We start from the raw sequence: 72,089 nt of genomic DNA, 5'->3' as shown, positions 1-72,089 counted from the left end.
AAAGACACATAATGGCTGATTAAATCAGCTGTGAAGTGCGGGTGGGGGGGGAGATGTAGGTTCGGTGTGCAAGCACGCATCAAAGGAAGAGACACGAACTTTGACATAAATATAAATCACAGGTCGTGAAGGGGTTAAAATGGACAGACTCCTTCGTTCTCTCTACTAAGAATTTGGTGTTGTTATACTACTAGAGATGAGCGTTGTTCTACTCGAACTGTTCGCCAATCTCAAATTCGAGCTGTTTTGGGCGGTGTTCGAGCCGTTCGGCGAACACGAACGATTTGAGAAAAATTCGGCTGTTCGAGGTTATGTTCGATAACTGTTCGTGCACCAAAATCATAACTGGATTTTTTCTCAGTAATGATGAAAATTAATGTTAATACGCAGTTTGAGTGTACAGCGGGGTGGGGGGAGGGGCAGGGGATGGATCTCTGCAGGAATAATGAAGATCTCCATTTTTTTTTCTCTTTCCCGCATTTGCAGTGGGGAGGTGCAGTCTGTCAGCCTATCAGCAGCGCACACACGGAGCGAACTGCTGTTTTTCACACAAGCAAGGGCATGTGTCATTGGCAGTGTATGTCACATGTCCTTGCCCTATAAGACCAAGCCATTTTCCCCGTCGCCACCATTTTCTCACTGCTGCAGCTGCGTGTTAGACGGCACCGCTGTTGCTGTGTGCGCTATACCTTGTTAATTTCAATCCAATTTTCGCACAAATCTACAGATAGCTTGGGAGTAGGGAATAGTTGTGATTGCAGTCCTTTTAAGGACTAGGTTACAGCATTTCCTACGACTTTTATCAGGCAGGTCTGTGCTCTTAAATAGATAGATTGTGGGAGTAAAGACTAATTGTAATTGCAGTCCTTTTCAGGACTAGGTTACATCAGTTCCTATCAGTTTTTGCCAGGCAGGTCTGTGCCAGTGCTGTGCAAGTTTTTTTCACAGCATTTGGCTGAATCTAGCAAAGCTAATCCTTTTTGGCCTATTGCAGAGTGTGTTAGTCAGTGGAGAAGCCTATCTGTGTTGCAAGATATAAAACCTGTGTATAGAAAACCAATATTTTTACTGCACCTAGTGAAGTAAAATCTTTTGGGCATAGCATCATTCTATTAGTCCATCTATACTGACCTCCATCAGGTTGCAAATTGAATATAATTTTTTTCTGCATCTAGCTCTGAAAAAATATTTGGGCTTCTAGCAGTGTGTGGGACTTGTTCTATTAGTCCATCTATTCTGACCTCCATCAGGTTGCAAACTGAATATAATTTTTTTCTGCATCTAGCTCTGAAAAAATATTTGGCCTTCTAGCAGTGTGTGGGACTTGTTCTATTAGTCCATCTATTCTGACCTCCATCAGGTTGCAAACTGAATATAATTTTTTTCTGCATCTAGCTCTGAAAAAATATTTGGCCTTCTAGCAGTGTGTGGGACTTTCTCTATTAGTCCATCTATACTGACCTCCATCAGGTTGCAAATTAAAAATAATTTTTATCTGCATCTACCTCTGAAAAAATATTTGGGCTTCTAGCTGTGTGTGGGACTTGTTCTATTAGTCCATCTATACTGACCTCCATCAGGTTGCAAACTGAATATAATTTTTTTCTGCATCTAGCTCTGAAAAAATGTTTGGCCTTCTAGCAGTGTGTGGGACTTTCTCTATTAGTCCATCTATACTCACCTCCATCAGGTTGCAAATTAAAAATAATTTTTATCTGCATCTACCTCTGAAAAAATATTTGGGCTTCTAGCTGTGTGTGGGACTTGTTCTATTAGTCCATCTATACTGACCTCCATCAGGTTGCAAACTGAATATAATTTTTTTCTGCATCTAGCTCTGAAAAAATATTTGGCCTTCTAGCAGTGTGTGGGACTTTCTCTATTTGTCCATCTATACTGACCTCCATCAGGTTGCAAACTGAATATATTTTTTTTCTGCATCTACCTCTGAAAAAATATTGGGCTTCTAGCTGTGTGTGGGAATTGTTCTATTAATCCATCTATACAGACCTCCATCAGGTTGCAAACTGAATATAATTTTTTTCTGCATCTAGCTCTGAAAAAATATTTGGGATTCTAGCAGTGTGTGGGACTTTCTCTATTAGTCCATCTATACTGATCTACATCAGGCTGCAAGTTAAAAATAATTTTTATCTGCATCTACCTCTGAAAAAATATTTGGCCTTCTAGCAGTGTGTGGGACTTTCTCTATTAGTCCATCTATACTGACCTCCATCAGGTTGCAAATTAAAAATAATTTTTTTTCTGCATCTACCTCTGAAAAAATATTGGGCTTCTAGCTGTGTGTGGGACTTGTTCTATTTATCCATGTATACAGACCTCCATCAGGTTGCAAACTGAATATAATTTTTTTCTGCATCTAGCTCTGAAAAAATATTTGGCCTTCTAGCAGTGTGTGGGACTTGTTCTATTAGTCCACCTATACTGACCTCCATCAGGTTGCAAATTCAAAATAATTTTTTGTCTGCATCTAGCTCTGAAAAAATATTTGGCCTTCTAGCAGTGTGTGGGACTTTCTCTATTAGACCATCTATACTGACCTCCATCAGGTTGCAAATTAAAAATAATTTTTTTTCTTCATCTACCTCTGAAAAAATATTGGGCTTCTAGCTGTGTGTGGGACTTGTTCTATTTATCCATGTATACAGACCTCCATCAGGTTGCAAACTGAATATAATTTTTTTCTGCATTTAGCTCTGAAAAAATATTTGGCCTTCTAGCAGTGTGTGGGACTTGTTCTATTAGTCCACCTATACTGACCTCCATCAGGTTGCAAATTCAAAATAATTTTTTGTCTGCATCTAGCTCTGAAAAAATATTTGGCCTTCTAGCAGTGTGTGGGACTTTCTCTATTAGTCCATCTATACTGACCTCCATCAGGTTGCAAACTGAATATATTTTTTTTCTGCATCTACCTCTGGAAAAATATTTGGGCTTCTAGCTGTGTGTGGGACTTGTTCTATTAGTCCATCTATACTGACCTCCATCAGGTTGCAAATCGAATATAATTTTTTTCTGCATCTAACCCAGCCAATAGTTTTGGCCTAATACCACAGTTTGGCCGCTCAGCTCTGCTCGGTTCCCATCCATTGTTTTTTTGTGCAAATAACTCCAGAGTTGTGAATTAGTTAACCACCAAAATGAGTGGAAAAAGGCCTGCTGCTGGTGGAAAGGGGAATAGGCGTGTTGGGAAGGGGAAAAAAGGTTGTGTCCGTGGGGTAGGTGTTAAAGCAACAGTAACATCTGCAGAAGAAAGACCATCTTCCAGCCAAACTAAAATGTCTACTTCTTTTAGCGGACAATGTGATAAGATCCCTTTCTTACGGCCACGCCAATCGCTACAAATTCCAGATGAGGCACAAAAACAGCAGGTGCTTCAATGGATATCAAGTGCTCCTTTAAGTTTGCTCTCCTCCACATCAACTTCAACATCACAAATACTCCAGTCCTCAAAGGTGTCACCCCAATCGCACTTGCTTCCTCACAGCTCCCAAATCTCCAGCTGCCCATCTGAGTATGAGGTAGAACAGATGGTTGAGTCTGCAGAGCTGTTTACTCATACTATAGCCTGGGAATCAGAGGTCGACTCCAGCGCTTCTGTGAATCCAGACGAGGAAATGATCTGCACTGATGCCCAGAATCTTTATGAGTCGGATCCAGGACCAGACGCAGAAGGTTCTGACCATAATGTAGACCCTCATTCCCAAACTGTAACTCCTGTTGGTGGAGACAATGAGGAAGACGATGATGAGACTCAAATACCTGATTGGAGCGACAACTTTAGTTTTTTGTCAGGGCAGGAACAGGTTGGCTCTGAGGACGACGGGTGTGATAACGCACAGGGTGATGATGATGAGGTTGGAGATCCCACTTACTGTCAACCCACAGTCAGCCAAGAGATGAGGTCAGCAGAGGTGGTGGAGGAAGATGCTAGTGACGACGAGGTCAGGTTTCGCCTTCCTGGACAGAGACATAGTACTGGAAGCACATCAACAACTGCATCCTCAAACACAACTCTGCCTCTCACGACAAGTCGTGGTGGCTCTTCAGGTCGCATGGGTGCTAAGCCTTGCATAGCCTGGGCATTTTTTCAGATCGATAAAGATGACCCAACTCGTGTTATCTGTAACATTTGTCAGCAAAAGCTAAGTAGAGGCCAAAAAATACATAGTTTGAGTACTTCATGCATGAACCGGCACATGGACATGAAGCATAAGTTGCAGTGGGAAGCTCAGTGTGCTACAATGCGGCCTAGCCGGCCGGGCCAACCACCGTCTGCCATATCTTGTGCATCCGCGGCCTCTTCATCCTCTGTGACTGGGGGGACAGCAGTCACACCTGTTTTGGGGCGCAGACCTGCCACCTCTTTACCCGCAACAGCCAGCGTGATTGGCAGGTCATCATTTTCTTTGGAGGTGGTAACACCAGCTGGTGTTGAGCGCTGTCCGACATCGATAGCACCACCTTTGGATCAAGGCAACCTAACATGTCCGCCTGCATCTTCCTCATAGACCGGCAGTTTGCCGGGGACACCCTTATCAACCCCGTCTAAGCACAATAGCCAGCCCTCGGTCCCTCAGATGTGGACAAGTAAAAGACCATTTCCTCCTAGCCATGAGAAAGCTAAGAGGTTGAATTTCACCATCTGCAAGCTCTTGGCTACAGAAATGCTGCCTTTCCGCCTGGTGGACACAGAGGATTTTCGAGACCTTATGTCCGTCGCAGTGCCCCAGTACCAGATGCCCAGTCGACACTACTTCTCAAAGAAAGGTGTGCCTGCGCTCCACCAGCATGTCGCACACAACATCAACGCTTCTTTGAGAAACTCTGTGTGTGACAGGGTGCATTTCACCACAGACACTTGGACGAGTAGGCATGGACAGGGGCGTTACATGTCGCTGACTGGGCACTGGGTAACTATGGTGACAGCAGGACAAGGGGCTGCTGTCCAAGTCTTGCCGTCCCCACGAGTTGTGCGTCAATCCTCTTTATGTCAAAGTTCCTCCACTGCTTCTGCCTCCTCAACCTCCTCTCGGTCTTCCACCTGCACCCAAATCCTGTCTGGTCATGCCACAAGCTTTCTAACTGCGCAGAAGGGATCCTGCACACCTCCTTACTATGCTGGCAGTAGGGCTCAACGTCATCAGGCGGTTTTTACTTTGAAATGTCTGGGAAATGTGAGTCACACAGCTGAGGAGTTGTGGTCTGCTCTGGAGAACCAATTTCATGAATGGTTGTCTCCACTGGACCTGAAACCGGGGAAGGCCGTGTGCGACAATGCTGCAAACCTGGGTGCGGCCCTTCGCCGGGGCAATGTCACACACATGCCTTGTATGGCTCACGTGTTGAACCTGGTTGTCCAGCAATTTTTAGCCCACTATCCCAGACTAGATGGCCTTCTGCAGAGGGCATGGTCGCTGTGTGCTCACTTCCGCCGTTTGCATCCCGCAGCTCAGCGACTTACATCTCTACAGAAGTCGTTGGGCCTGCCACTTCACCGGCTAAAATGCGATGTGCCTACCCGGTGGAATTCAACTCTGCACATGTTGTAGTGACTGTGGCAGCACCGACAAGCCCTGGTGCAATACGTTCTGACATATAGCCTGGGCCAACGAGATCCAGAGGTGGGGCAAATCACGCTGGAGGAGTGGTCTCAGATCAGGGACCTATGCACCCTTCTGCACAGTTTTGAAATGGCGACGAAGATGTTTAGTGCTGACGATGCCATTATCAGCATGACTATTCCGGTGATTTACATGCTGGAGCACATGTTAAACAGAATTCGGAGTCAGGTGATGGCACAAGAGGAGGTGGAGGAAGTAGAGGAGGAGGAGTTGTATGCGGAAGGGCTAACATCTGCAAGGTCCAGACGGTCGGCAGCACCAAGGCGGCAGGCATGTGAGGGTGGGGGAGATGGTTTTACCAGGGCGCATGGTAGCAGCCAAACTAGTGAGGAAGGTGCAGGAGCCCAGGAAGAAGTGGAGGACGAACTGATGGAAGACTCATCAGATGAGGGAGACCTTGATCACATTTCTGTTGTGCGAGGTTGGGGGGAGAGGTCAGAGGAAGGAAGCATGATTGTTACCTCGCCACCAACACAACAGGGACTTGGTGCTCCTGGATGCGCAAAACACATGAGTGCCTTCTTGCTGCACTACCTGCAACATGACCCTCGAATTGTGAGAATTAGAAATAATCCTGACTACTGGGTTGCCACACTGTTAGATCCCCGGTACAAAAGTAAATTTGCCGAAATTATTCCTGCCATAGAAAGGGATGCACGCATGCAGGAGTATCAGCAGAGACTGTTGCAGAATCTTACATGTGCTTTTCCACAAAACACCAGTGGTGCACGTAGAGAATCTCACAGTTCCAACTTGCCAACCGTGGGACCGTCAAGTGTTCAGCACTCAAACCGTAACAGAACCACAGTATCTGCTGGTAACATCAATTTTGCGGAATCATTTCACCACTTTTTTAGCCCATCCTTTGCAAGGCCACAGGAGACAAGAAGTCTGACACATAGTCAACGCCTAGAGACGATGGTACAGGAGTATCTCCAAGTAAACATTGAAGCCATGACTGTGTCACTGGACCCTTGCTCTTTTTGGGCTTCCAATCTGGATAAATGGCCGGAGCTAGCCACTTACGCCTTGGAGATCTTGTCATACCCTGCAGCCAGCATTCTGTCTGAACGTGTGTTCAGCGCTGCTGGTGGTGTGCTGACAGATAAGCGCACGCGGCTATCCACTAATAATGTAGACAGACTCACGTTCATAAAGATGAACCAATCATGGATCAGAAACGACTTTTCTACCCCTGTGTCATCCTGGGTAGAGTAAAAGCTTGATGATTGGTTAAAATCACCCTACCAACCGTTTTAAGCTTTCAAATTACTAATCATGTTTATCTGTATCTTGGCTGGAAAATAATTTGAGCTTTGTAGCAGTGTGCAGCACTGATTCTATTAGGCCATCTATAATAAGCTCCACCAGATTTAAAATTACTAATCATGTTTATCTGTATCTTGGCTGGAAAATAATTTGGGCTTTGTAGCAGTGTGCAGCACTGATCCTATTAGGCCATCTATACTAAGCTCCACCAGATTTAAAATTAATAATAATTTTTAGCTGCATCTAGCCCGGAAAATAATTTTGGGGCTCCGAGATGCGCAAGACACATAAGTGCCTTCTTGCTGCACTACCTGCAACATGACCCTCATATTGTCAGAATTCGAATTAATCATGACTACTGGGTTGCCAGACTCTTAGATCCCCCAAACTTTTCGATCAACCTTTTCATTTTAATAAAGACCAAAAAAATTGTCATTTTTGAATTATAAGCATTAGCAGGTTATTAGAAATTGAAATCAAACAGTTTTCAACTCAAAACTTTATTCTAGGTGATGTTACATTTTCACATAGGACCCCTTGTTCGAAAGGAGCTTCTGAACTCTCTCGTCCATTGAATTTGTCAGGTTTTGGATGGTTTCTGCTTCAATTGTTTTGCATGAGGACAGAATACCCTCCCAGAGCTGTTGCTTAGATGTGAACTGCCTCCCGCCATCATAGACACTCCTTTTGATGATGCTCCAGAGGTTCTGAATGGGGTAGAGGTCAGGGGAGCATGGGGGTCACACCATAAGTTTGTCCCCTTTTATGCCCATATCAGCCAGAGATGCAGATGTTTTATGTGCAGCATGAGATGGTGCATTATCATGCAAAAAAATGATCTTGCTGTGAAATACACGGTTCTTCTTCTTGAACCATGGCAGGAAGTGCTGTTTGAGAAAATCCACATACATTATGGAGTTCATCTTTAGCGCCTTCAGGGATCCTAAAGGGGCCGACAATCTCTCTCCCCATGATTCCAGCCCAAAACATTACTCCACCTCCTCCTTGTTGGCGCTGTAGCCGTGTTTGCGTGGGGTGTCCATCAACCAGCCATCCTCCACTCCATCCATCTGGACCATCGAGCGCTGCACGGCACTCATCCGTGAACAAAACAGTTTTGAAATCAGTCTTCATGTAATGTTTAGCCCACTGGAGCCGTTTCTGCTTGTGTGAAGTGGATAGAGGAGGTCGACAGGATGGCGTATGCACAGCTGCAAACCTCTGAAGGACCCTGCATCTTGTTGTTCGGGGGACGTTGGAGGCACCAGCAGCTTCAAAAACTTGTCTGCTGCTATGACAAGGCTTTTTTGCCGCTGCTCTTTTAACCTGACGTAATTGCCTGTAGGAAAGAGTCCTCAATTTGCCCTTATCAGCACGCACACGTGTGTACTGTGTATCAGCTACATACTTCTTGATTGCCAAGACACTTCATCCTGATCATCGCACAATGTTGATTGTAGTCATGCCTTGACCTAAACACTCCACAATTTGTTGCTTCTCAGCAGCCGACACATCCTTTTTCTTTCCCATTTTGGCAGAAAATGTAGGCTGCTTAATAATGTGAGACAGCCTTCTTAAGTAGTCTTGCCTTTCATTGGACACACCTGCCAAACTAATTAGCACAGGTGTCTGCAATTGCTTACAGTGATATAAAGAGCCCTGACACACATCACCATCAATGAGTTTAACTGACATACAAACAAATTCTTCCCTTATCACTCCTAAACACTTTTTGCATAATAATTTGGAACACAGTGTACATGTGCTTTTCCACAAAACACCAGTGGTTCACGTAGTGAATCTTACAGTTCTAACTTGCCAACCGTGGTCTGTATGGAGTTGTTCAATAAAGGGCCCAAAATTAAGATAACATAGATGGGAGAGGTCTCTATGAATAGGAATTCCTAAGTATTTGATACCCTGTGAGGGCCAGGCAAAGGGAAAGTTGGACTGGATGGAATCCTATATGGATTTGGGGAGGGAGACATCGAGGGCCTCAGACTTCGCTGCATTGATTTTAAAATTTGATCATGTAACAAAGTGATCTATTTCAGCCATAACAGCATGGATGGATATATGTGATTGAGTGATATATACTAGGACATCATCAGCAAATAGAGAGCACTTGTACTCTGTGCCTCCCACCTCAATCCACCTAATATTGGGGTTATGGCGAATTGATGAGAGCAGGTGCTCCGTCACTAGGATGTATAAGAGAGGGGACAGAGGACATCCCTGCCTTGTCCCATTGGTGATTGTGAAAGGTGATGAAAATGTTCTGATGCACCCCCTGGGCCTTGGAACACCCGGAGCCGGACCCTTTTTGGTGGATGCTGGTGGTTGTAGTCTTCGTGGCGGCGACCCGGTTCCGTGGCTCAGGGTGGTCAAACCAGTGGCGGAACTATTTATGTGGTTTTGATGTTTAAATGTCCGACTACGCCACCCTTGGATTGCGGTCAGAGTGAACCGCCGCTGCAGGGCAGACCGCTGAGGCTGGTGTTGTGGGTGTAGCAGAGCGTAGCATAACTCCCCACGGGAGGAGTATAGCCTCAGGGCAGTGTATGCGGAGGATGGGGGTGATGGTGCAGGGCAGCAGCAGTAACGACACGGAGTCAGTGATGCAGTCCAGGGCCTTTACTCACAGTTCTTATTATCCAGACCATGTCTGCAGGTAACGACTGCCCACGTCGTACTGTGCTCACCAGGTGAGGGGCTCAGACAACTCCCAGATAACTTTGGAGCGCTTCACAGGACCCCCTTTGTGTGTCCTTTGTCTGGCCTTTCTTACCAACCCTTCTGTCCGGCTGCCTCGGGCCTCCTCTTGGTAAACTTGGCGCCAGTTTCCCTGACCCTATGTGGTGCCTTCCTAGCGGGTGTAGCGAGGGGCTGCGCCACATAAAATGTCACAGCCTCCGGTTTCTAGCTGAGGGTCGTTTCCTGCCTCCACTAGTTTCGGGGACCGGTCTCCCCCTTTGGCCTGACCCCTCCACGCAGGTGGATTCGGGCGTGCGGTGGCGACTCGCCTGTCCGCACCCCTGGGATCCCTTCATTCCTCATTCCTGGAGCCTTCTCCGCTCCTCTTCCTTCCTTCTCCCTCTTCCAGGCCTGGGCCTCTGTTACTAGGCCCGCCTCCGGAGCAGAGCTCATGCAGAGCCCCTGCTCCCTGCCACTTCTGCTCAGACTTCTCTGCACTGAACTAAGATGGTGCCCACCTTTTATACTCCCTTCTCAATGCACCCAGGAACTGCTTCCTCCCTGCTCCTGCACTACAGGGTTCCCCTTCCTCAGTGTTCCCTCCCCCCACTGCAACCAGGGACAGGGACTGTCGTGCCCATCTCAGAGGCATATTGGTCGCCCTGCCCCACGGCAATGTGGTGTAATGCATGCAGGTGTCGGGTCCTGATCCACACTCCATCCTTACCTGAGAGTGAGATATCACACCTCATGGTGAGGTGCAATACCTCTATAGCAACCGAGCCCTCAGGGTGCTACAGTTCCATTTATCTTCAGCCTAGGTGACGTATTGTGATATAGGGCCGTGATTTTGGCTATAAAAGAGTCCCCTAGACCCCTACCCCAAGCTTTTTAAGAGAATCATATATGGCGTGCCAGGAGACTCTATGGAATGCTTTCTCAGCATCCAACGAGAGTATCTAATTACAAATTTTTAACTGCATCTAGCCCAGGAAATACTTTGTGCCTAGTAGCAGTATCTGCTAGTCAGCGGATTATCCCGGCTGTTAAGCAAGCTACACCACCTGTAGTTTGGACACTTAATTTTTTCAAAGGAAATTCTTCGGGACCACGGGATACTCAGTGAAGAGCATCAGGAGGCACCCCAAGGCATAGGGGCTGGGACTGGCAGTAGGATGCCTTGCGGTGGACAGCCGAGCTCGATCCTTATAAAAGCTTTTTAACTGCAGCAGCTTTAGTGGACGCTACTGGAGCTGGAATTACGCGGCTGCTGGCATGAGACTTGCCCTCCAATAGATCCTTGTAAATGGATTTAAAGTGTATTCATTCAAATTAGAGAGACAATTTGAATTAAAAAGCTTAGAGCTGCCTCCACCACAGGGGGGCTCGCTCGACCCACCAGCGGACAGGCACCAGTATTGGGAGAGGGGGGCTGGCCATCAGGGTTCACCGCGGCTCTTGCACAAACCCGGCGACACGGAGGTGGCACGGGCAGGAGCGGACTGAACGTGTCGGCTTCTCACTTTTTGGATTTTAGAAGGGCATGACATGCCTATATCTGTGTCTCCCCCTCCTTTTACTCCTCCACCTCTTTTCTTTTCGCATGACTATATGTACTTGTCACTTTTCCATGTTTTAGTTGTGTCTTCTGAGCAGTTTGTCAGCTTTTGGACACCTTTGAAGGTGTTTTCTATGTGTTTCTATGTGTTTTTGTTTGCCTGCCATTGGTTTTAACGGTGTTCGAAGGTGTTCGACGAAGAGTTCGACGAACAGTTCTGCGAACACACGGGTGTTCGACGAACCGAACCGAACTCGAACACTACGGGGGTGGCTCAACACTATATACTACCTTAAAGTAGGTGACCATAGAGGGAAACATCTGCAAAGGTTAACAACGCACATATGCTGAGGAAATTGTTTGATGTTTCATTAGTGTCTAGAGTGATAGCAAAACCTGTGAAAATCCTTACAGTGAGGAGATTCAGGGTAATATCATTGGTTGTCTAGCATGGTTTATATTTTAATGGTATAATTTCTGGTAGTCTAGGATATTTAAAGTTTTGATAGCATTATATTGGGTGGCCTTGAGCGTTTTGAGAGTAATACCCAACATTACAGGCTCTCTAGTGTTCTTAATGCATTATTGTTAAAATTCATGATGCTAAAGGGGTCAGTGGTAATATTCCAGGTTTTTAAACTAGTGTTACTAACTAATACTTTATACTATAGGCTGGCAAAACATTTTTATTGCAACCCTTCCAGTGTAAGCTAATAATATACCTTATAAACAAGGGGAAGAGGTTTAAGGGGTTTTTCCAAAATTAAGTTACTGTTCAACTGTAAGACAGAGGATAACTAATTGTTTTAGATTTTAACACTGAGACCTTTAAAAACATTGGGGCTCTGCTGTGCCTGTCTGAATGGAGCAGTGGTCAAGCATATATATCGCTACTCTCTGCCCTATTGATTGTCTATGGGACTGTCGGCAATTTGAGAGTCCGCCAGTGTATCCTTTGGATAGAGGATAACTTTTCATTTTGGGAAAATCTCTTTAAATGTGGTATGATTAGACCATCTTCCTATATGGTCAGACACAGCCATTACACAGTAAACAGCAGGGGCACATTTATAAGATTATCTCAGCACAGGAACATTTTATTTAAGCACATCCAATTGTGGAAGTTAATATTATTCCAAGATCTACTGATTAAATTGTTAATTAAAATGAACTTTGTTAGTGGGAAACCCCTTTAAATGTAATGTTTAGAGATCAGCGGTGTTCGACTCGAACTGTTCGCCAATCTCAAATTCTAGCTATTTTGGGCGGTGTTCGAGTCGTTCGACGAACTCGAACGATTTGCAAAAAATTCGGCTGTTCGAGGTTATGTTCGATAACTGTTCGTGCACCAAAAGCGTAACTGGATTTTTTCACAGTAATACTGTTAATCAATGTTAATAGACAGTTTCAGTGTAGAGTGGGCAGGGGGAGGGGCAGGGGATGGATCGCTGCAGAAATAATGCCGATCAGCATTTTTTTTTCTTTTCTGCATTTACAGTGGGGCGGTGCAGTCTGTCAGCTTATCAGTGCACACACGCAGTGAAGTGCTTTTTTTTTCACACAAGCAAGGGCATGTGTCATTGGCTGTGTATGTCACATGTCCTTGCCCTATAAGACCCAGCCATTTTCCCCGTCGCCACCATTTTCTCACTGCTGTAGCTGAGTGTTAGATGGCACCGCTGCTGCTGTGGGCGCTATACAGTATAACTGTGTAAATTGTGAGTGAATTTCCAGTTACATAGAGAGATAAGCTTAGGGAGTAGGGACTAGTTCTAATTGCAGCCTTTTTGAGGGTTGTGCAAGTGTTTTTCACAGCATTTGGCGAAATGTAGCTCAGCCAATCCTTTTGGGCCTGTAGCAGTGTCTGTTAGTCATTGGAATAGCCTATCTGAAGAAAGCTACACCACCTGTGTATCTAATACCATTTTTTTACTGCATCAAAGCCAGCCAATCCTTTTGGGCCTGTAGCAGTGTCTGATAGTCAGTGGAGTAGCCCATCTGAAGAAAGCTACACCACCTGTGTATCTAATAACAATTTTTTACTGCATCTAACCCAGTAAATCCTTTTGGGCATAGTAGCAGTGTCTCGTAGTCAGCGGAGTAGCCCACCTGTGAAGGAAGCTACACTGTCTGTGTATCTAATTCTAATTTTTTACTGCATCTAACCCAGGAAATCTTTTTGGGCCTAGTAGCAGTGTCTCGTAGTCAGCGGAGTAGCCCACCTGTAAAGGAAGCTACACCGCCTGTGTATCTAATTCTAAATTTTTACTGCATCTAACCCAGGAAATATTTTTCGGCCTAGTAGCAGTGTCTGGTAGTCAGCGGAGTAGCCTACCTGTGAAGGAAGCTACACCGACTGTGTATCTAATTCTAATTTTTGACTGCATCTAACCCAGGAAATCCTTTTGGGCCTACTAGCAGTGTCTGGTAGTCAGTGGAGTAGCCCATCTGAAGCAAGCTACACCACCTGTGTAGCTAATAATTTTTGACTGCATCTAACCCAGGAAATCCTTTTGGGATTAGTAGCAGTATCTCGTAGTCATTGGAGTAGCCCAGCTGTGAAGCAAGCTACACCGCCTGTGTAGCTAATAAAATTGTTTTACTGCATCTAACCCAGCCAATCCTTTTGGGCTAGTACCACAGTTTGGCCACTAAGCTCTGCTCGGTTTCCATCCATCATTTTTTGTGCAAACAACTACAGAGTTGCCAACTAGTTAACCACCAAAATGAGTGGCAAAAGGCCTGCTGCTGGTGGAAAGGGGAATAGGCATGTTGGAAAGGGAAAAAAAGGTTGTGTCCGTGGGGTAGGTGGTAAAGCAACAGTAACATCTGCAGAAGAAAGAACATCTTCGAGCCAAACTAAGATGTCTACTTCTTTTCGTGGACAATGTGTTATGATCCCTTTTTTATGGACACGCCCATGGCTGCAAATTCCAGATGAGGCACAAAAACAGCAGGTGCTTCAGCGGATATCAAGTGCTCCTTCAAGTGTGCTCTCCTGCACCTCAACTTCAACATCACAAATACTCCAGTCCTCAGAGGTGTCACCCCAATCGCACGTGCTTCCTCACAGCTCCCAAGTCTCCAGCTGCCCATCTGAGTATGGGGTAACACAGATGGTTGAGTCTGCAGAACTGTTTACTCATGCTATAGCCTGGGAATCAGAGGTCTGCTCTAGAGCTTCTGTGAATCAAGACGAGGAAATGATCTGCACTGATGCCCAGAATGTTTATGAGTCGGATCCAGTCCTAGATGAAGAAGGTTCTGAGCATAATGTAGACCCTCATTCCCAAACTGTAACTCCTGTTGGTGGAGACAATGAGGAAGACGATGATGAGACTCAGATACCTGATTGGAGCGACAACTTGACTTTTTGGTCAGGGCAGGAAGAGGTTGGCTCTGAGGACTACGGGTGTGAGAACACACAGGGTGATGATGACGAGGTTTGAGATCCCACTTACTGTCAAACCACAGTCAGCCAGTCGATGAGGTCAGCAGAGGAGGTGGATGAGCATGCTAGTGACGACGAGGTTAGGTTGTGCCTTCCTGTACAGAGACGGAGTACTGGAAGCACGTCAACAACTGCATCATCAACCACAACTCTGCCTCTGACCACAAGTTGTGGTGGCTCTTCAGGTCGCATGGGCTCTAAGCCTTGCATAGCCTGGGCATTTTTTGAGATCGCAAAGGATGACCCAACTCATGTTATCTGTATCATTTGTCACCAAAAGCTAAGTAGAGGCCAAAAAATCCATAGTTTGAGTACTTCATGCATGAACCGTCACATGGATATGAAGCATAAGTTGCAGTGAGAAGCTCACTGTGCTACAATGCTTCCTAGCGGGACGGGCCAACCACCGTCTGCCCCATCTTGTGCATCCACGGCCTCTTCATCCTCTGTGACTGAGGGGACAGCAGTCACGCATGTTTTTGGACGCAGACCTGCCACCTCTTTACCCGCAACAGCCAGTGTGATTGGCAGGTCGTCAGTTAATTTGGAAGTGGAAACACCTGCTGGTGTTGAGCGCTCTCCGACATCGAGAGCACCAACTTTGGATCAAGGCAACATAACATGTCCACCTGCATCTTACTCACAGACCAGCAGTTTGCTGGGGACACCCTACTCAACCCCGTCTAAGCACAACAGCCAGCCCTCGGTCCCTCAGATGTGGACAAGTAAAAGACTATTTCCTCCTAGCCATGACAAAGCTAAGAGGTTGAATTTCACCATCTGCAAGCTATTGGCTACAGAAATGCTGCCTTTCTGCCTGGTGGACACAGAGGATTTTCGAGACCTTATGTTCATCGCAGTGCCCCAGTACCAGATGCCCAGTCGCCACTACTTCTCAAAGAAAGCTGTGCCTGCGCTACACCAGCATGTCGCACACATCACCGCTTACTTGAGAAACTCTGTGTGTGACAGGGTGCATTTCAACACAGACACTTGGACGAGTAGGCATGGACAGGGGCGTTGCATGTCGCTGACTGGGAACTGGGTAACTATGGTGACAGCAGGACAAGGGGCTGCTGTCCAAGTCTTGCGGTCCCCATGAGTTGTGCGTCAATCCTCTTTATCTAGAAGTTCCTCCACTGCTTTTGCCTTCTCAACCTCCTCTCGGTCCTTCACCTGCACGCACAGCCTGTCTGGTAATGCCACCTGCATTCTAACTGCGCAGTAGGAATCCTGCACAACTCCTTACTATGCTGGCAGCAGGGCTCAACGGCATCAGGCGGTGTTTACATTGAAATGTCTGGGAAATGTGAGACACACAGCTGAGGAGTTGTAGTCAGCTCTGGAGACCGAGTTTCATGAATGGTTGTCTCCACTGAAACTGCAGCCAGGGAAGGCAGTGTGCGACAATGCTGCAAACCTGGGGGCGGCCCTTAGCCAGGGCAGTGTCACACATGTGCCTTGAATGGCTCACGTGTTGAACCTGGTTGTCCAGCAATTTTTAGCCCACTATCCCGGACTAGATGGCCTTCTGCAGAGGGCACGGTCGCTGTGTGCTCACATCCCGATGCTCAACGACTTACATCTCTACAGAAATTGTTGGGCCTGCCACTTCACTGGCTGAAATGTGATGTGCCGACACGATGGAATTCAGCTCTGCACATGTTGCAGCGACTGTGTCAGCACCGACGAGCCCTGGTGCAATACGTTATGACATATAGCCTGGGCCAACGAGATCCAGAGGTGGGGCAAATCATGCTGCAGGAGTGGTCTCAGATCAGGGACCTATGCACCCTTCTGCACCATTTTGAAATGGCGACGAAGATGTTTAGTGCTGATGATGCCATTATCAGCATGACTATTCCAGTCATTTACATGCTGGAGCCCACTTTAAACAGTATTCGGAATCAGGTGGTGGGACAAGAGGAGGGGGAGGAAGTACAGGAGGTGTTGTATGTGAAAGGGATAACATCTCCAAGGTCCAGACGGTCGGCAGCACCAAGGCGGCAGGCATGGGAGGGTGGGGGAGATGGATTAACGAGAGCGCATGTTAGCAGCCAAACTGTTGAGGAAGGTGCAGGAGCCAAGGAAGAAGTGGGGGACAAACTGGCGATGGGCGTGGAAGACTCATCAGATGAGGGAGACCTTGATCACATTTCTGTTGTGCGAGGTTGCGGGGAGAGGGCTGAGGAAGGAAGCATGATTCTTACCTCGCCACCAACACAACAAGGACTTGGTCCTCCTGGATGCGCAAGACACATGAGTGCTTTCTTGCTGCACTACCTGCAACATGACCCTCGGATTGTCAAAATTCTAAGTAATCCAGACTACTGGATTGCCACACTCTTAGATCCCCGGAACAAAAGTAAATTTGCCGAAATAATTCCTGCCATAGAAAGGGATTCACGCATGCAGGAATATCAGCAGAGTCTTACATCTGCTTTTCCACAAAACACCAGTGGTGCACGTAGTGAATCTCACAGTTTTAACTTGCCAACCGTGGGACTGTCGAGTCTTCATCACTCAAACCATAACAGTAACACCATATCTGCTGGTAACAGCAATTTTGTGGAATCGTTTCACCAATTTTTTAGACCATCCTTTGCAAGGCCACAGGAGACAAGAAGTCTGACACATAGTTAACGCCTAGAGAGGATGGTACAGAAGTATCTCCAAGTGAACATCGAAGCCATGACTGTGTCACTGGACCCTTGCTCATTTTGGGCTTCTAATCCGGAAAAATGGCCTGAGACGCCACTCACGCCTTGGAGATCTTGTCATGCCCCCCAGCCAGCGTTCTCTCTGAACGTGTGTTCAGAGCTGCTGGTGGTGTGCTGACAGATAAGCGCACGCGGCTGTCCACTGAGAATGTAGACAGACTCACGTTCATAAAGATGAACAAATCACGGATGCGCAAGGACATTTCTACCCCTGTGTCATCCTGGGGAGACTAAAAGCTTGAGGATTTTGGAAAATCACCTCACCAACCATTTTAAGCAACTCTGGGGCAATTGATGCCACTTAAGTGGTGTCTGTGCCACAATTTTTGGAAAAAATGGAGACTCTTTTTGGAGTCACCTTGCTGTGTTTTACATGACGTTGACATCGTCAATTCCAGGTGGGTCGGGTCGCTCCCCCCCCTTTTAACCATAAGAAACTACATACACTATGGCTTGGGGTAACACAGATGGTTGAGTCTGCAGAGCTATTTACTCATACTATAGCCTGGGAATCAGAGGTCTGCTCCAAACTTCAGTGTCTGCTAGTCAGCATAGTAGCCCAGCTGTGAAGCAAGCTACACCACCTGGGTATCTAATAACAATTTTTTACTGCATCTAACCCAGCCAATCATTTTGGGCTAGTAGCAGTGTCTCGTAGTCAGCGGAGTAGCCCATCTGAAGCAAGCTACACCGCCTTTGTATGTAATAACAATTTTTAACTGCATCTAGCCCAGGCAATACTTTGGGCCTAGTAGAAGTGTCTGCTAGTCTGTGGATTAGCCCAGCTGTTAAGCAAGCTACACCGCCTGTAGATCTAACTACAAATTTTTAACTGCATCTAGCCTAGGCAATACTTTGGGCCTAGTAGCAGTGTCTGCTAGTCAGCGGAGTAGCCCAGCTGTTAAGCAAGCTACACAGCCTGTAGATCTAATTACAAATTTTTAACTGCATCTAGCCCAGGCAACACTTTGGGCCTAGTAGCAGTGTCTGCTAGTCAGCTGAGTAGCCCCGCTGTTAAGCAAGCTACACCACCTCTGCTTTGACACTTATTTTTTTCAAAGGAAATGCTTCGGGCCCCCGGGACATTCAGTCAAGAGCATCGGGGAGGTGCCTCAAGGCAAAGGGGCTGGGACTGGCGGTAGCACGCATTGCGGCGGACCGCCAAGCTCGATCCTTATAAAAGCTTTTTAACTGCAGCAGCTTTAGTGGACGCCACTGGAGCTGGAATTACCACGGCTGCTGGCACCAGACTTGCCCTCCAATAGATCCTTGTAAAAGGTTTTAAATTGTACTCATTCAAATTACAGAGCCAATTTAATTTACAGAGCTTAGACCTGCTTCCACCGCGGGGGGGTCTCGACCCACCAGCAGACAGGCACCAGTATTGGGAGAGGGGGGCTGGCCATCAGGGTCCACCGCGGCTCTGGCACAAACCCAGCGACACGGAGGTAGCGCGTGCAGGAACAGCCTTGCCGTGTCGGCTTCGCACTCCAGCGTAGTCCCTCTGCCCGCTCGCGCCCGTAATCTCAAAGGGATGCGCAAGTGGCTTTTCTTCCCAGGGCTGTTCCCCGCCCAGCAGGAACGTGGGGGAGTTCAGGTCGGCCTTCCACTGTACTCCCTTACCTCCCTCGCCCTCTTTCTTTCTTCCGTTCTCCATCTAACCCCTCGGCTCTGTGGTGTCTACTCTCCCTCCAGCTCTCTCCTTCTCACAGGTGGACTACCACGTGTATTCACAATGTGGCAAATCTTTTGGGCCCAGGCATAAGAAGTCGTCGAGGTAATGGATAATATGTGCCCCCTTAGAAACGTCCATGACGACCCATTCGAGGAAGCAACTAAACGTCTCAAATAGTGAGCAGGATATGGAGCACCCCATGGGCAAACAGCGATCTATATAGTATGCTCCTTCCCAGAAGCAGCCCAATAGGCGGACACTATTCGGAGGAACAGGTAGTAAGTAATCGGAATGCCCCCTCAATGTCTGTTTTGGCCATTGACCCGCCTGATTGCCTTGTCAAAGGAGGTACAGCATATACTACTGTACTTGGTTCCGCGTCGATGTTGTCGTTTACTGACCTGCCCTTTGGATATGACAAATGGTGGATTAGTCCGAATGTATTGGGTTCCGTTTTTGGCATGACTCCCAACGGGGATACCACTACGTCTTGTAAGGAAAGTGTTTTGAATGGAGCCGCCATTCTTCCTAAAGATATTTCTTTTTTTAATTTTCTTGTCACGACGTCTGGGTGTTGGTAAGCTGATTTTAGATTTTTAGTCCAGCCCTTCTTGATTTTAGAAGGGCATGACATGCCTATATCTGTGTCTCCTCCTCCTTTTACTTCTCCACCTCTTTTCTTTTCGCATGACTATATATACTTGTCTCTTTTCCTTGTGTTAGTTGTGTCTTCTGAGCAGTTTGTCAGCTTTTGGACACCTTGGAAGATGTTTTCTATGTGTTTCTATGTGTTTTTGTTTGCCTGCCATTGGTTTTAACGGTGTTCGACAGTGTTCGACGGTGTTCGAACACTACGAGGGTGGCTCAACACTAGTAATGTTTATTGTGGTCTGGTACTACCATGACAATTAAATTCATTGATGACCTTTCTTAAGGAAAAGCCATCAATATTAATGTCCCGGACAACCTCTTTAAGAGCAAAAACCTTTACTCCATCTCTATGAAATGAAATGCAACATTCAAAACAAACAGTCTAGTTGCTGAGTGTATTTTGTCTACAGTCAAAGCCTTTACATTGAGAGGGCCAGTTATCACTTTCTTTAGAATGAGTCTCATGTACTGGAGCTAAAAAAACATAAAAGATCTTGATGATCTTTGCATAATAAAAACTGTATTTTGGGAGGGTTTCTAATTTGATTTTCACACATACAAGAAGAGAATTTTTATTTTTGCTCCATTTGTCTAAAAATATTTAGCAGTCATGTAGCATGGGCTATTATAAAAAAAAACAACTTGTTGAATTATTTTCCATCTTACAAAGCTTTATCTTGCTCATTGCTAACCATGGGAGACTGTAGTCCTATTTTCACTCTGGGCTAAAATGATTATTGCATATGCAAAGTATGAAGCCTAACAGTGTGCATCTCACTCAACCTTCACATGATTATGTTCTTATGGTCACCTTAAAAGTTTTTTTTTTATATTCATAAAAATATTCAGGACTTTTTGTAATTTATCCTCTAAGAATTAACTATGGACTTGTTAAAGGTATAAAATAATGTATTTTATATAACAAAGCTCATTATCTCTTTCAGGAGATTACAACTGTTAAATAAATGCGGTATGCCAGGCTGTGAACCATTGCTGTTTTATGAAAGATAATGAGCATTTTCTATTGCTAAGCAAGTAGGTTTTAAAATTGTCTTGAAAATTATATCTATATGTATGTATGTAAATATATACATATATACACTGCTCAAAAGAATAAAGTGAACACTCAAATAACATCCTAGATCTGAATGAATGAAATATTCTCATTGAATACTTTGTTCTGTACAAAGTTGAATGTGCTGACAACAAAATCACACAAAAATCATCAATGGAAATCAAATTTATTAAACAATAGAGGCCTGGATTTGGAGTCACCCCCAAAATTAAAGTGGAAAAACACACTACAGGCTGATCCAACTTTGATGTAATGTCTTTAAAACAAGTCAAAATGAGGTTCAGTATTGTGTGTGGCCTCCACGTGCCTGTATGACCGCCCTACAATGCCTGGGCATGCTGCTGATGAGGTGGCGGATGGTTTCCTGGGGGATCTCCTCCCAGACCTGAACTAAAGCATCCGCCAACTCCTGGACAGTCTGTGGTGCAACGTGACGTTGGTGGATTGAGCGAGACATGATGTCCTAGATGTGCTCAATCGGATTCAGGTCTGGGGAATGGGCGGGCCAGTCCATAGCTTCAATGCCTTCATCTTGCAGGAACTCCTGACTCACTCTAGCCACATGAGGTCTGGCATTGTCCTGCATTAGGAGGAACCTGAGGATCTCATCTCGGAACCTAATGGCAGTCAGGCTACCTCTGGCAAGCACATGGAGGATTGTGCGGCCCTCCAAAGAAATGCCACCCCACACCAGGGGTACTCCAAACGCGACATGGTATCCGCTAATTATTCAAACTAGTATTACATTCAAAAAGTCAAATGGCGCTCCTTCCCTTCCGAGCTTTGCCATGTGCCCAGGAGAAATTGCACAATAAATTTTGATGTTTATTTTTTCCTGTTACTATTGCAAAAATAAAAAAATTGGGTCTAAAGTAACATTTTTGTGAAAAAAAAAAATATTCATTTTTTTCTTCCACATTACAAAAATTTATTTGAAGCACCAGAAGGGTTAATAGTAGTGTTGAGCGAACATGCTCGACACTGCTCGGTACTCGCCCGAGCATCACGCTACTCGGGATGTTCGGCGAGCACCGAGCATTTCCGGGTTACTCGGGCGGGAGCTCGGGTCTCCGCCCTGCATGTTTGGCGCTCTTTACAGAGCCAATGAACATGCAGGGATTGCCAGCCAGTCACTGTAATGCCGCAGCCATGTTGTTTGTGGGCATTACAGTGATTGGCTGGCCGCACAGCGTCACCTCGAGTATTTAAAACCGGGCGCCGCCATCTTGGACACAGTCGCTCTGGATCAGACAGTGTAGGGACAGCGCTGCTGATTTAGGGAGAGATATATCCTGCAAAATAGTTAGTGTAGGGTCTGTAAAGGCTGCCAGATCAAACAAACTGTCCTTCTCAGGACTAATATCCATCCCAGGTATATCAGGCAGGCAGGCTGTATAGGAGACGCAGTGGTTATACCAGCAAACGCTGCATTACAGTCCTGTGTGCTGCTCCTGTTGCTGAAATTGCTGGACTTAGCTCCAGGTCCCGGGGGCCAGGAAAAATCCTTTTTTTTATCTAAATCCTCTTTTTTTTTCCTCCTTCACAATGTACAAATACCCATTTTATTAACCTTTTGGTGCCCCCCCCCCAAAAAAAAAGTGTGCCTCTGATTTTTCAGACACAAATATATCTGTTGAAAATAGTCTGGTGTAGGCCAGAGAAATAGAAGTGTGGTTTTGCAGTTCTATGGGCCATTTGTATCTAAAAAAAACAGTTTTGCATTTTTTGCTGTAAAAAAAAAAAAATAGTGTCTCCCTGATTTTTCAGACACAAATATATCTGTTGAAAATAGTCTGGTGTAGGCCCCCAGAAATACAAGTGTGGTTTTGCAGTTCCACGGTACAAACCTCTGTATTATCCACTTTTGGGCCTTTTGTATCTAAAAAAAACAGTTTGAGTGTGTCGCTCACTGTTCAGCCGCAAATATATATATATTTTAAAAAGCCTGGTATACTCCAGTAAATTATTACTGTGGTTTTGATGTTCCACAGTAAAACATGTCTATTATCCTGTTTTTGGCATTTTTTGCTGTATAAAAATAATAATAGTGTCTCCCTGATTTTTCAGACACAAACATATCTGTTGAAAATAGTCTGGTGTAGGCCCGAGAAATACAAGTGTGGTTTTGCAGTTCCATGGTACAAACCTCTGTATTATCCACTTTTGGGCCATTTGTATCTAAAAAAAACAGTTTGAGTGTGTCGCTCACTGTTCAGCCACAAATATATATATATTTTAAAAAGCCTGGTATACACCAGTAAATTATTACTGTGGTTTTGATGTTCCACGGTAAAACATCTCTATTATCCTGTTTTTGGCATTTTTTGCTGTATAAAAATAATAATAGTGTCTCCCTGATTTTTCAGACACAAGCATATCTGTTGAAAATAGTCTGGTGTAGGCCAGAGAGACAGAAGTGTGCTTTTGCTGTTACACGGTAAAAAATCTCTATTATCCTGCTTTTTGCTTTTTTTGCTGTAAAAGAAAAAAAAATAGTGTCTCCCTGATTTTTCAGACACAAATATATCTGTTGAAAATAGTCTTGTGTAGGCCCGAGAAATACAAGTGTGGTTTTGCAGTTCCACGGTACAAACCTCAGTATTATCCACTTTTGGGCCATTTGTATCTATAAAAAACAGTTTGAGTGTGTCGCTCACTGTTCAGCCGCAAATATATATATATTTTAAAAAGCCTGGTATACACCAGTAAATTATTACTGTGGTTTTGATGTTCCACGGTAAAACATCTCTATTATCCTGTTTTTGGCACTTTTTGCTGTATAAAAATAATAATAGTGTCTCCCTGATTTTTCAGACACAAATATATCTGTTGAAAATAGTCTGGTGTAGGCCCGAGAAATACAAGTATGGTTTGGCAGTTCCACGGTACAAACCTCTGTATTATCCACTTTTGGGCCATTTGTATCTAATAAAAACAGTTTGAATGTGTCGCTCACTGTTCAGCCGCAAATATATATATATTTTAAAAAGCCTGGTATACACCAGTAAATTATAACTGTGGTTTTGCTGTTCCACGGTAAAAAATCTCTATTATTCAGGTTTTGGTAGTTTTTTCCGTAAAGAAAAACAGTAGTGTCTCCTGACTGTTGTGACACAAAAATATATCTGTTGAAAATAGTCTTGTGTAGGCCCGACATCCCTGTGTGGTATCGCAGTTCCACGGGTCAAATCGCTGTACTATCCAGTTTTGGGCCTTTGGTATCTAAAAAAAAAGCAGTTTGAGTGTGTCGCTCACTGTTCAGCCGCAAATATCTCTATTTAAAAAAGTGTGGTATACTCCAGTAAACAATAACTGTGGTTTTCCTCTTCCACGGTTCTAATCTACTCTTTATTACCCTTTTTCCATTGATAGTGCAAGTGTAAGCTATTTTACTTCATTTACAATGGGCAAGGCGCGTGGCAAGGGACGTGGAAGTGGACGTTCTGGTGATGGTTCGTGCAGAGGACGGGGCCGTGGCCAAGGTGAAAATGTGCCACAACCAACAGCCACATCTTCTCGCTCCCACTTCTTGACCGAATTACTAGGGAAGCACAGAACAACACCAGTATTGAGAACTTATCAGTGTGAACAGGTTATTAATTGGATAGCAGACAATACTTCCAGTTACCTGGGCACCACCACCTCCGGTCTGTCTTCCACACGGTCAACTCTTAGTAGCCGTGAGTCTCGACCGCATACTCCTCCTCACCCTGATGCTCCTTCCTCCCACCATGCCGAGTGTCGTCAGACAACAAGTGATCCCACACTTGGACACTCTGAAGAGCTGTTCACTGGTCCATTTCCATATTTGGGCCCCTCGCCTGATACGCTTGAAGTGGTGGAAGAGGAGATCCCATGTTGCGATGCCCAAATATTTGAACAGCCACTGCCACAGGAAGTCGACGTTGGCAATCTGTCGATGGACGATGACGAGACACAATTGCCAGGAAGTGAGGAGGAGGATCGTGGTGCGCAAGTGGAAGCGGAGGAGGTGGTGGATGATCTAGTAACTGACCCAACGTGGAAGGAGGACATGCAGAGTGAGGCCAGCAGCACACAGGGGGAGGGAGGCAGAGTTCCCCAACAGGCAGGAAAAAGCAGTGTGGTGGCCGCAGACAGAAGGCAGGCAACCGTTCCCCGTAACACCAACACGAGGGACGTTGCCAGTACAAGCGGTAGGTCTTCCAGAATCTGGAATTTTTTTAAAGACTCTGCTGATAACCCCAAAAAGGCCATATGTTCCACCTGCCATGTCAGCATCAGCAGGGGTGACAAAACTACCAGCCTGACCACCTCCAGCATGATCAGGCACGTGGCAGCAAAGCACCCGACTTTGTGGGGAGAAACCCAGGGTCCACGACCAGTGTCAGCGGGTGTCACCACTGCTTCTTCCACTGTTGAGCGTTCAATAGAACCCCCTGTTGTGTGTGCAAGGCAATCCCCTGTCCATACTGCATGTAAAGATGCCCCCTCCTCTCAGTCTTCACTTGTTATGGCAGTTTCTCAAGAAACAGCATCAACGTCCACGTCCACGTCCCACCGCAGCGTTCAATTGTCCATTTCCCAGACCTTTGAACGAAAGCGGAAATTCGCAGCTAACGCCCCACAGGCCACAGTCCTAAATTCGCACATTTCACGACTGCTTGCATTGGAAATGCTGCCTTTTAGGCTGGTGGAGACGGAATCCTTCCGCCATCTTATGGCGGTGGCCGTCCCTCGGTACTCGGTCCCCAGCCGACACTATTTTGCCCGGTGTGCCATCCCCGCACTACACAAGCACGTGTCCCAAAGCATCTGCCATGCCCTCAACAACGCAGTTACTGGGAGAGTCCACCTGACAACGGACACGTGGACAAGTGCTTGTGGCCAGGGACGGTACATCTCTCTGACGGCACACTGGGTAAACATAGTGGACGCCGGGACCCAGTCGGACCTTGCGATGGAACACATCCTCCCCACACCGAGGATTGCGGGCCCTATGTCAGTCAGAGTTGCCCCCACAGTGTACAGCTCCTGCGCATCCTCCTCCTCATGTTCAGCCTCTATCTCAGATATCACCACATCAGTTACAAGCTGGAAGCATTGCAGTACTGCCTCCGCCAAGCGGCAACAGGCTGTGCTGAAACTCATAAGCTTAGGTGATAAACCTCACACTGTTTGTGAGTTGTGGAAAGTTGTGAAAGAGCAGGCAGATCTGTGGCTGAGACCGCTGAACCTACATCCCGGCATGGTCATGTGTGACAATGGCCGTAACCTGGTGGCGGCTCTGAGGCGACGTGAGATCACACACGTACCATGCCTGGCTCATGTGCTTAACCTCGCGGTTCAGCGGTTCCTTAAATCGTACCCCGAGTTGCCAGATCTGCTCGTGAAAGTACGCCGCCTGTCAGCTCATTTTCGCAAGTCGGCTATAGCTTCCGCCGCCCTTGCTGTTTTGCAGCAGCGTTTGCAGCTTCCGGCACACCGACTGGTGTGTGATGTCCCCACACGTTGGAACTCTACCCTCCACATGTTGCAAAGGATTTGTGAGCAGAAGAGAGCAGTTGTGGAGTACCAGCTGCAACAAGGCCGTTGATATTCAGGTCAGACTCCACACATAAGACCTCAGGAGTGGACCTGGATGTCTGACATATGTACCATCCTGACAAACTTTGAGGAGGCCACCAAGATGGTGAGTGGCGATGACGCCATCATTAGTGTCAGCATCCCACTTTTCTGTCTTTTGCAATGCTCTCTGCAGAGAATTAAAGAGGAGGCATTGCAGCCAGAGTATGATGAGATGGATCAAGAAGCCGTAGCGGGCGATTACACACAGCCCAGCCTCATCTCATCCCAACGTGCATTGGGGGACAATGAGGGAGAGGAGGAGGAGGAGGAGGAAGTACAGGAGCTGCTATCATGCGTTGTAGACTGTAGTACCTGTACAAGTGTCATACCGTCGGTTCAGCGTGGGTGGCCTGAGGACAGGGGGGGGGAAGAGGAGGAGGAGGAGGAGAGCATGGTCAGTCATCATCTTGGTGAGGACACGGAAATCTTGCCCATTACCAGTCTGGCACGCATGGCTGACTTTATGTTACGCTGCCTTAACCGTGACCCTCGCGTTGTCAAAATGTTGGGTGACAGTCATTACTGGTTGGTGACACATGTAGACCCCCTCTACAAGGAGAACTTTCACTCTCTTATTCCTGAGGTGGAGAGGTCTACAAAAATGGGGCAATACCAGAAGGCCCTTGCTGCAGAACTCTTAAAAAAATTCCCATCTGAACACGCTAGCGGCAGAGGTCACAGTTCGTTGCCCAACCAAGGCGTACAGGCGAGAGAGATGCAACTCCAATCCAGCAGAGGCAGGGGAACACTGTCAACGTTCTGGGACAGTTTTCTGACACCCGCCCAGCTTACAGGCCCTGAGGCGTGGGGTACTCTCACAAGGAGTGGAATGTTTCAAAAGATGGTGAGGGAGTACCTTGCCGATCGTACCAGCATCCTCCGTGATTCCTCTGTGCCTTTTAATTATTGGGTATCCAAGCTGGACACTTGGAATGAACTTGCTCTGTACGCCTTGGAGGTCCTGGCCTGCCCTGCTGCTAGCGTGTTATCGGAGCGTGTTTTTAGTGCCGCTGGGGGAATTATAACTGATAAGCGCACTCGCCTGTCAACTGACAATGCTGACAAGCTGACCCTTTTCAAAATGAACAAGGGCTGGATTGGGAGACTTCTCATCACCACCAAATGACAGCAGAGTAACATAAAGTCAAATCCACTGTGTTATTTCGGGAGGTGTATTCACATGCACCGCTTCACACCCACACATGGGTATACGCTTCCTCGTTTCGGCTGTTTAATCTTCTTCTCCTTATCCTCTGCCTCCACCACCACTATACCACCAGGGTGCCAGCATTGCAAGTTCCTCCGTCCTAATTTTTGGCAGCTTTTGCTGTGAAAGCATAAGCAAATACCATGGGACACCCACTCCCCAATAATGGGACTTATGTTTGTAATATGCTGCACTGCATGGCTCTTGTAAGGGGCATTGCAAGTTGCTCCGTCCTAATTTTTGGCAGCTTTTGCTGGGAAAGCATAAGCAAATACTATGGGAGACCCACTCCCCAATAATGGGACTTATGTTTGTAATATGCTGTACTGCATGGCTCTTGTAAGGGGCATTGCAAGTTGCTCCGTCCTAATTTTTGTCAGCTTTTGCTGGGAAAGCATAAGCAAATACTATGGGAGACCCACTCCCCAATAATGGGACTTATGTTTGTAATATGCTGTACTGCATGGCTCTTGTAAGGGGCATTGCAAGTTGCTCCATCCTATTTTTTGGCAGCTTTTGCTGGGAAAGCATAAGCAAATACTATGGGAGACCCACTCCCCAATAATGGGACATATGTTTGTAATATGCTGTACTGCATGGCTCTTGTAAGGGGCATTGCAAGTTGCTCCGTCCTAATTTTTGGCAGCTTTTGCTGGGAAAGCATAAGCAAATACTATGGGAGACCCACCCCCCAATAATGGGACTTATGTTTGTAATATGCTGTACTGCATGGCTCTTGTAAGGGGCATTGCAAGTTGCTCCGTCCTAATTTTTGGCAGCTTTTGCTTGCAAGGCATAAGCAAATACTATGGGACACCCACTCCCCAATAATGGGACTTATGTTTGTAATATGCTGTACTGCATGTGACGCGACCCCTGGGCCGTGTGTACACGTGTGTGGGATACCCGGTGCCGGGTCTCTGGGGTCTGTAGTCTCCGTGGCGGTGACCCGGTCCCGTGGCTCAGGCTGGTCAAACCAGTGGCAATCTTTCTTAGGTTTTGAGGTTAATTGTCCGACTGCGCCACCCGTGGATTGCGGTCAGGGAGTACCACCGTTGCGAGGCAGACCGCTGAGGCTGGTGTTTTGTGCGCAGCATAAAATGGGATAACTCCCCTCGGGAGGAGTATAGCCTCAGGGCAGTGAGTGTGGATGATGGGGGTGATGGTGCACGAGCGCAGCAGGAATGACTCAGAGTCTTTGCAGTGCAGTTCAGGGTCTTTACTGATGATTATAAGGTAGACCCTCCCGGGAGTACTGGCTAGCATAAGAGGCCTGGTCAGTCTGTGAGCAAGCAGGAGTTCCCCTGGCCAGGTGGAGTTGTAGGCCTCCCCGTCTGTCTGCACTCTTCCTGGCTACCTTGCTGTAAGCGGGTAGAAGTAGCCCACGTCCCTGAGTGTACCGTGTAGTGCTCACCCGTATGGCTGGTGACTTGGGGCCTTCTGTTAGCCTCCGCTCCACGACGGCGGTGCTGGTCCCTTGCTTGTGACTGAGCCTCCGGGCTTCTATGGCCAGAGGACCTGAAATCCCCTGCCGGCTGGTTTCTGCTGCTGGATATATAAGTCCTCACAGCTTCGGACTCCTGTGTCCGGTTCCTATTGTCTTCTGCCAGGGCGAGCTCTGCTCAGCTTCCAGACCCTCGTCTTTAGCTCCTAGCTCCTACAGAGCTCCTTGCTGTTACTTTCCCTTGCTCTCACTCTGACTCTGACTGTTCTCTGTTCTCTGACTCACTCAACCCCACCCCAGATCCAGTTTATAAGGGCAGAATTCTCCCCTCCCAGGACTGGGGCAGGAGGATGTTGCATGTTTATGGGATCCTGACCAGGAAACCTCCCACTTGCTCTCCGACGTAATCTCTATTACTGTGGTGACCAGACCCCTGGGGTGCTACACATGGCTCTTGTAAGGGGCATTGCAGTACCTCATAATTTTTGGAAAGCATTCCATTCACTGCTTAGGCCAACAGTGCACAGGAGACCCAGCCCTCTGACCTCCATGTCATTTCCAAGGGGCATTGGAGTGCCTCGAAATTTTTGGTAGGCATTGCACTCACTGTATGCCCTATAACTGTGTAGCCGAACCGCTCCTTTTGTTACAGAAACATATCCTACAAGACATATCTGGTTGATTGGCCTGATATTGATGTGAATGGTCCCTGTTCCTCCTGCTCTTTCTCCTTTGCCACTACCTCATCCATCATTTATCACCTGAAGCTTTGTTTTAACGGGAGTCCTAGAACTTGGATAGTAGCAGGAAAACATCCAGCAATCCTCGGAGGAGGTAGGATATGCGCCAAAACGCTGACCTCCTCAGGCCTAGTCGCTGCTACATACATGCGCTTGCATTACAACAAAATAAAGCAGATGCTAACTTCTATCATCCTCATCATGCTCCTCACCTTGGCACTCTCAACTCCCCTGATGGAGAAGCCAGGGCCCACCGGAGGAGTCTGATAGTCCGGTGGGCACGGCCAATGCTGCCCTAAAGCAGGCCAGGCTAAGAAAAGTGTGGGAAAGGTTACCGGTACAAATAGGGGTGGCTGGGGACCGAGTATGGACACCCGGCCACCCCCTGGAGGCTTGGGAGCAAGCGGGGACACCTCGCCACCAGGTGGCTGGGGACTGAGTATGGATACCAGGCCGCTGACACAGCCATGGCGTGGTGGCCAGATTCCGCCTCCACATGCCTAAAAGGCCCAATTTAAAGTGCAAGCAAGCAAGCAGTATGGTATTGCAGCCTGGGGGTGGGTGGGTGGCAGGCTGCATACTTGCGCTTGCATTGCAAGGAATGGGAGAGGTACAATTGAACACTGCCCTGGGACAAGGACTTGAATGGGGATAGTTGCAAGTCTGCAACGACAAGTCCAAGGTGGGAGGCATCTTCGCATGTACCATGAACAGGGGTTTGGCATGCACACACTACAGCGGAATAGGCTCTCCTTCCCACTAAATGCACTGGGGAGGGCACAGGTAATGTTTTGGTATACGCGCTTAATCTTATGTATAAGGCACACCAGGAGAAATAGGGGCGGCTGGGGACTGAGTATGGATACCTCGCTGCCGAAGCAGCCATGAGGTAGTGGCCAGCTTTGGCCTCCTCTAAACTAAAAGGGCTCATTTCAAGTGCAAGCTATCAGTATGAATTGCAGTCTGGGGGTGGGTGGGTGGCAGGCTGCACACTTACACTTGCATTAAAAGAAAACATAGCAGATGCTAACTTCTGTCATCATCATCATGCTCCTCACCTTGGCTCTCTCAACTCCACCGATGGAGAAGTCAGGGCCCACAGGAGGAGTCTGGTTCACTGGTGGGCTCGTCCAATGCTGCCTAAAGCAGGCCGGGCTAGGAAAAGTGTGTGGGGGGATGTTCCAAGGAGAAATGGGGGCGGCTGGGGACCGTTTATGGACACCCGACTGCCCCCAGGCGGCTGGGGACCGTGTGGACACTCGGCCGCGAGGCGGCTGGGGACTGAGTATGAACACCCGGCCGCCGGGCGGCTGGGGACTGAGTATGGATTCCAGGCCGCCAACACAGCCATGACGTGGTGGCCAGATTCCGCCTCCACATGCCTAAAAGGCCCAATTTCAAGTTCAAGCAAGCAAGCAGTATGGTATTGCAGCCTGGGGGTGGGTGGGGGGCAGGCTGCATACTTGCGCTTGTATTGCGAGGAATGGGAGAGGTACAATTGAACACTGCCCTGGGACTAGAACTTGCATGGGGATAGTTGCAAGTCTGCATCTTCTGATGCGGCAAGGATCACTTATGATGGGCACACTTTTAGACAGTGACCTGGGAGTCAGAGATGCTTCCAGGGGTCTTCCCCATGCTGTTCCCCTGTCTTTTCAGCACTTTATGCATGTGTCACACAGCACATGGCCAGATAAGGTTGTGAAATGTTAAAATGACATTTCCCGGTGAATGCATTTGTCATAGTTGAAAGCAATACAAAAGTGCAAAAACGCATAAAAAATGCTACTTGTGAACATAGCCGAAGGTGTGGAGGAGTATTTTTGTTTTTAGTCATTTATTTTAACTTATACACAAGTCTTTTCCCTGGAAAGGATGTTCCTTAACATATTTCACAGGAAAAAAGTTTCACTTTCGTTTTATTGTGAGCCTGTAAAAGTGGCTTAATACCTCTGACCACGTTGTTGACAGCAGTGACCTGGGGGTCAGAAATGCTTCCTGGGGCGATCCCCATGCTGTCCCCATGTCATTTGAGCACTGTCACTATCGTTTTGGGCACTTGTTAGGCTTTTAAAAGACTGCCGGGGGTGCCACCGCAAAAATGCTCGAGTCTCCCATAGGCTAACATTGGGCTCGTTGCTCGGGTCGAGCACCCGAGTATCACGGCGAGCTCGGCCCGAGCTTCGAGCACCCGAGCATTTTAGTGCTCGCTCAACACTAGTTAATAGTTTTTAGAATAATGTCACTTTTGGGTATTTTCTGTCATAAAGGCCCCTCAAAGTGACTTCAAATGTGATGTGGTCCCTAGAAAAATGGTTTTGTAAATTTTGTTGGAAAAATGAGAAATCGCTGGTCAAATTTTAACTCTTATAGCTCCCTAACAAAAAAAAAAATGTTGGTTCCAAAATTGTGCTGATGTAAAGCAGACATGTGGTAAATGTTATTTATTAACTATTTCCTCTGACATATCTCTCTGATTTAAAGGCATGAAAATTCAATTTTGAAAATTGCGAAATTTTCTACATTTTTGCCAAATTTCCGTTTTTCTCACAAATAAACGCAAGATATATCAAAGAAATTTTACCACTATCATGAAGTACAAGATATCACAAAAAACAACCTTAGAATCAGTAGGATCTGTTGAAGCATTACAGAGTTACAACCCCTGGCAAAAATTATGGAATCACCGGGCTCGGAGGATGTTCATTCAGTTCTTTAATGTTGTTGAGACAAAGCAGATCACAGATATGTCACAAAACTAAAATCATTTCAAATGGCAACTTTAGGGCTTTAAGAAGCACTAAAATAAATCAAGATTAAAAATGTAGTAGTCAGTAAGGGTATTTTTTTTCAGACCAAGCAGAGGGAAAAAATTATGGAATCACTCAAATCTGAGAAAAAAATTATGGAATCACATTGTAAATTTTCATTTCCAAAACGAACACCTGCATCAAATTAGATCTGCTCGTTAGTCTGCATCTAAAAAGGAGTGATCACACCTTGGAGAGCTGTTGCACCAAGTGGACTGACATGAATCATGGCTCCAACACGAATGATGTCAATTGAAACAAAGGAGAGGATTATCAAACTCTTAAAATAAGGTAATCATCACGCAATGTTGCAAAAGATATTGGTTGTTCACAGTCAGCTGTGTCTAAAATCTTGACCAAATACAAACAACATGAGAAGGTTGTTAAAGGCAAACATACTGGTAGACCAAAGAAGACATCAAAGCGTCAAGGCCGGAAACTTAAGCAATATGTCTCCAAAACAGGAAATGCACGACAAAACAAATGAGGAACGAATGGGAGGAAACTGGAGTCAATGTCTGTGACCGAACTATAAGAAACCGCCTAAAGGAAATGGGATTTACATACAGAAAATCTAAACATAAGCCATCATTAACACTTAAACAGAAAACAACAAGGTTACAATGGGCTAAGGAAAAGCAATCGTGGCCTGTGGATGACTGGATGAAAGTCATATTCAGTGATGAACCACAAATCTGCATTGAGCAAGGTGATAATGCTGGAACTTTTGTTTGGTGCCATTCCAATGAGATTTATAAAAATGACTGCATGAAGATAACATGCAAATTTCCACAGTCATTGATGATATGGGGCTGCATGTCAGGTAAAGGCATTGGGGAGATGGCTGTCATTACATCTACAATAAATGCACAAGCTTACATTGATATTTTGGACAGTTTTCTTATCCCATCAATTGAAAGGATGTTTGGGGATAATTATATCATTTTTCAAGATGATAATGTATCCTGCCATAGAGCAAAAACTGTGAAAACATTCATTGAAAGAAGACACATAAGGTCAATGTCATGGCCTGCAAATAGTCCGGATCTCAATCCAATTGAAAATCTTTGGTGGAAGTTGAAGAAAATGGTCCATGACAAGGCTCCAACCTGCAAAGCTGATCTGGCAACAGCAATCAGAGAAAGTTGGAGCCAGATTGATGAAGAGTACTGTTTGTCACTCATTAAGTCCATGCCTCAGAGACTGCAAGCCGTTATTAAAGCCTGAGGTGGCGCAACAAAATACTAGTGATGTATTGGAGTGTTCTTTTGTGTGTTTGTTTTTCATGATTCCATATTTTTTTCCTCAGAAATGAGTGATTCCATAATTTTTCCCTCTGCTTGGTCTGAAAAAAATTGCCCTTACTGAGTACCACATTTTTAATCTTGATTTCTTTTAGTATTTCTTAAAGCCCTAAAGTTGCCATTTGAAATGACTTTAGTTTTGTGTCATATCTGTGATCTCCTTATTTTAAACAACGTTAAACAACTGAATGAACATCCTTCGAGCCCGGTGATTCCATAATTTTTGCCAGGGGTTGTATTACCTCATAAAGTGACAGTGGTCAGAATTGTAAAAATTGGCCTGGTCATTAACGTGCAAACCACCTTCAGGGGCAAAGGGGTTAAAAAGTGGTTTACATTTAATGGCAGATTTGTCTGTATCTTAGATGATTTAACTTCGGAAGTGTACTCTAATGTCTTTTTCTCACATATAGTTCTCCTTTAAAAGAAGACAATAAAGATGTCATTCAAATGTTTATATTTACTTTCTTTTTTACATACATGGCACAATATAAGATGAGGCACAAAATCACTCCTATATCCCTGAACAGTTGATACCCCTGGAAGGCAAGTTGTCCGTTTGACTTTTTCACTAACATTTATAAGTAAAATAAACCAAATAAAAAAAGCAGTGCTGAAAATATGTCTCAAAATATTACAAACTTTATTGACATAAAAAGAAAAATATGCAAGAAAAGAATTAAAAGCAGAGATCAATAGAAGTCTAAAAAGTCAGAATCTATGCTGTGCAACACAAATGATCAAATATACAAATGCATCCATAAAGTACAGTCCACAGTGGGTTGCATCTGCATCAATTATCAAATTAAGTACATGTAAACTTAAATGGTATAAATATGGAGCCCTATTAGTGTGTAGCCAGGCACAACAACATGCGTTTCACCCAGCTTCTTCAGAGGGTGCCATTTAAGCAAAAAAAAAAGGAAATTCTGTATTCAATCTAAGTATAGCTTTCCTTCACAATGTTCAGTAGCTAGTTAGTACTTAATTAATTAAGTCAAAAATCTGGCAAATTATTTTTCAAATTTGCAGAATGGTAAGAGATGGCAGAAATAAATCAGTTATTTATAGTAAAATATAAGCACATTTTCATCTATAATTGCTTCAACATAATGTTTATGTGCATATATACATATGTATATACACTGCTCAAAAAAATAAAGGGAACACTCAAATAACACATCCTAGATCTGAATGAATGAAATATTCTCATTAAATACTTTGGTCTGTGAACCATTGCTGTTTTATGAAAGATAATGAGCATTTTCTATTGCTAAGCAAGTAGGTTTTAAAATTGTCTTGAAAATTATATCTATATGTATGTATGTAAATATATACATATATACACTGCTCAAAAGAATAAAGTGAACACTCAAATAACATCCTAGATCTGAATGAATGAAATATTCTCATTGAATACTTTGTTCTGTACAAAGTTGAATGTGCTGACAACAAAATCACACAAAAATCATCAATGGAAATCAAATTTATTAACCAATGGAGGCCTGGATTTGGAGTCACCCCCAAAATTAAAGTGGAAAAACACACTACAGGCTGATCCAACTTTGATGTAATGTCCTTAAAACAAGTCAAAATGAGACTCAGTATTGTGTGTGGCCTCCACTTGCCTGTATGACCTCCCTACAATGTCTGGGCATGCTCCTGATGAGGTTGCGGATGGTCTCTTGTGGGATCTCCTCCCAGACCTGGACTAAAGAATCCGCCAACTACTGGACAGTCTGTGGTGGAACGTGACGTTAGTGAATGGAGCGAGACATGATTTCCCAGATGTGCTCAATCGGATTCAGGTCAGGGGAACCGGCGGGTCAGTCAATAGCTTCAATGCCTTCAGCTTGCATCAACTGCTGACACACTCTAGCCACATGAGGTCTGGCATTGTCCTGCATTAGGAGGAACCCAGGGTCAACCGCATCAGCATATGTCCTCACAAGTGGTCTGAGGATCTCATCTCGGAACCTAATGGCAGTCATGCTACCTCTGGCAAGCACATGGAAGGCTGTGCGGCCCTCCAAAGAAGTGCCACCCCACACTATTACTGACCCACTGCCTAACCGGTCATGCTGAAGGATGTTGCAGGCAGCAGATCACTCTCCACGGCGTCTCCAGACATTGTCACGTCTGTCACATGTGCTCAGGGTGAACCTGCTTTCATCTGTGAAGAGAACAGGGCGCCAGTGTTCTGTGGCAAATGCCAAGCGTCCTGCATGGTGTTGGGCTGTGAGCACAACCCCCATCTGTGGATGTCGGGTCCTCATACCACCCTCATGGAGTCGGTTTCTGGAGGTCATTGGAGGACACTGCGCTGACAGACACAGCAAACCTTCTTGCCACAGCTCGCATTGATGCGCCATCCTGGATGAGCTGCACTACCTGAGCAACTTCTGTGGGTTGTAGAGTCCATCTCATGCTACCACAAATGTGAAAGCACAACCAACATTCAAAAGTGACCAAAACATCAGCCAGAAAGCATTGGTACTGAGCTGTGGTCTGTGGTCCCCACCTGCAGAACCACTCCTTTATTGAGTGTGTCTTGATAATTAGCAATAATTTCCATCTATTGTCTTTTCCATTTGCACAACAGCATGTGAAATTGATTGTCAATCAGTGTTGCTTCCTAAGTTGGCAGTTTGATTTCACAGAAGTTTGATTTACTTGGAGTTATAATATTATAGCCTAAACAGTGGAAACCCCCCACAAGTGACACCATTTTGGGAACTAGACCCCTCATGGAACTTACCTAGATGTGTGGTGAACACCTTGAACCCCCAGGTGCTTCACAGAAGTTTATAACATTGAGCCGTAAAATAACATTTTCACATTTTTCCCACAAAATGTCTTTCAGCCCCCAATTTTGCATTTTCATAAAGGTAAGAGGAGAAATTGCACCATACAATTTGTTGTTCGTCTCTTCGCTACAATGCCGAAAATATATCTCTCATAAATATGAGATCAATGCAAACCCCAATTTTTATCACTAACCACTGAATTCAGAGTGTCTGAGATAATTCCTTTGAACAGAGGAAGCACCTGTACTGCTCTGCCTCTGAGTATACGAATCCTAGGCTTGATGGCTGGTTCTCAGCAGATCCTTCATTGTAATCATCTGTTCATGACAGGAGGTCCGACTTGAATAGAGGTTGAAATGTCAGCTCTTTCTCACATCACTAGTTATAATTAATCCCATATGTTCAATGTGTGGTTGATATATCCCCTCTCAGGAGATACCTATGGATTTTACAATTTTTCTCTGTGACAATGATATGCAAAAAGTAAGGAAATCGAAAAACTAAATTTTCAAAACATATTCATTAATACAATGTGAGATGTTTTAAACATTTGACTTTCATTTTTTCATATCATTAACATGTCTATCGATCCTGTGATTTCCATAATTCCACCACTCTTCCTTTTTGGTGTTGCAATTTTAATGTTGGGGAGTGTATATTCACTTACAATATTTGCTTTTTTTTGCAAGGTCTTGTCTCCTCCATGTCTGAACCCTTTCCTACAACCTCTGCTTCTGTTTCTTGGCCTCATCACAGTTGTAGTCCAGGCTAGTAGCTATCAGCACTAGTGTTGAGAATTCCGATACTGTAATATTGGGTATCGACCGATATTCGCGGTATCGGAGTTCCGATACTGAGTTCCGATACTTTTACAATATCGAATACCGGAATCGGAAGTTCCCATAATGCCTGCGCTCTGCAGTGTCTCTGAAGGATGACAAGCTGGATGGCTGCGCTCAGCTGCGATCCAGCCTGTCATCAGAATGCCATACCAGCGTGAGAGAATTCTCCTGATTGTTTAAAAGCCGGCGGGCGGTAAAAAGCCGGCGGCTTTTAAACAATCACACAGCCCCATACTGCTTCCCCGCAGCCTCCCATCCCGATCCGCTGCTCTCCCCGCCACTTTCCATCCCGATCGTAAGTTAGGACCGGGCGGGGAGCGCAGCACCAAGGAGTGGGGAGCGAAGGACCCGGGCGGGGAAGCCAGCAGTGAAAAGACTTCACCACGGGCTTTCCCGTTCTGTGCTGCGCTCTCCCGCCGGTTATTTCAAATGAACAGCTGAGGTATCAGCTCATGCTGATCAGCTGTTCATTTGAAGTAGCCGCCGTGCCCTCAGAGGGTTCATGTGAGTTCATGCTTGACTGCATGAACTCACATGAACTTTCCCATGGCCGCACAGGTCAGCCACACCTCCCAGACCATCCCATAAATCCAGGAAGACGAGAATCCCATACCTTTCCCGTCTTCCTGGATCATGGCTGAGCATCTGGTGTGGTACAAGAGGAAGGACCTGAATGTCCCGGTCATGATTGGTGTGTGCGCGGTGTCTGTGGGTGTTTGCGGGTGTCTGTGGGTGTTTGTGGGTGTTTGCGGGTGTCTGCGGGTGTTTGCGTGTGTTTGCGGGTGTCTGCGTGCAGGCAGACATAGGCCGATGTGACACTACTACTCCCATCGGCCTATGTCTGTCCCCCGTCCACTCGTGCCAGCAGGATCAGCTCGATGGGAGCAGTAGTTCCCATCAGCCTGATCCTGCTATTTAAACTGCCCCATATGTTATTTTTGCCCCTATACACATGTTTTATTCTTTTAGGCCCCCATATTTTTTTTTTGTTTTTGGTCCCCAATAAATTTGAAATACATTTCATTGGTGGCCAATGGATACCTAAAATAAATTAGTTTAAACATTACCTGTCCCCGCCAATCGCCACCTAAAATAAAGTAAAAAATAAAAAAATACACCTATACTCACCTAGACACCTAATTCCCCGAAGCCATCGATCTCCTGTAATAAAATATAAAATAATAAACCACAACCTTATCCTTACCCCTCCGTAGTAGTCCACGAGTGTTCCACGATGATCTCCAGTTTAGAGCAGCCACATAAAATGTGACCGCTCTAAACCGCTGCCGCCGCTAGAATGACGGGGCCGTAAAGCAGCCGCGTCATTGCTTAAGCGGGTTCACCGGAGATCAGGCAGCGCTGCTCCGGTTAGCTCCTTTACGGCCCTGCTGTACCGTGAGAAATACCCACGGTACAGCAGGGCCGTAAAGGAGGTCACCGGAGCAGCGCTGCCTGAATGCACTCCGGTGACCTCAGTCAGGGGCTCATGCTGCCGGGAGCGGACGTGTTCCCAGCAGTGTGAACTTACACCAGCCATGCACAGCTGTAAACATCTCCAGATGTGACAGCTGTGCATGGGAGATCAGCGCAGGAACGTGGAGAGGTAACTATTTTTTTTTAGTAAACTAAGAATTAAATAAAATGGTGTGTTTTATTTCAAATAAATTATTTTTTTCTGGGTGTAGTGTGTGTTTTTTCTTTTTAACACTTTGTAGGTTAGTAATGGGGGTGTCTTATAGATGCCCATCATTACTAACCTGGGCTTCATGGCAGCTGGCGCTGACATGAACCCCACCACTATTACCCCCTGCCACCGCACCAGGGCAGCGTGGAAGAGCGAGGTTAAGTGCCAGAATTTCTAGCCTGGGAGGGGGCCAATATGGCACCCTTCCTGGGCTATTAATATCAGCCGCCAGCTGTCTGCCTAGCCTTTGCTAGCTATTAAAATAGGATGGACCCCACGTCATTTTTTTGGGGGGGTCCCCCATTTTAATAGCTAGTAAAGGCTAGGTTTTCAGCTGGGGGCTGATATCAGTAGCCTGGGAAGCTCCGTGGATATTACCCTCTTCCCAGGCTTCAAACATCTGCCCCAGCTGTCTGCTTAACCTCCGCTAGAGACTAAAATTATGGGGGATCCCACGCCAATTTTTTTTTAATAAATCCTTTATTTTAACACTAAATGACACTTGAGGGGTTAATAAAGATGCAGTCCCTAAATTATTATTTATTTTTTAATTAATTTTTCCCAAAAAGTTTAACGTGGGCTTTGCCATATTTTTGCATGCCAGCCAGGTACAACATCCAGAAACAGGCTGCCCCCAACTCCCAGCTGCCTATTTGTACCTGGCCAGACACAACAATATAGGGAAGCCCTTATAATATCCACGGAGCTTCCCAGGCTACTAATATCAGCCCCCAGCTGAATGCCTAGCCTTTACTATCTATTAAAATGGGGGACCCCCCCAAAAAAATGATGTGGGGTCCCCCCTTTTTAAATAGCTAGCAAAGGCTAGGCAGACAGCTGGTGGCTGATATTAATAGCCCAGGTAGGGTGCCATGAATATTGGCCCCCTCCCAGGCTAGAAACAGCAGCCCTCAGCCGCCCCAGATTTGGCGCATTCATAGGATTGGCTCATTCATTTGAAATAACCGGCAGGAGAGCGCAGCACAGAACGGGAAAGCCCGCGGTGAAGTCTTTTCACTGCCGGCTTCCCCGCCCGGGTCCTTCGCTCCCCACTCCTTGGTGCTGCGCTCCCCGCCCGGTCCTAACTTACGATCGGGATGGGAGGTGGCGGGCGGAGCGGCAGATCGGGATGGGAGGCTGCGGGGAAGCAGTATGGGGCTGTGTGATTGTTTAAGAGCCGGCGGCTTTTTACCGCCCGCCGGATTTTTACCGCCCGCTGGCTTTTAAACAATCAGGAGAATTCTCTCACGCTGGGATTTCATTCCGATATTAGTGTCCCATTGACTTGCATTGGTTTCCGGTATCGGAATCGGCGATATCCAATATTTTTTGGGTATCGGTCCGATCCAATCCGATATTTCCCGATATCGGAAGGTATCGCTCAACACTAATCAGCACTTATAGTACCAGGGAGTCTGTGTGTAGTTCACAGAGCAGCTAATTAGCAGATGTAAATAGCTCTCTACTGTGAGCTCTGGGATCGACACCTCTTAAGGACCAAGGAATTTTTCATTTTTGCACTGTTTTTTTCATCCCTTTCTTCCAAGAGCCAAACTTTTTAATTTTTCAATGATATATCCATATGATGTCTAGATTTCTTTTGCAGGACAGTTGTAGATTGTAATGACCACATTAATTTTACCATACCATGTACTGGAAAATGGGAAAACATTTCACGTGTGCTAAAAAAAAAACAATTGTTTTTCGTACTTTGTTGCTATGAAGTTCATTGTGTGGTAAAAAAAAAAAAAACATTGCCATATAATTCTTCAGCTGAGTATGATTATAATGATATCAAACTTGTCCAGTTTTTTTTATCATTTTAGTGGTGAAAAAAGTCAGAAATTTGTAAAAAAAAAAATAGTTTGTCTGTCTTGCCGTTTTCTGATTTTGCTAAAACACATTACCACCCCTGGCCAAAAAGGGCTAAAAAAAGGGGTAAAAAAAAGGCCAATAAATGATAGGTTGTAGGAACACCGTCTACAGACCATAATATGGTTGTGTGGTGTACCATTGCAAACTGGAATATTGACATAGGTATGCAAAAATAAAACTGTGTGTAACTGTGTTTAGTCTTTTTTTGGGGGAGAAGTGGGGGAAATAGATATTTTTTGTTTCAAATACCCCCTGTTCCTTAGCAAAAATAGCTTAACTCTGAAAAACTAGGTTAATATGTAAGTATCGTGGCAACAAACAGCAGTATTGTTATGGCGCCAAGTAGTGAAACAGTTGCAAAACCTTTACCTTATTTTTGTTTATATTTTCCAAAAGCGCAACTAAGTTATGCAACTTGAAAATGCTACATTGTGAAATAACTACACATAGGTTTATGACTGGAAATGAAAATGTGGCAACAGCATGCAGTATGGTTGTGAGGTATATGTTGTATGGTTGATAAATTGAACAACTAAAATAGGACCCTTCTTTAAAAGATTTAAAAAAAAAGAAAAGAAAACATCACTACATGCTTTTTCACAATAAGCCAGGAAAAGAAAAGTTAGGAAGATTCAAATTTCAAAAGCAACAATCTGCTGTATTCAGGTTGTCAAAAATTAGACTAATACAGAAATAAAGCGGGCTAAAACAATATTTTAACCAATGTGTAAATATTTTTTACAATACACACACTTTGTGAGGTAGTTATATTTAACTTTCTGGATTCTGGAGATTTTTATTTAGGATGTGAACAAAAGAAAAATTGCATGCCCTTCTTACAATGCAGAAAGCACATTTTCTTTGACACATCCTTGGATTCAGGATTTTGCCTTAGTTTAAAACAATAACATTGAGGTGCTGATACTGATATTGCCCTCGTTTTTTGAAATGTATGAAAAATTAAAAAAAGAAAGACTGTTTTTAAGGTCCTATTACTGCAGTATAACTCAGATCAATCCCTATACACTGTATAACTCAAATCTTTGGATTGGTATTCTCAGACTGACACCAGCACTCCCATTTTCAATGTGCATCTACAGTATTATACTGGCGGTGATAGCGCCCCTGGTTGGTTGTTCTAGACCAAAGTTCTAGACCTACAGTGCATTATGAGGAAGCCGACCTGGCTGCATCTGATGCCATTAGCCCACTCTGAGTCTTCAGCACTGTGTGAAATAGCACTGGGCATTTTTTTCCTTGGCCAATCCTAGCAAATTGAATCCCAGAGTGTTCAAATTCACGTCGATTTGAAAATTTTTTGAAACTCAACTTGAAATCAATCTTCTGCAGATCGATCTGTCGGGACTTCCCAAAGTAGACAGTCATTCATAAATAAGTCTAGCTGAGTTCAACAGTGGCGAGAGACAATGAACTCATAGAAAGGGAGAAAATACAAAAGGGGTTGGTGGGGTATTTGCTAGTTTTGGGGGTTATTGGGCACCACAATCCAGATTAAGGAAAATCTATCTACAATTGAGCCCCCCAGACACATCTTAGTTCATGATGAACTATCTTCATTAGGATTCATCCAGACATCCTTTTTTTTATGTCCGAAAAAAAAAAATAAGATTTTCATCAGTTTTTTGTTCACAGTTTCATCAGAGTGTCATCTGAGTGTCACCAGAGTTTCGGCCAAGTAGCATCAGTTTTTCTGGAATGACTAAAAAAATAAAAAAACCTGTTTCTCCAGCTTCTCCCATCAACCAGTCCATGAAAAATGATGGCATCTGAATGATGACCAATTTTTTCACAAACCCATAGACTTGCATTGCCAGCTTTGATCTGACATTCAGATCAATATCAGACATGTCTCCACAATTTTACGTGGACCGCTCGGTCTGACCAAAAGTTGAAAATGTGAATAGTCCCATAAACTTTCCTAGGTACCAGTTCTATCAGTGAAAAAAACAAATAGTATTTGTACTTGAAAAATGGATTCCTGAATGAGCCCTTTAAAACAGTAACAAGGAGTGCTGTAACCAGCCCATGGCGTCAACAGGTTTAACTTTACTAGCTGAGCAACTGTAGAAAACCTGTATTTTAGCTAATCATTACTATTTGTAAAGGACATAATTAGGAAACAGAATATAATTCAGTTCCCTAGTATGCTACAAAAAGAATATAAATTATGTGGAAATTAAAAACTAGATTATTCTTGATATTTTAGATACATGATTCCATGAATTTGATGTAGTTTCCAAAATCAGATTGCATTAAGATCCTGACTGTTTTTTTCGCCAGTTTATTTAATCAATATACAAAACCACAAAGAACTTCCAGCCGACAGGAGTCAGAGGACTGTCTTGATAAAGTATACAAATTTACAGAAAAGTCTTTTCGGTGTTTGCCACATTTCTTGCTCGGCGCCATTAATAAAGATTGAAGGTGTGGAGCTTTGTGCTTTCACTGTAATAATATAGTGTGGAGGTTTTCTCGCTATTGATTTCAGTTCTGAATATTGAAATGGTATAATTTTTTCTAATAAATATTTTTAATGGTTGCTTAGTGAACAGAAGCGTATAGTATAAAATCAGCTATATTATTTCTTCTTGGGAGAATAGTAGTGAGTCATATGAGGGGAAGTAAGAGCAATGTCTACAGTGGTTGTCAACATGGTACATGTACATTCCCTAACCAACATCATAAATGATCTTTGTGCACTTAAAATTTTTTAATGTTATACTATTCTTTTAATATTAGAAATAAAGAGCCAAAGTAAAAACATAGGAGTCAATTTGCCAGAGCAGTGTTTGCTAATTTTCTGGCTTAAAACTGCTTGAAATATTGCAAACCTTTTTTGCAGCTCAACGTTGAACAAAAATATAGCAACTTTTGGCATTTTTATGTGTATAGTATTATGTTTTTTCTAAAATTTTCTACAATAAATTCACTACTAAAACAAAATGTTATTAGTGTTGCCATATTTTATGAGCTCTAAGTTTTAAAATTTTCTGTCAACTAAGATGTATGATGGTTAATTTTTGCGTAAAAACTAGTTTTCATTGTTACCATTTTGTTGTTCATACAACTTTTGATCACTTTTTATTAGACTCATTGGAAAGTAAAATGAACAAATAAACAAATTCTAAATGTATTTTAAGCATCAATCACTGAGCAATGTGTTTATGACAATACCAAACTTATTTATATATTTTATATTTGCATATTTTTCTACTTTTGTGGAAAAGAGTTAAAAAAATGTTCTGGTTGCCAGATTCTGATACATAGAACTTTTTTTATTTTCCTGTAGACAGAGTTGAGTGAGGGCTTTACTTTTGTGAGTCAAGCTATAGTTGTTACCAGTACTATTTTTGAGTATGTATGACTTTTTGATCACATTTTAATTATTTTTTTGGGCAGGATGCATGAACAAAAACACATTTTAAATTTTATTTTTTTATGTAGTTAATTTATTTTTTTATGAATGTAATCATGCAGTATAATTAACATTATAACTTTATTCTGCTGGTCAATGCAATTAAAAATACAATTTATATTGGTTTTAAATGTTTTACTACTTTTGCACAAGAAAATCATTTTAAAAAAAATAAATTTTTATGGTTATCTTACTGCGAGACCCTCAACTTGTAATGAACACAGAGCTGTAAGAGAGATTGTTTTTTTTCACACTGAGTGTAGTTTTAGTTGTTATTATTTTTGGACACATGACTTTTTTACTTCATTTTTTTGTTAGGCGAGATAAGCAAAAGCAGAATTTCTGGCATATTTTTCATATTTTTTATAGTATTCACAATGCAAGATTAAATAATATTGTTTTAGGGCACAGGTCATTACAAGAGCGGTGATAACAAATATGTGTTGTTTTTTAAGTTGTTTCTTTCACAAATAAACTACCATAGTTTTTATTATTAATATTGGTATTTTGGTATTTTTATACTTATATTTTTGTACACTTAAAAACTTGTTTTGACTTTTTTTTTTTTACAATACTTACTAGTCCCATAATGGGATTTAAACACTTGATCTTGTGATCTCATTGATAATCCATTGTACTACTTAAATAGTGCAATGCATTACCTAGACTGTAGATCCTAGTGTTTGACTGACAGGTGGCATATCAGGCCTCGTCTTTGGCATGATCTTATAGGCTGAGCTATATGACAGACATGGATCACAGCTTTGGAGTGTCAATGGGCTGACAAAGAACGTGATCTCCCTTTGTGGAATAAGACCTAACTTGTGTATAAGAGCTGATTCCTACTGGGGATTGCACTGGAACGTCCCCTGTGCCCATGTGATCCCAGATATGTAAAAGTTCTGAATGTCGTAGAAAAAGCTTTTGATTTATGCCATCATTTTCTAAGAAAGACAACTTTTTCATTTTTTCATCAAGCTGCGTGAGGGGTTGTTTTTTGCAGAAAAGTTGACATTTCTACTGAGATCATTTTGGGTTCCATTTCACTTTTGGATTGTATTTTCTTTTTATTTAATTTTATTTATGAGGCCAGGCGACCAGAAAAAAATGCAGATGTGGCTTTTCGTTTGTTTATGGTATTTAAGTTATGGGTAAAAGGTATTGTGTTATGATTTAATTATTCAAAAGTTTTATTTTATTTAATTTAATTTTAATAAAGAACTAACATTATTTTGTGTTATTTTTTTTTTTAATATTTGTTTCTCGTGCCTCTGGGAGCAGCCACTTGTATTTGCTTGTCTGTAAGTGTCAGTTACACACAGCAAATACGGCAAACTATGGGCATTGGAGACTAAGGTCAGTCTCTGGCCCTATTTCCCATGCTATGGCCATATAAAATTTGCCCTGCACAAACTCTTAGGAAGGTGCAGTTCACAGGTAAGGAGGGAACTGTAAGGGGAAAAGTGAGCATTTCTAGAGGTCTGTAAGTACAGCCAAGTGGCCGGGGCAAGGAGCACATCCAATGCTCTGAAAGTACCACCATGGTCCTTAGCTGTACTTTCAAAGTGCTGGATGTGCTCACTGCTGTGGCCTTGTAACATTATTCATGGCTCTGGTCTTGGTCTTCTTAAGCAGCATCGCAAGAGACATCAGACACTTGAATCACAATGCAGTCACCAAGAAAATGGTGCTGAATTGTGGTTTAATCAGTATCCTCTGCCCACTCTTTTTGCCAACACCAAAAAGGGATTAGAGGAGTAATGTTACAACAATGGGTGCAGTTGCAACTAGAGATGAGCGAACCTCTCAATGTTCGAATCGTTTCAGATCGGCGAACGTCAAGATGTTCTCTGAACAATTCGCCGAACAGTTCGTCGAACATATCTGAATCCCATTGTATTCAACGGGAGGCAAAACCAAACGCATTTATAACACCTTCAAAGGGGCCAAAAAGCTACAAAACAGCTCAAATTAGTGGCAGACACCAGGAAAAGAGACATCAATTGACGCAGAGTCAAAATTTAATAATGGCACAGCAGCAATGAGCCATGGGCCATGCATGAGGTATCAGGGTCTGGGCCAGCATTTACAACTTTTAGTGTAACTTCAAATTAGGTTGAGGTTGGTGAGGGATTGGTGTAGGCCTGCTGTGCTGGGAGCCCTGATACTTCATGCAACAGCTCAAGCTGATTTTCTGTTCAGCCAAACTCAGGTGGCACAAATATCAGCTTTGTAGGCTACTATTGCTAGTAAAATTTAAGGATAGTAACACATGTAGTTGACTAAAAGTAAGTGCCGGCCTGCCGGTCTGGGAGCCCCACTGCTATAGGCAACACACATGAAGGATACCCAATCAGGATTTTCCACATTTCCCAAAATTGGGGGCAGACACCACCAAAGTGGCATCAATTTAACCAGAGTATAACTAGTATAAGGGGGCACTGATACCCCTTCCATTACAGCCAACCCAGCCACTTTAGACCCAGTCAGATGTCTCCACATTTCAAAAAATTTATGTTACAGGCATCTAGTCAGGGATTATTGTATTATATTGCGTGCTGAAAAAAAAAATTCTATTCCCTATTGATAACGCTGTTAGCTGCTTTTAGAAAAGGGACAGGAGCTAGATTGTATTATCAGCTGAAAATGAGTGTTCATTCTGGATGTGTCTGGTCATGTCTCACACACCACATGGCCAGATAAGGTAGTAAAATGTTACAATTACATATACTGGTGAATGTATTTTTCAACATTGAAAGCAATACAAAAGTGCAAAAATGCATCAAAAAGGGACGTGTGGAGGAGCATTTTTGTTTTTAGTTATTTATTTTGCCTTATATATAAGTCAGTACCCTGGAAAGGATGTTCCTTAACACTTTTTCCAAGAAAATCCATTTTGACTTTGTTTTTGCATATTTTATTGTCAGTCAGTGGTGTAACACTCTGACAACATTCGTCACAGCAGTGACTGGGAGTCAGAGATGCTTCCAGGGGTCTTCCCCATGCTATTCCCATTTAATTTGAGCACTGATACCATTGAATTGACCAATTTTTAGGCCCCTTCCAGACCTTCATTGGGGCCACCGGAAAAATGCTCAAGTTTCCCACTGACTTACATTTGGCTCGTTACTCGGGTCAAGCACCTGAGCATTAAGATTTTTTGACTCGAACAACAAGTACCCGAGTATTTTAGTGCTCGCTAGTGATGAGCGAGTATGCTCGCTACTGCTCGGTGCTCGCCCGAGCATCTCACTGCTCAAGATGCTCGGCACTCGCAAAATATTTCTGTGGTTGCTTGGCGGGAGCTCGGGTCCCCTCCCTGCATGTTTGGCGCTCTTTAGAGCACCAATCAATATGCAGGGATTGTCTGCCACACACTGTAATGCCGCAGCCATGTTGGTTGTGGCACTACAGTGATTGGCTGGCCGCACAGTGTCATAAAGGTCTATATTAGACCTGGCGCCGCCGCGCTTGTCACAGTCTACTCTGCAATCAGGCAGTGTAGAGAGAGGTACTGCTGAGCTAGGGAGAGATTTGGTTGTTTATTAGTTAGTGTAGGTGTTCTACAAGATTCTCTACATATCCATCTCAACTAACAGTCCTTCTGAGGACTAATCCAGCTGCAGAGATATCAGTGCTAGGCAGGCAGGTAGGGTATATAGCAAACTGCAGTGCACATACCAAGAGGGTCCATTCCAGTTCTGTCTGCTGGTGCTTTTACAGATATTTGTAGAAATAGCTCCAGGTATCAGAGGCCAGGAAAAATTTTTTTTATCTTAATCCTGATTATTTGCTGAAAAAGTAATCAAGAGAACACCATTTTTCTGTGCCATTTGCTTGTTGGCACGGCAGAATACAGCCAGGTCGTTTCCACATTACAGCACTAAAGATCAAGCTATTTAAAACTGTGGTCTACCCGTAACACAGATCACATATAATTGCGCTGAAAATTCTGCCATTTCTGGCCTCCATTGAAATTTTGAGCAGTGTGTCAGTGAACTTACTGACACGAGGTCGGAGCTGCTAAAAATAGTTACCTACATGCCAGCTATTTAAAACTGTGGTTTGTCAGTCACATGGATAACATATAATTGCGCTGAAAATTCTGCCATTTCTGGCCTTCATTGAAATTTTGCTGCAGTGTGTCAGCGAACTTATTAACACAAGGTCGGCACTGTTAAAAATAGTTACCTACAGGCCAGCCATTTAAAACTGTGGTTTGTCTGTCACATGGATCACATATATTCGCTCCAAATTCAGCCATTTGTAGTGAGCGTGGAAGATATTGTCCTCCATTTAAAATGGGCAAAGCACGTGGCAAGGGATGGGGAACTTGACGTGATGGTGAATGCAGATGCCGAGGCGGTGGGTAAGCTGAAATTGTGCTACAACACCCACATCTTCTCGCTCGACCTTCCTGTCCCAATTACTAGGGGACCGCAGAACACCACTGTTGAACACAAAGCAGTGTGAAAAGGTTAATGATTGGATAGCAGATAATGATTCCAGTCACTTAGCCACCACCACCCACATGGTCAAGTCTTAGAAGCCACAAGTCTGGACCGCATATTCCTCAATCTGATCCTCCTTCCTCCCACCGTGCTGAGTGCCCAGAGACAACTGATCCCACACTTGGACACTCCAAAGAGCTGTTCACTTTTCCATTTATAGATTCGGGCCTCTCTCCTGGTCCACTTGAAGAGGGGCAAGAGGAGATCGCATGTAGTGATGCCCAAATATTTGAGCAGCCACGGTCATACGAAGGCGATGGTGGGAAAGTGTCACAAGAGGTGGACGATGATGAGACACAATTGCCAGAAAGTCAGGAGGATGACCAAGATGCGGAAGTGGAAGACGAGGTGGTGGATGATATAGTAACTGACACAACCTGGCAGGAGGACATGCAGAGCAAGGACAGCAGCACACAGGGGGAGGGAGGCAGAGCACCCCAACAGGCAGGAAGAAGCAGTGTTGTGGCCACAGACAGAAGGCGGGCAACCATTCCCCATAACATCAACATGACGGAAGTTGCCAGTACAACTGTTAGGTCGTTCCGAGCCTGGTTGTATTTTAAAACCTCTGCCAATAACCCCAAAAAGGCCATTTGCACCATCTGCCAGGCCAGCATCCGCAGGGGTGGCAAAACTACCAGTCTGACCACCACCAGCATGATCAAACACATGGCAGCAAAACACCCGACTTTGTGGGCTGAACCCTAGGGTCCAGGAACAGTGTTTGCGGGTGATACCACTGCTTCTTCCGCTGTTGTACATGCAAGCCAATACCCTGTCCATAGTGCATGCGAATATGCCTCCTGCCCTGCACCTGTCATTGCACACTCTCAACTAGCACCATCAGTAAGCACGTCCTAGTCCCAGAGCAGAGTTCAGTAGTCCACAACACCAGTCCTTGGAATGCAAGCGCAAATACGCAGCCAACAGCCCACAGGCCACACTACTAAATTCCCACATTTCACGACTGCTTGCACTCAAAATGTTGCCTTTTATACTCGTGGAGACGGAAGCTTTCCGCAACCTGATGGCGGCGGCCATCCCTCGGTATTCAGTCCCCAGCCGCCACTATATCTCCTGTTGTGCCGCCCCCGCATGACACAAGCACGTGTACCACAACATTAGCCGTGCCCTCAACAATGCAGTTACTAAAAAAGTCGACCTAACCACGGATCCGTGGACAAGTGGTTGTGGGCAGGGATGGTACACAGGGTTAACATAGTGGAAGCTGGGACCCAGTCAGACCTTGGGATGGAACACATCCTCTCGACGTCGAGGATCGCGGGCCCTAGGTCAATCAGGGTTGCCCCCTCAGTTTACAGCTCCTGCACCTCATCCTCCTCAGCCTCCTCCTCCTCTTCAGCCTCCAACTCCGAAATGACTACATCAGTCACAAGCTGGAAGCACTGCCTCAGCCAAGTGGCAACAGGCTGTGCTGAAGCTAATATGCTTAGGTGACAAACCGCACAATGCTGAAGAGTTGTGGACAGCTCTGAAAGAGCAGGCAGATCTGTGGCTGACACCGCTGAACCTACAGCCAGGCATGGCCATGTGTGACAATGGCCAGAACCTGGTGGCGGCTCTGAGGCGAGGCAAGCTCACACATGTACCATGCCTGGCCCATGTGCTTAACCTCGTGGTTCAGTGGTTTCTCCAAACCTACCCGGAGCTGCCGGATCTGCTTGTCAAAGTATGTCGCCTGTGTGCTCATTTTAAAAAGTCACCTACAGCTTCTATCGCCCTTGCCGTACTTCAGCGTTTGCAGCTTTCGGCTCACCCACTGATGTATGATGTTCCCACATGTTGGAACTCTGCACCTCAGATGTTGGGAAGGATTTGTCAGCAGAAGAGGGCAGTTGTTGACTACCAGCATCAACAAAGCCGTCGGTATTCAGTTCAGACTCCACACATAAGACCTCAGGAGTGGACATAGATGTCAGACATATGTACCATCCTCCAAAACTTTGAGGACTCCACCAAGATGGTGAGCGGCGATGACGACATAATTAGCGTCACCATCTCGCTTCTCTGTCTTCTGAAATGCTCTCTGCTCACAATCAAAGAGGATGCATTGCAGGCGGAGCACGATGAGATGGAGGAAGGAACCATACAGAGTGATTACACACAGCCTAGCCTCATCTCATCCCAACATGGATTGGGTGACAATGGGGAGAGGAGGAGGAGGAAGAACAGGAGCTAGTTTCATGTGCTAGTAGAACTTTCTATCTCTTATTCCTGAGGTGGACAGGTCTACAAAAATGGGGCTGTACCAGAAAGCCCTTGTTGCGGAACTATTAAAAAAATTCCCATCTGAAATTGTTGGTGGCAGAGGTCACAGTTCATTGGACAAGCAAGAAGTACAGGCTAGAGAGACACAACTCCAATCCAGCAGATGCAAGGAACACTGTCAAAGTTCTGGGAGAGTTTTCTCAGACCCTCCCATCGCACTGGCCCTGAGGCGCGGGGTACTCTCACAAGGAGTGCAAAGTTTGGGAAGATGCTGAGGGAGTGCCTTGCCGACCGTACCAACATCCTCTGTGATTCCTCTGTGCCTTATAATTGTTTGGTATCCAAGCTGGTTTTTCGTGCCGCTGGTGGAATTATAACTGACATCTGCCTGTCAACTGAAAATGCTGAGAGGCTGACTCTTATAAAAAATTAACAACGGCTAGATTGGGCCAGACTTCTCAACACCACCGAATGATAGCAGCGTAACATAAACTCAAATCTTGTTTCTTTTTTTGGGAGGTGTATTCCCATGCATCTTTTCACACCCACACATGGGTATAAGCTTCCTGATTTTGGCTATTTGCTCTGGTCCTCCTCCTTCTCCTCATCCTCCACCACCATATCCCCAGGGTGACCGTGGCCCATGACGCAACACCCACATCATGTTTTTAAAGGGTGTTTATGATGCCCGTAAAAAATTTTTTTTATACATGTTCAAGTAAACCCCCCAGGGCTCTCATGGGCATTACAAATATAGGGAACTCAGTCCTTTCTAATGGAAACATTTTCTTATGAGGCCCTCCTCCACGTCTTTTCCAAGGGGCATTGGAGTGCCTCCCAATTTTTGGCAGCCCTTGCATTCACTGCATAGGCCAACACTATGGTAAACTTACTTCTTAATAATGGGAACATTGTTTTCAGGAGGCCCTCTGACCTCCACTTCTCTTTCAATAGGCATTGGAGTGCCTCCAAATTTTTGGCAACCCTTGCATTCACAGCATATTCAAACACAACTATTAAGGCCGTGTTGGACTTAATATTGACTAATAGGCCTGATAGAATAACTGAGGTACAGATAGGGGGGCACTTAGGTAATAGCGATCATAATATTATCGACTTCAAAATGCCCTTCAGTAGGGTTATCAATAAGGGAACAACAAAAACATTAAACTTTAGGAGGGCGAAGTTTGATCATCTGATAGAAAACCTTCAACTTATTGACTGGGACAAAGTACTTAATCAATGGAATACGAATAGTAAATGGGAAACCTTCAAAAGAATTCTGAATACTCAGTGCGAGAGGTATATACCGTATGGGAATAAAAGGGCCAGAAATAAGAGGAAACCAATATGGTTGAACAAGAACGTAAAAGGGGCGTTAAATAGCAAAAAAGAGGCATTCAAGAGATTAAAACAGGAAAACAGTAAGGAGGCACTAATGTGTTACAAGGAAAAAACGAGAACCTGTAAAAAACAAATAAAAATAGCGAAGGAGGAAACAGAGAAACGTATTGCTAGGGAAAGTAGATCAAATCCCAAACTGTTCTTTACGTATATAAATAGTAAAAGGATTAAATCGGATAATATTGGACCGATAAAAAGTGAGGAAGGCAAAATCATAGAGAAAGATGAGGATAAAGCTAATCTATTAAATATTTTTTTTTCGACAACTTTCACAAAGGAAATAGAACTAACAGGAGAAATGAGAAGTGACAAGCTTAATCCTCCACGAAGTATGACTAATCTAACCCAAGTTGAGGTACAGAAACGCCTCAGTAACATTAAAATAAACAAATCACCAGGATCTGATGGCATACACCCACGGGTACTAAGGGAACTAAGTAATGTGATAGACAGACCGTTATATCTTATATTTAAGGACTCTGTTGAGACTGGGTCTGTGCCACTTGATTGGCGACAGGCGAATGTAGTGCCAATATTCAAAAAGGGAGCGAAAAGTGACGCCGGAAACTATCGGCCAGTGAGTCTGACGTCCGATGTGGGTAAAATTTTTGAAAGCTTCATTAAAGAGGCAATTACGGAGCATCTTGATGCTAATAATCTTTTAATCCTGAACCAACATGGATTCACGAGGAATCGCTCCTGCCAAACAAACCTGATTGACTTCTACGAGGAGGTTAGCTCTCGAGTAGATCAGGGGGAACCAGAGGATGTCGTGTATCTCGTCTTCTCAAAAGCGTTCGATAGCGTGCCACATAATAGGTTGGTATACAAAATGAGAATGATGGGGCTGGGGGAAAATGTCTGCAAGTGGGTAGATAACTGGCTAAAGGATAGAAGGCAGAGGGTGGTTATAAATGGAATATACTAAGACTGGGTAAGCGTCACTAGTGGGGTACCACAGGGGTCTGTACTAGGCCCAATGTTATTTAATATCTTTATTAACGACATAGTCAACGGGATAAATAGTAAAATATCAATATTTGCAGATGACACAAAGTTATATAAAACAATTAATACAAAAGAGGACAGTGCAGACCTACAGAGGGATTTGGATAAGCTGGGTAGGTGGAGCATTAAATGGCAAATGAGGTTTAACGAGGAGAAATGTAAGGTCATACATATGGGAAGGAAAAATGAAAGTCACCAGTACTCACTGAATGGGAAATCATTGGGGAATTCAGAGATGGAGAAGGACTTGGGCATCTTGATTGATAGCAAACTAAATTGGAGTGCCCAAAGTCAGGGTAATGGGATGTATCAGAAGAGGTATAGCTGCAAAGGATGAGAACATCGTTCTTCCACTGTACAAAGCACTGGTCAGACCACACTTGGAATACTGTGCTCAGTTATGGGCCCCAATATATAGAAAGGATATAAATGAGCTTGAAAAGGTACAAAGGAGGGCAACAAAATTAATAAAGGGAATGGAGGGACTGCAATACCCAGAGAGGTTGGCAAAACTAGGACTATTCAGCCTGGAAAAGAGAAGGTTGAGGGGGGACATAATAAATGTGTACAAATATGTTAGGGGACAGCATAGAGATCTTGCCCGGGATTTGTTCAAAAGGAGGGATATTACGGTAACAAGGGGGCATTCACTAAGACTGGAAGAGAAAAGGTTTCAGCACCAGCATAGGAAGGGGTTCTTTACGGTAAGAGCAGTGAGAATATGGAATTCACTGAGTGAGGAGACGGTAATGTCGGATTCACTACACCGGTTCAAGCAGGGACTGGATGCATTTCTAGATACCAGGCAGATTTCAGCATATACTTAAAAATAAAATAAAATAGTAGGTTGATACAGGGATTTATTCTGACTGCTGGTTTCAGAGTAGGGAGGGAATTTTTCCTCAGGTGAAGATTGGCTAAATCATTTGGGGTTTTTGCCCTCCTCTGGATCAACTTTAGCAATTACAGAACTAACAGGTCGAACTTGATGGACGCAAGTCTTTATTCGGCTTTACAAACTATGTTACTATGTTACTATGACCCACTTCGAAATAATGGGAACATTTTTTCATGAGGCCCTCTATGTCTCTTGCAAGGTGCATTGGAGTCCCTACCAATTTTTGGCAGCCCTTGCATTCACTGCATGGCCTACAGTATGGGAGACCCATTTGCTAATAATGGGAACATTTTTTCATGAGGCCCTCTACGCTATTTGCTCTTGTCTTCCTCCTTCTCCTCATATTCCACCACCATATCACCAGGGTAACCGTGGTCCGTGATGCAACACCCACATAATTTTTTTAAAGGGTGTTTATAATGCAAGTAAAAAAATTTTTTTTATACAGTATGTTCATGTATACCCCCCAGGGGTAAATGTTTGTCAGCCCATACACTTAGTGCATGGGCATTACAAGTATAGGAGGCCCGCTCCTTTCTAATGGGAACATTTTTTTATGAGGCCCTCCTCCACGTCTCTTCCAAGGGTCATTGAAGTGCCTCCCAATTTTTTTTTCAGCTCTTGCATTCACTGCATAGGCCAACACTATAATGGGTGACCCACTTCCTAATAATGAATACATTTTTTCATGTGGCCCTCTATGTCTCTTCCAAGAGGCATTGGCGTGCCTCCCAATTTTTGGCAGCCCTTGCATTCACTGCATAGGCCAACACTATGAGAGACCCACTTCCCAATAAGGGGAATGTTTTTTTATGCGGCCCCCTACGTCTCTTCCAAGGGGCATTGGAGTGCCTCCCAATTTTTGGCAGCCCTTGCATTCACTGCATAGGCTAACACTAGTGATGAGCGAGCACTAAAATGCTCGGGTACTCGTTGCTCAGGTCGAGCAAATTGGAACACTCGGGTGCTCGACCCGAGCAACAAGCCCATTGTAAGTCTATGGGAAACTCGAGCATTTTTCAGGCGCCTCCCCCCTGGCGGTCTGCAGAGGGCCTAAAAATTGCCCAAATAGATGGGAATAGTGCTCAAATGACATGGGAACAGCATGGGGAAGACCCCTTAAAGCATCTCTGACTCCAAGATCACTGCTGTCAGCAATGTGGTCAGAGTATTACGCCACTTTTACGGACTCACAATAAAACATACAAAAACGTAACCAAAATGGATTTTCCTGAGAAATATGTTAAGGAACATCCTCTCCAGGGTAATGACTTGTATAAAAGGCAAAATAAATAACCAAAAACAAAAATACTCCTCCACAACTTGGGCTATGTTCACACGTAGCGTTTTTGATGCGTTTTTGCACTTTTGAATTGCTTTCAACCGTGACAAATACATTCACCAGCAAATGTCATTTTAACATTTTACAACCTTATCTGGCCATGTGGTGTGTGACACATCATCAGACACATGCATACAGTGCTGAAAAGACATAAGAACAGCATGGGGAAGACTTCTGGAAGCATCTCTGACTCCCAGGTCACTGCCTAAAAGTGTGCCCATCATAAGTGATCCTTGGCGCATGCGAAGATGGCTCCCGCCATGCACCTGTCTTTGCAGACTTGCAACAATCACCATCCACATCCTTGTCCCACTGCAGCGTTCAGTTTTCCTTACCCCATTCCTTGGAATGCAAGCGCAAGTATGCAGGCAGCCACCCACCCACCCACAGGCTGCAATACTATACTGCCAAATTTTTGACAGCTGCTTGCACTTGAAATGTGGCCTTTTAGGCTCGTGGAGGTGGAAGCTTTTCACAATCTCATGCCATCGGCGGCTGGGTGTCCATACTCGGTCCACAGCCACCACTATATTTCGCAGTATCGCCTCCGCCTTCCACAAGCACGGGTCCCACAACATTACCCGTGCCCTACCCAGTGCACTTATTGGGAAGGACCGCCTAACCACAAACACGTGGACAGGTGAATGTGGCCAGGGCGGTACGGAGCCAGTCCACAACTTTTTTTGCTGACAGTTGTATTTAGCTTGGTGAAAGGACTGGCATAGAGGGAAACCGTATGTACCCTGCATGTAATTTCTCCCAGGGAGTCCTGTAATTGAGCTTGTTGCAGAAGCAATAGCAGCCCATCCAACATCAAATCGCACTTGTCGGTGGTGCTTTGACACACACACACATCTTTCTTTGCGCATTTAATTTCTTGAATACAGAGTTGGACAATGGCCTGATCTGTAATGCGTTTTGAGAAATAACATGCATAAGCATGGCCGATCCACATTAAAAAAGCAACCATAGAGTGTCCGGGAACCTTCCCCCACACTTTTCTTAGCCAGGGCTGCTTTTCGGCAGGGTTGGACGGGCCCACCAGAGATCCGGAGACTCCTCCGGCGGGCCCTGGCTTCTCCTTCAGGAGAGTTCATAGTGTTGAGGTGAGGCCATGATGATGATAGAGGCCACCATCTGCTTAGTTTTCTGTTACTTGGAATGCAAGTGCAAGTATGCAGCCAGCCACCCACCCACCCACAGGCCGCAACACTAAACTGCCAGATTTCTGGGCAGCTCTTTGCACTTGAAATATGGCCTTTTAAGCTCGTGAAAACGGAAGCTTTTCACAACCTCATGCCAGCAGCGGCCGGGTGTCCCTACTCGGTCCACAGCCGCCACTATATTTCCCGGTATCGCCTCCGCCTTCCAAAAGCACGGGTTCCACAATATTACCCGTGCCCTCCCCAGTGCACTTACTGGGAAGGACTGCCTAACCACAAACACGTGGACAGGTGAATGTGGTCAGGGACGGTACGGAGACAGTCCACAACTTTTTTTGCTATGAGTTGTATTTAACTTGGTGAAAGGACTGGCATAGAGGGAAACCGTATGTACCCTGCATGTCATTTCTCCCAGGAAGTCCTCTAAAGCTGCTTGCACTTGAAATGTGGCCTGTACATTACTGATGGTACTTTTCTGTGGGAATTTGCTTGCCTCCTACCAGCCTGGAATATTTCCAGCAAACTATGGTACAATGCCATGGCATTAGCACTGCCCCCAGTACCAGTAGCGAAGCCATCCCCAATTTCCTTCTCAGGAATTTTATTTGGTAGACTGAGTGGCTGCCCAAATACATTTTCTCACAAAGGAGCTGAAGATGGAGTGGCAGTAGGTGCAAGTTTCTCCAGCCTGTTAGATATTAGAGGGTGAACGGCAGCACATTGGATCAGTGGTTAGCACTGAAGCCTTGCAGCGCTGAGATCCTGGGTTCAAATCCCAGCAAGGACAACATCTGCAAGGACCTTGTATGTTCTCCCAGTGTTTGCATGTGTTTCCTCCTCAGTAAAAAAGCAGCCATAGAGTGTCTGGGAACCTTCCCACACACTTTTCTTAGCCAGGACTGCTTCTCGGCAGGGTTGGACGGTCCCACCAGAGAATCCTCTGGTGTCGCTTGGCTTCTACTTCAGGAGAGTTCATGATAGTGCTAACTTTGCAGCTGCTATGAGGCTCTTGAGTGGGTGAGAAAGGTTAGCCCTCAGAATCAAATCCTCTGGTGGGCACAATGTTTTTCAATCTGAAACAGCTTCTCAGTGGGAGTTGTATTTCACCACAGCCATATTCTTTAGCTCGGTGAAAGGACTGGCATAGAGGGAAACCGTATCTACCCCGGCTGTCATTTCTCCGTCACCAGGTTCCGCCCATTGTCACACACAACCATGCCTGGCTGTATCTTCAGCGGTGAGAGCCACAGATCAGGCTGCTGTGTTACAGCTTTCAACAACTCTGCAGCACTGGGCGGTTTGTCAATTAAGCATTAAGCATGTTATCTTCAGCACAGCCTGTTGACGCTTGGCCAAGGCAGTGCTGCAGTGCTGTCAGCTTGTGACCGATGTGATCATTTCGGAGATGGAGGAGGTGCATGAGCTGAACAATGTGATTACATTGAGGTTAAATTGGTGAAGCTGTTTTTTATACTAAAGAAAGATCCTATTGTTTTGTTTTTTGTTACGTTATTTTTTAAGACAAATGCATTCACCGGGAAATGTCATTTTAACATTTTACAACCTTATCTGGCAATGTGGTGTGTGACACATCATCAGACACATCCTTTTTTATTTATGATGGAGGGACTTTGAAAGTCATAAAGCCTATTTTTACAGGGACATCAGATGGCCTTACTATTCTTAAAAGAGCAGCAGTCGGCCCTAGCTATTGTTAGAGAGCCATCAGCCGGTTATGCTTTGTAGTTCCCATTATTAACAAGTGGGTCTCCTATACTGTTATTGCGTATCCAGTGACTGCAAGGGCTGCCAAAAATTTGGACGCAACCCAATACCCCTTTGAAGAGACATAGAGGAGGGTCTCAGTAAGAAAAATGTTCCCATTATAAAGGTGCGGGTCTCCTATAGTGGTAATACCCATACTGTGACTGCAAGGGCTGCCAAAATTTGGGAAAAACCCCAAAAAGAATTTAAAGACACATAGAGCAGGGCCATAGTAATAAGGTACGACATGTTCCCATTAGAAAGGAGAGGGTCTGCTATAAAGTTATAGGGTATGCAGTGAGTACAACGGCTAACCAATTTTAGGAAAAACCCCACTAAGAATTTAAAGACACACGGAGCAGGGCCACAGTAACAAGGTACGACATGTTCCCATTAGAAAGGAGAGGGTCTGCTATACAGTAATAGGGTATGCAAGTGAGTCCAACGGCTAACCAATTTTAGGAAAAACCCCACTAAGAATTTAAAGACACACAGAGCAGGGCTACAGTAACAAGTACGACATGTTTCCATTAGAATGGAGAGGGTCTGCTATACAGTTATAGGGTATGCAGTGAGTCCAACGGCTAACCAATTTTAGGAAAAACCCAACTAAGAATTTAAAGACACATAGAGCAGGGCCACAGTAACAAGTAAGACATTTTCCCATTAGAAAGGAGAGAGTCTGCTTTACAGTTATAGGGTATGCAGTGAGTCCAATGGCTGACCAATTTTAGGAAAAAACCCACTAAGAATTTAAAGACACACAGAGCAGGGCCACAGTAACAAGTACGACATGTTCCCATTAGAAAGGAGAGGGTCTGCTATACAGTTATAGGGTATGCAGTGAGTCCAACGGCTGACCAATTTTAGGAAAAACCCCAGTAAGAATTTAAAGACACGTGGAGCAGGGCCACAGTAACAAGGTACAATATGTTCCCATTAGAAAGGAGAGTGTCTGCTATACAGTTATAGGGTATGCAGTGAGTACAACGGCTGACCAATTTTAGGAAAATCCCCACTAAGAATTTAAAGACACACGGAGCAGGGCCACAGTAATGACAAATTTCCATTAGAAAGGAGAGAGTCTCCAATAGTGTTGGCCTATGTAGTGAATGCAAGGGCTGCCAAAAATTTGGAGGCTCTTCAATGCCCCTTGGAAGAGACATAGAGGAGGGCCTCATAAAAAAATGTTCCCATTAGAAAGGAGCGGGCCTCCTATACTTGTAATGCCCATGCTCTAAGTGTATGGGCTGACAAACATCTCCACTGGGGGGTATACATGAACATACTGTATAAAAAAAAAATTTTCACGGGCATCACAAACACCCTTTAAAAAATTATGTGGGTGTTGCATCACGGATCACGGTCACCCTGGTGATATGGTGGTGGAGAATGAGGAGAAGGAGGAGGACAAGAGCAAATAGACAAAATCAGGAAGCGTATACCCATGTGTGGGTGTGAAAAGGTGCATTGGAATATACCCCCCAAGAAAAGGACACTGGATTTGAGTTTATTTTATGCTGCTATCATTCGGTGGTGTCAGCCTGTCTGCATTTTCAATTGACACGCGGATGCTCTAATCAGTTATAATTCCACCAGCGGCACTAAAAACCCGCTCTGATAAAACGCTGGTGGCAGGGCAGGCCAGGACCTCCAAGACATAGAGAGCCAATTCATTCCACGTATCCAGCTTGGATACCCAGTAATTATAAGGCACAGAGGAATCACGGAGGACATTGGTATGGTCGGCAAGGTACTCCCTCAGCATCTTCCCAAACTTTGCACTCCTTGTGAGAGTACCCCACACCTCAGGGCCCGTGCGATGGGAGGGTCTGAGAAAACTCTCCCAGAACTTTGACAGTGTTCCCCTGCCTCTGCTGGATTGAAGTTGTGTCTCTCTCGCCTGTACTTCTTGGTTGTCCAATGAAGTGTGCCCTCTGCCGCCAGTGTTTTCAGATGGGAATTTTTTTAATAGTTCCGCAACAAGGGCCTTCTGTTACTGACCCATTTTTGTAGACCTGTCTGCCTCAGGAATAAGAGATATAAAGTAATCCTTGTAGCGTGGGTCTAGAAGTGTCACCAACCAGTAATGACTGTCACCCAAAATTTTGAGAACGTGAGGGTCATGGGAAATTCAGCGTAGCATAAACTCAGCCATGCGTGCCAGACTACTAACAGGCAAGACTTCCGTGTCCTCACCAAGAGGATGACTGACCATGCTCTCCTCCTCCACCTCCACCTCTTTGTCCTCTGGCCATCCACGCTGAACAAATGGTATGACAGCTGTGCAGGTAGTACCGTCTATAGTGCAGGAAACTAGCTCCTGTCCTTTCTCCTCCTCCTCCTCCTCCTCATTGTCACCCAATCACGTTGGGATGAGATGAGGCTTGGCTGTGTGTAATCACCCTGTATGGTTCCTTGCTCCATCTCATCGTGCTTCCCCTGCAATGCATCCTCTTTGATTGTGAGCAGAGAGAGTTTCAGAAGACAGAGAAGCAGGATGGTAACACTAATTATGGCGTCATTGCCACTCACCATCTTGATGGAGTCCTCAAAGTTTTGGAGGATGGTACATATGTCTGACATCCATGTCCGCTCCTGAGGTCTCATGTGTGGAGTCAGAACTGAATACCGATGGCCTTGTTGATGCTGGTACTCAACAACTGCCCTCTTCTGCTCACAAATCCTTCCTAACATCTGCAGTGTAGAGTTCCAACGCATGGGGACATCACACACCAGTCTGTGAGCCGGGAGCTGCAAACGCTGCTGAAACACTGCAAGGGCGGCGGAAGCTGTAGCTGACTTTCTAAAATGGGCACACACGTGGCATACTTTAACAAGCAGATTCGGCAGCTCCGGGTAGGATTTGAGAAACCGCTGAACCACGAAGTTAAGCACCAGGGCCAGGCATGGTACCTGTGTGAGCTTGCCTCGCTTCAGAGCCACCACCAGGTTCCGGCCATTGTTACACATGACCATGCCTGGCTGTAGGCTCAGCGGTGTGAGCCACAGATCTGCCTGCTCTTTCAGAGCTGTCCACAACTCTTCAGCATTGTGTGGTTTTTCACCTAAGCATATTAGCTTCAGCACAGCCTGTTGCCGCTTAGCCGAGGCAGTGCTGCAGTGCTTCCAGCTTGTGACTGATGTGGTCATTTCAGAGATGGAGGCTGAAGAGGAGGAGGAGGCTGAGGTGCAGGAGCTGTAGACTATGGGGGCAACCCTGATTGACCTAGGGCCTGCAATCCTTGGCGTCGGGAGGACGTGTTCCATCCCAAGGTCCGACTGGGTCCCGGCTTCCACTATGTTAACCCAGTGTGCCGTCAGCGAGATGTACCGTCCCTGCCCACAAGCACTTGTCCACGTGTCCTTGGTTAGGTGGAATTTCCCGGTAACTGCGTTTTTGAGAGCACGGCTAATGTTTTGGGACACGTGCTTGCGTAATGCGGGGACAGCACACTGGGAGAAATAGTGGCGGCTGGGGACCGAGTACCGAGGGACAGCCGCCGCCATCAGGTTGCGGAATTCTTCCATCTCCACGAGCCTAAAATGCAACATTTCGAGCACAAGCAGTCGTGAAATGTGAGAATATATTAGTGTGGCCTGTGGGGCGTTGGCTGCATATTTGCGCTTGCACTCCAAGGACCTGGGTATGGACAACTGAACGCTGCGCTGGGACAAGGACATGGACATGCTTCCTGATGCTGCTGCTTGAGAGTGTGCAATGACAGGTGCAGGGCAGGAGGCGTCTTCGCATGCACCATGGACAGGGGATTGGCTTGCACGCACAACAGCGGAAGAAGCAATGGTGCCAACCGCAGACACTGTTCCTGCACCCTAGGGTTCGGCCCACAAAGTCGGGTGCTTTGCTGCCATGTGCCTGATCATGCTGGTGGTGGTCAGGCTGGTCGTTTTGCCACCCCTGCTGATGCTGGCCTGGCAGGTGGTGCAAATGGCCTTTTTGGAGTTATCGGCAGAGTCTTTAAAAAACAACCAGACTCGGGAAGACCTAACAGTTGTACTGGCAACTTCCTTCATGTTGGTGTTATGGGGAACGGTTACCTGCCTTCTGTCTGCGGTCACCACACTGCTTCTTCCTGCCTGTTGGGGTGCTCTACCTCCCTCCCCATGTGTGCTGCTGTCCTCGCTCTGCATGTCCTCCTGCCAGGTTGTGTCAGTTACTATATCATCTACCACCTCGTCTTCCACTTCCGCACCCTGGTCCTCCTCATGACTTTCTGGCAATTGTGCCTCATCATCGTCCACCTCTTGTGAAACTTTCCCACCATCGCCTTCGTGTGACCGTGGCTGCTCAAATATTTGGGCATCTTCTCTTGCCCCTCTTCAAGTGGACCGGGCGAGAGCCCCGAATCTATAAATGGAAAAGGGAACAGCTCTCCAGAGTCTCCAAGTGTGGGATCAATTGTCTCTGGCTACTCGGCATGGTGGGAGGAAGGAGGATCAGGGTGAGGAATATGCGGTCCAGACTCACGGCTACTGAGACTTGACCCTGTGGAAGACAGGGTGGTGGTGGTGGTGGCTAAGTGACTGGAAGCATTATCCGCTATCCAACCAACAACCTTTTGACACTGCTCTGGGTTCAATAGTGGTGTGCTGCGGTCCCATAAAAATTGGGACAGGAAGGTCAGGCGAGAAGATGTGGGTGTTTGTTGTGGCACAATTTCGGCTTGCCCACGGCCTTGTCCTCGGCCTCTGAATGCACCATTATCATTATGTCCAGTTCCCCGTCCCTTGCCACGTGCCTTGCACATTTTAAATGGAGGACAGTATCTGCAGTCTGCTATATACACTGTCTGCCTATACACCCTGCCTGCCTGATATTTCTGCAGATGGATTAGTCCTCAGAAGGACTGTTTATTAAGATGAATATGTGTAATGTATGTTTTTTCTCCCTACACTACCTAATACACAATCAAATCTCTCCCTGACACAGCAGCAGCTCTCCCTACACTGTCTGATCCGGAGTGACTGTGATGAGCATGGCGGCGCCAGGTCTGATATAGACCTGATGACGCTGTGCTGCCAGCCAATCACTGTAATACCCACAACCAACATGACTACGGCATTACAGTGCATTGCAGGCAATCCAAGCATGTTTATTGGCTCTCTAAAGAGCGCCAAACATGCAGGGAGGGGACCCGAGTTCCCGCCCGAGCAACCCGAAAATACTCGGCGAGCGCCGAGCATCTCGAGCAGTGAGATGCTCGGGTGAGCACCGAGCAGTAGCGAGCATGCTCGCTCATAACTAGCTACCACTATGGGAGACCCACTTCCTAATAATGGGAACATTGTTTTCAGGAGGCCCCCTGACCTCCTCATCTCTTCCAAGGGGCATTGGAGTAGGTCCAAATTTTTGGCAACCCTTGCATTCACTGCATAGGCTAACACAATTGGAGACACACTTTCTAATAATGGGAATATTGTTTTCAGGAGGCCCACTGACCTCCTCATCTCTTCCAAGGGGCATTGGAGTAGGTCCAAAATTTTGGCAACCCTTGCATTCACTGCATAGGCAAACACAATGGGAGACACACTTCCTAATAATGGGAACATTGTTTTCAGGAGGCCTTCTGACCTCCACGTCTCTTCCAAGGGGCAATGGAGTCGGTCCAAACTTTTGGCTGCCCTTGCATTCACTGCATAGGCAAACAGTATGGGAGACCCACTTCCTAATAATGGGAACATTTTTTTCAGGAGGCCCTCCTCTAAGTCTTTTCAAAGGGGTATTGGGGTTTGTCCAAATTTTCAAAGGGGTATTGGGGTGTGTCCACATTTTTGGCAGCCCTGCCACTCACTGCATATGCAATAACAGTATAGGAGACCCACTATTTAATAATGGGAACAACAAAGCATAGCCGGCTGATGGCTCTCTAAGAATAGCGAGGGCCGATTGATGGCCCTTTAAGAATAGTAAAGGCCGCTTGATGGCGCTATAAAAATAGGTTTTGTGACTTTCTGAGTCCCTCTTTCATAAATGAAACAGGATGTGTCTGATCATGTCTCTAACACCACATGGCCAGATAAGGTTGTGAAATGTTAAAATTACATTTCTCGGTGAATGCATTTGTCACGGTTGAATGCAATGCAAAAGTGCAAAAACGCATCAAAAACTCTACGTGTGAACATAGCCCAAGGTGTGGAAGAATATTTTTGTTTTTGGTTATTTATTTTGCCTTATATACAAGTCATTACCCAGGAAAGGATGTTCCTTAACATATTTCCCAGGAAAATCCATCTTGGTTTCGTTTTTGTATGTTTTAATGTGAGTCCTTAAAAGTGGCGTAATACCTCTGACAACATTGTTGACAGCTGTGGCTTGGGAGTCAGAAATGCTTCCAGTGGTCTTCCCCATGCTGTTCCCATGTCATTTGAGCACTGTTCCCATCAATTTGGGCAATTTTTAGGCCCTCTGCAGACCGCCGGGGGGGAGCCGCCTGAAAAATGCTCGAGTTTCCCATAGACTTACATTGGGCTCGTTGCTCGGGTCGAGCATCCGAGTATACCAATTTGTTCGACCCGCGCATCGAGCATCCAAGCATTTTAGTGCTCGCCCATCACTAGTGCTCGCTCATCACTAGTAATGACCCATTTAGACTAGCTGATAATCGTTGAACACTCGTTATTGGCTTGTGTAAACATGCCGGCGATCACACAACAAATGAGCAAAAAGCTTGTTTGTTGAGTGATTTTATAATTTTTGCAGATATTAAAATCATTATCAGCAGCACATCATCCCGTTTAAACAGAGGATTTGCTGCCAAAAGCATGTACTCTATATGGGAAAAGAACGATTATATTACCAATTAATTAATCACTATCATTCTTTGTAGGCATGCGTAAACTGTCTAGTAAATCAATGCCAAGCAACTTGAATAGGGCAAAAAGAGAGCAAGGGGTATCCAAAAAGGCATCAGACATACTGAATATGTAGAAATAAAGCAGATAATATTAATTAATATATATAATATAAATATGTTATTTGCTTTATTTCTACATATTCAGTATGTCTGGTGCTTTTTTGGATACCCCTTTCTCTCTTTTTGCCCTGTTCCATTTGTTTGAGGGTTTTGCGCACATCATCCAGCATTTAATGTGTGGTGCCAGATTTTTTCCTTTTTCTCAAGCAACTTGAATTTAGTCGTTCGGTGCTTGTTGCTGATCTGAAATCAGACCATGTATTGCATGCTAATTGTTTTTTTGCAATATTTTAGCATTTTGGGCCCCACTTTTAATTTTGCCCAGGGCCACAGTTTGTTTAAAACTGTCGCTGTCTACAAGCTATTGATTAATGGGGTTCACTTATTTTTTCACACACTGTTTCTGCAGTTTGGCCTAGTTTTTGGTAAACAAATAATGACATGATGTAATTTGTCATTCATGTGTTACTTTTCATTTAAAGCAAACCTGTCAGCAGGATTTTGCTAAGCAAACTACAGGCTGTGTCGTGTTGACTCCGTTAACACTGATTAAAATTATACCTGAGGTGAAGAAATCCCTCTTGTGGTTCTTGTGTAATCATTATTTGCAGTTTGGAGATAATTAGATTCTCTTGTTTTGGGGTATGACTGTAGGCAGGGTCTTTCCTCGGTGCTCTAGGCCAGATCAGCAAGAAAAAAAAAGATCAGCCCACAGGCCCAGTCCTATCTGTCTCTCTGGTCATTTCTATGATGAGAAAAATACTTGTGCTTCGGGGCGGGCCAGTGGGCAGGTCTTTTCTTGCTGATCTGGCCTAGAGCACCAGGATAAGACTCTGCTTACAGAGCACTGGCATCTCATTAAGTCAAAATTGCAAACACTGATTACACAAGAACCACAAGACGGATTTCTTGATCTCAGGTATTATATTAATCAGTGCAGCAACACCAACACAACACTGCCTGTAGTTTACTTAGCAACATCCTGCTGACATGATTGCTTTAAGGTTGTGTTTAATACCAGAATTTTGTTTTTTTGGCCGCCACAACATTGCAATAAAATGCAATAAGAGGCGATCCAAACATTGTATCTACCCCAAAATGGTATTACTAAATACATCATCTCAGGGTGCAAAAAATAAATCCTCACCTAGCCCCAGATGCTGAAAAAGGAAACACTACCAGTCTCGAAATACGGCGACAAATGAAAAAAAAATTTTTCATACAAATTTTGGAATTTCTTTTAACCACTTAAATAAAAAAATAAACTATACATGTTTGGTATCTGCGTTCTCGTACTGACCTGGGGTATCATATTGCCTGGTCAGTTTTACCATATAGTGAACAGGGTAAATGAAAAATCTAAAAAACAATTGTGGAATTGCACTTTTTTTGTAGTTTCACTGCACTTGGAATTTTTTTCCCCGTTTTCCAGTACACTATATGGTAAAATCAATGCTGCTATTCAACACTAAAAATCGTCTCACAAAAAAGCAAGCCCTTTTATGGCTATGTTGATGGAAATATATAAAAGTTATGGCTCTGGGAAGAAGGGGAGGAAAAAACAAAAAAACAGAAAATAACCATGGCGTGATGGAGATAACACATCCAATTGTGAAACTTATTTTTGTTTCAAGATCTATTAATTAAAGTGTACTTTGTTTGTGAGACAACCTCTTTTTTTAAGCTGGCAAACACAAGTTTCAAACGATCTGTCCAACGTTACTCCTAACAGAATGAAACAACTGTGAACACTGTGTGCGCCAAGATATATGCAAACACTAAATATATAAATTATTTTAAGCATCAATAATGACTAATTGACTATCCTATCTGCCATTTAATCTCATACACTTTTGTCTCGGGAAAGGCATGCTTTAATAAAAGTTAGATTAGGGTTCCATCAAAGAACAGTACGGGCAGCACAGTGGCTTAGTGGTTAGCACTGCAGCCTTACAGCACTGGGGTCCTGAGTTCAAATCCCACTAAGGACAACATCTGCAAGGAGTTTATATGTTCTCCCCATGTTTGTGTGGGGTTCCTCTAGGTTCTCCAGTTTCCTCCCACACTCCAAAGACATAGTGATAGGGAATGTAGTTTGTGAGCTCCAATGGGGACAAATAACATCTGAAAGTTGTCTGAACTGTAAAGCACTGCAGAATATGTTGGTATTATATAAATAAAAAGGTTATGATTATGCCTTGTTGTAGCTGGTGGGCACACACAAATTAGCCAATTTGTGCACTGAGAACCTCACTTTTCTAAGTATAGTATTTAATACTATTGTCTCCTAAAATAATTCCTATGTTCAATGTTTGCCTATATCTTGGCGTTCTCAGTGTGCTGCTGTGTGCTTTGGTTTGTGTATAAATTCACTTATAACAGCTTGCACTTGTACACATTTGCTTCATTCTATCACGAAGTGCTGGTATTTTTTTATATACAGTATATAATTTATATTTAAGACCACAGAAGTTTATACCTTTTGCTTTGCTTTGTATTTCAGATTTCATGTGCTATTACCCGCACATACCTGAATTTATTCATTTATGGCTGCATTGAATCCTGTCAGAGCGTTGAGTCTAGGTGTCAAGCTTTCGTAGAGCCTTTGTGAGAGGCCATGTACTGAAGTCTAGGCATACACAATTATTTGTATTTCATTTACATTTGACAGAATCATTCTCTCAGAACAACAATGCTTAAAATAATTATTAATCATGCTTAGCATAAATTACCATAACATGAATAATTAACATATTAAAACTGAAGATTATTTATAGCTCCATTGAAACATCACAAAATCTAAAGTTTACAAATGTAATACAAACCAAGGAGATTAACTTATTATTCACCACATTACTCATCACTGAATATCCATTTTTAAGTGCAGATTCTGGAAATTTTATGTATTTATCGTTTATGTTTTTTTTTTTATCTTTTAATCTGTTGCAAATTTTAGAGCTTACAGCTTAGCATGAAATTTGATTAATACAGTATGTTTAATTGGTTCTGATAATTTAATGACTAATATTCTAAATATTTTTAGAAGTCCGAGACCTAACCCGTAATGTTTATTAATCCAGAATGCCCTAAATAACACATAGGCTGCTATGCTGCAGTTTTTGTGAGATTTACAATGACATTTTTAGCAGTTTTCATGGTTATGGATATTTAATTAAAAAACCGTAGTATTCTCTGGTTATGGCCATTTTTTGGAGTGTTTCTTTTATTGTCATCTATTGGATGTAAGAAGGTTTCAAACAGATACAATTCTATGAATAAAAAATAAATGCTACAAAAATACTTTTGATGGTTTATTTTAAAAGTGTTTAAAATGCTGAATAAATAGTGTGTGATGAGATATTCAAAGAGTATTCAAACCATAGTAAGTTAAGACACATTTTAAGAATAGTCAAAACTTGCTGAATATTCAGGTTCAACAGTGGAAATCCCCAACCATTCATGAGAATAAAGGCCTCTTGGTCATTTCTCTACACAGATCTGGATCTGAATGAGGCCAACAACCGCCAGGCAGCATAAACAAAAGATGTAGAAAAAAAACAAAAAAACTAATACTTACTGCTGGCCTCTCCAGCCAACGACCCCAGTTTGCTTTTTCCCTACGATCCTCGGCGCTTCTTTTTACCACTGCCATATGGTGAAACCATGGACCTTTTCACGTAGGATGGGACACATGGGCATGACCAGGCCTGAACTTTATTGCTCCTGGTAGCGTTCGGGTTTCAATCAAAGGGGCATCGCCATCTTAGGTTCAGTCATCGCTCTTTGTATAGTGAGTGGACGCTGAAATTGCACCCCCGGCCCTGACTGAAAGCTGGCCCTAACACTAAACTGCTGTCAGTCAGTGCCAGAGGCACGGTTACAGCCTCCACTCTATATAAACATAGCGGTGACTAAACCAGCGCCAGCACCACCTCAGTAACTAAAACCTGAGCAATAAAGTTCATTTCATCCCAGCAGAAGGGGTTTAAGTACTGGTGCCGGGCAGATTCAGAATGCTATTTACCTGCAGATTAATCCCATATTTGCAGTTTAATTTAATTTTTTCAGGTGACAGGTTCCCTTTAAAAGCCAGAGCTATAAAATGCCCAAAATGTTTAGCGCCCTGGAGTCAGGTGGCATCTGCACCCATGAGCTTACAAAAATCTGCCACTTAGATGCTACGGTCTATTGGCCATATCATCAAAGGGGTTTAATAGCTGGGATCATAGAATTCTGAACCCGACCAATGTAGCAGAGTATATGTTAATGCTGCCCTGAATGGGAACTACATCCTACCAACACAATAAATATAGTTTTTAGTGTGGCAAGGCAAATACGTTGAAAAGAGTTAAGGCGCTTTCACGCTGCGTTTTAGCTTATGTCCAAAATCCCCTCAAAACGGGATTCAGGAGTATGCACCAATGGGGCCATAGACTATAATGGTGCCGGCAAAGTGAACGTGCAATCTGACGTACATAATTTTCGATCATGCATGCCTACTAGAGGTGGCTGATGCACAGCAGAGCACATGTTCACTATGTTGGCACCATTATAGTCTATGGCCCCATCGGTGCATACTCCCGAATCCCGTTTTGTGGGGGATATGGACGTAAGCTCCAATGAGACCATAGAACACGTGCTAAAACACAATGTGAAAACACCCTTAAATGTTTTCAATAGCAGTCCTATTGTGAATAGAATTTAAGCCAAATAAGAATGAAAAAAGAAGGATATTTAATTCCTATCAAATACAATTCAGATTTTGAAAATAACTTGCTTCGCAAATATTTTTATTTCCATCTCATAAAATGTACACAATTTATTATGTGGAAATATTATAACATGGGAAACATACATACAGTGCTTTACATTTTAAAATAGCACTTTAATCAAGAGAATTCCCAGTTGGTTGCTGGAGCATACTTAGCACAGCAAAAATGTTTGCACGGAATGAAAACAAGTCATAAAATATGCCATGCTTCACTGCAAGCAGTAGAATAAACTCTTGGCTTCAGCAAAGAAACTAAAGCAAGAAATCGGTATACAGACATAGATGTACTGTATACTGCCAAGAGCAAACAGGAATTCTTGCACTTATAAGCCATTGTGCCACTGTGTATGAACTGGTACTTGAATATGTGCAAATGAGTTTCATTTTCTGTTGCTACAATAGGACAACTTGTGAAAGTTTTGTCATTGGCTCCTACCTTCATCCTGCATTGCATAAATTTGCATGGCACAGCAGTCACTATAAGGTCACATTCACACATTCAGTATTTGATCAGAATTTTACATTAGTATTTGTAAGCCAAAATCAGGAGTTGAACAATCAAAGGAAAAGTATAATAGAAACATGTCAGAATTCCTATTGTCCTTCTACAGTTTGACTACTAATGGCTGCTATTGTTCACCTTAATAATTGTGCTGCAGTCCCACTCCTTACCACTGGAGGCTGCTTTTGTGTTCTGCAATTGCCTTTTACTAAGATGGCAGATTCTGAACCTGTGGGATCAATCTTGTTTCTTGTTTTGACCTACTTAAAGCCACATGAATCTCTCACTCATTACTTGAGTATTGTGTCTAGCTGTTAGCCTAGTTCCAGTCTCCAGCGCCTGATCATCCTTACCCAGACTGTTCTCGCCTACAGTATCTATGGATTGTTTCCTACAACTCCTTTCCTAAACTTCAAGAACTTCTACTACCGCTTGCTGTTCCTGCTCATGATCCTTCAGCCACTGCTTTCCAGCAGCATTATGCCAATATTGTAACACACATGCACCACTTCTGTATTTTTTACCCACTCCTGGTTTTGGCTTACAAATACTGATGTAGATTACTGACCAAATACTGAACGCGTGAACAAGACCTTAATCATATTGTGCCTACCCCATTTAAAATTAATCTGTCAGGACTATTTTGCTACTGGAACAAGTGGTATAGATGAGAAATCAAGTTTCAAAGACATATGATAACTAGGCTCTGAGTGCATTAGGGGTGTGTTGATACACTTGCTGCATTTATATGCCCCAGAAGCTCTTCTCAATTAATTTTCATGTGGCTTCAAAGCTTGATTTCTAAGCACTGGCACATTGGGTAAATACCAAACAGGCATCATTGTTATTATTATTTACAGCCATTTTACCATGTTAAGTAGTAAAATAATACCGATAGATACCCTTTAATATGATTTCATATTGATTGGATAGCCTTTGTAGCAAGTTACTCTGATAGGAGAACTTGTGTATGGTCAGCTGTTGTTAGTGGTCTTATGACTAACATATTAATTTGTATGCTTCTTAAAGAGGATTTCTGGGCTGAAAAGGAAAGTCTGTAGTCACTAT

The sequence above is a fragment of the Phyllobates terribilis genome, unplaced genomic scaffold (assembly GCF_046119375.1).
Source record: "Phyllobates terribilis strain yellow unplaced genomic scaffold, ASM4611937v1 Scaffold_4__5_contigs__length_816908805, whole genome shotgun sequence".
Classification (NCBI taxonomy): Eukaryota; Metazoa; Chordata; class Amphibia; order Anura; family Dendrobatidae; genus Phyllobates; species Phyllobates terribilis.
This window is presented reverse-complemented; position numbering follows the sequence as displayed.